Below are 71829 nucleotides of genomic sequence, written 5' to 3'. Positions count from 1 at the left end.
ATATGCCAACGCAGCTGGGGCCCTGTCCACAGACCCGGAACTGCGTGCCTGTTGTACGTGGCCCCCCAGCCCATGGATGAGGCATCCGTGAAGACCACAGCATGCCTCGACACCTGTTCTAGGGACACTCTGGCCCGGAGAAACGAGGGGTCTGATCACGGACTGAAGGTTTGGCGACAGTAAGGAGTAACTAAGACCCGATACTGACCGCTCTGCCACGCCCATCTCGGGACTCGGTCGTGCAACCAGCGTTGAAGCGGTCTCATATGAAGCAATCCGAGCGGCGTTACCGCGGCTGCAGATGCCATATTCCCCAGGATCCTCTGAAAGAATTTCAGTGGGACCGCTGTCCTGCCTTTGAACGTATTCAACCAGTTCAACACTGACCGGATGTGCTCTGGAGTGAGGCGCGCTGTCCGGCTGACCGAATCCAGCTCCATACCGAGATAAGAGATCCTCTGCGCGGGGCAGAGTTTGCTCTTCTCTCGGTTGACCCAAAGTCCCAACAGGCTGAGGTGACTGAGCACCATGTCCCTGTGTTGGCACAACTGCTCCCGAGACTGGGGCGAGTATAAGCCAGTCGTCGAGATAGTTGAGTAAGCGAACGCCGCGTTCTCTGAGCGGAACAATGGCTGCCTCGACGACCTTCGTAAAGACGCGAGGAGACAGGGACAGCCCGAAGGGCAAGACTTTGTGCTGACATGCCTTCCCCTCGAACGCAAAACGTAGGAACGGTCTTATGCCCTTCGCCAGCAGGACATCGATCTCGGACCGCAAGACATGGGCATCGCTGCTCCGCACGGAGGTGAAGAGGATGCCCCTGTACTTGGGAGGCCGGCGTGCAAATTGAATCGCATAGCCGAGTCTGATGGTACGGATGAGCCAGCGAGACGGCCTGGGGAGACCTAACCAGGCCCCCAGAGACCGAACAAGCAGGACCAACGTAGCCAGGGTGAGGCAGCGAAGTGGAGTACTCAGACCCGACTCAGGAGGCCCGGAGGCGGCCCGGAGTGTTGTCTGAATACCCCAGGTGGGGCAGAGAGTGGGTGAGAAGGCCCGGGGGCGTCCTCGGTGCCCACTCTGCTGCCCCCTGGCGAGGGGTGAGAGGGAAGGAAAGGAGTGGCAAGGCCCGGGGGCGTCGCGCACTGCCAACCTGTCCCTCACGGGGCTCAGGGAGGGAGGAAAATGCTCTTTTATCTAGAATGTGGGTACCGCTGGACCCCGGAGGGCGGGTTGGGCGGCACCCTTACGACCTAACCCTAACCCGGAGGCGGCCGCAGGGGGACGCCCTCGGCGACGAGCAGGCGGAGGTGCTGCGGCCGGCGACTGGGTGGAGGCAGCAGCAGGTCGCCGGGGCAGAATGTTCTTGATGGCCTCCGTCTGCTTCTGGGTCACCGAGAACTGCTGGGCGAAGTTCTCGATGGCGTCGCTGAAGAGGCCAGCCTGGCAGACAGGGGCGTTGAGGAACCTCACCATGTCGGTCTCACGCATATCCGCCAGGTTCAGCCACAGGTGGTGCTCCTGGACCACAAGAGTGGACATCGCCCGACCCAGGGTGCGTGCAGCAACTTTCGTCGCCCAGAGGGCGAGGTCCGTTGCGGTACGCAGTTCCTGCATAACCCCTGGGTCGGAACTACCCTCGTGCAATTCCTTGAGCGCTTTGGCCTGGTAGACCTGCAGGAGCGCCATGGCATGCAAGGAAGACGATGATAGTTCCTAGTCATATCGGTCAAGAAAATCACAACTTTTAATTTTCCGTCGGTCTTAGTACACAATGTAACTATACTAATCACAACATGTAAATAGGAAAATGTTGGTATTATTTTGTCACTTATTGAGCAGTAGACTAGCTGGCATCATTTACCTCCAGTCTTTGTGCTAAGCTGGCTAGCGGTGGGTGCGTCAGATAGAATTATGGCACGCACGGAGATGAGAATGGTATGTATGGACTTATCTAACTCTGGGGGATATGGGGAATAAGATAAAGTCCCAAAAAGTCGGCGTGTTCCTTTAACTCCCAATGCCAACGATGCTAGTGAAGCAGCAGCGCTAGAGAACTGACCTAATCTATGAACAGTCAAATCCTTACACTGAATGCCACTAAAAATAGATCAGATATCTGATACACATACAATGTATTTTCATTCAAATGAACTGAATCAATAAGCAGCGCAGGACCAATAAGTTCAGACCTAAAAGCCTATTATAAACGGATTTCCTCAAATAAATTAGACTATATACGCCAGCACGTTATGGTATTGTTGTTCGTTACCGCGGCAACCACTTGCGTGTCAGGGTTTGAAAGCGCGTCTAATGTATGAAAATGATCTGTACACATGACGGGCGGCAAGAATATCGCAAGAAAAGGCTGACGTGTACTGACAACTGCATTATTTAACCGAATTTTCTTCATTACAATGTTAAAGCAAGTGTCACGTAAGTTTCATTCATAATGTTTCTACTTCATGTAACATGACAGTTCATACTGGAGTGAAGCCGTTCTCATCATGTGATTGGGGAAAACATTTCTGAGGGCGTGGTGAGCTCGTGCTAGGGGCGTGGATAGTGAGCCGTTGGAAGTGCCATCCTACGTCACGATGTACAACAACGTCCAATAGGAAAATTCAGTCGCCACCATTCAACCTTAAGAGGGCAGCACTCAATATGGTTTTACACCATATTTTATAGAATTAAAACACTTTATACTCAAATGTCAAAAAATTTACTCGAATCAATGAACAGCATTAATAAAGCCCCAGTATTACAGATCATTAAGTAAAAAAAGTTGGTTTAGGGTTTAGTTACCCTTTAAAACGATGTTGTTAAATACAAAGCGTGGCATTCACACGTTTCAAGACGAAAACATGTAAAAACAAGTTAAAACATTTTTCTTTCACATAAAACTTTGTAAAAAGTCAATATTCAATCATTTAAAATGTTTTCATAAATATAAAAACAAGTTAGAGAATATCTTTTGACGTGCATTTGTAAAAAGATAGAGAAAACACTGTTTTCAAACAAGTATTTGCATTAAACATATCAAAGATAGGTGTTTAAAAATCACATCAAACGAATAATGTTAAGTTGTTTCACATTACATCTGTTCAAGTTTTTCTTTAGTTTTAGCCAAAACATTTCTCTTACGGAGCTCATCATCATCATCATCATCATCATCATCATCATCATCATCATCATCATCATCAATAAGCTAAAGTCACCCGATCACATTTTCTCTTTGGCTTGTCTTGGCATAACTAAAGTGTTTTATAAACACACAATTAAAACAGCCAAAGAAAAAAAAACTAATGTTAAAGAGCCAAGGGTCAAGAGTCCAACTAAAACAAACACTTATCTCCATAATGGTGAAACAGAAATAAAGTAAATTTGATTAGTAAGGTGTGAAGCTGGTAATGCTGTTTGTGGAGTTGTTAAATCCTCCTCTGCTGAGATCTTCAGAGATTTAATGTCTTCTTTTATCTTCAGTTGATTTCAAGGCTGTGTCTGAAGTCAGTAGTTCTTGTGTTTCTCTTTCCTTCCGTGATTCTGCTCATTATCATCAGGTGTTCATCATTAATGCTCAATCATCACTTAATTATCTCATTAACATCAGCACTGCTTCAATGGTACTTTAACTCAGTAGTGTGCACACACATGAACACTAGGCAGTGTTCAACATGGGCGTTTTTCTGTGCGCTATTACATAAATCTTACCTGTTCCATTTACCTATGACTGTTAGCCTAGAAATCTAGACGCACCCTAGCGGCAGAAAATTAATTTTGCCACGAGTGTAGTCTAGCAACTCTCTGTAGACCTGAGAGCTGGAAAAAACAAACTCTGGTCAGGCCAATCACAGCGTGTGTAGAGTTGGTGGGCGGGCTTAACATAATGACGGCACGTCACGGCAGAGTTGCAGAGGTTCTGCGTGCTACTCGTAAACAAAGAAGCTGGCTAACAACGGTCTTTTGAATCGGCTTTGGCCGCGACTCTGGAAGACATGGAGTTAAGCTTTTCTTTGAGAAAAGAACAAAGAATGGCACTGAATTAATTTTTAAGAACTAAGATATGTTCGAAGATTTGCCGACCGGATACGGCGAAAGTCTATCAACTAACGTTAGCTCGGCTTCACCTTCTACTTTGCTTTGGTTGGTTGTGGCGGTCATGGCGCTATCCTATTGCGTGCAGAGGGGATTTGAAAGACAACCGTTTATCCCGCCCCTCAGATTGAGCCCTGTCAATGGTGAGTTTCCAGACCCAACATCTTGATGTGGGTCTGGCTTGTCAGGCTATATGACTAGCATATATGAATCACATTCAGTTTATTACTACAATTACATATCTGTTTCATTTATGTTTAACTCCCAATTTAGCCCCTTTGCAAAGCATGATGGGAAGCGAAAGTCCTGTTTGATTGAGTCCTGCATATGTTGCTTCAGCTGAAAATATTTGGAGATTTTTGACTAAAACTTGCTCAGAACACGTAAAGTTTAAATTACAGCAAAGTGATTGAATTGAGTTGGTTGGACGTAACTATTTTACATAGATTCTTCCTCGGTCAGTTGTGTTGTCATAACACAAGGATTTTGCATAGATTAAAAATAAACCTTTAATGTTACTAAAAAATAAGGTGGTTGTGTGGAACCACTGTCCATAATTGAATTGAGTTAGTTTAAAGTATCATTTTTTGAGGGTTACATGATTAAAACATGTTGTTTCAAAATGAAAACCTCAAGTGAAGTGATAGAGTAACTGTTTCAAGTCCACTTCACATGAAGCAATCACATTTGAAGCAGAAACCTGATATAATAGTGTTGAATTAAAATAAATTGTTTAAATAAAGTCAACAGTATCGTACTTTTTTTTTTTTTGAGTGTAAACACAGCCTAAACTTACATTTAGTTTTACTGGCTAACTGTTATATATCTAATTTATTAGGGATTAATAATGTATTAGCTGTTTGAGACCAAAATGTTAAAGTGACAAGGCCTACTCACCAGCAAACGTTGACAAAAATGCGCGCATCTGCATCCATGCCTGACTTCAGTTCAAAGAGCCAATCAGCATCTTCCTTGTATTACGTTGCATTGACAACAGAATAAAATAGGCTCTGTTAAGTACATTTAATTTAAACAATTAAATAGAATGAAAAAAATCATGCAAATCGTACAATCAAACGAAAAACATGGAGTAATAATTGAACAAATCTGTTGGAGTTTATGTTTATTGTACCTAAATAATTTGAATTAAAACTATTTCATGGATAACAGATTACTCTCAGGATTACTCTCACTGGGTTTGTCCATTTTCAGCCCAACTTGGGTTGTTTTTAACCCAGCATTTTATAGCGTAATAGAATATGTTTGAAGATGTCAGGTGATACGATATCATTTAATTTAATTTAATTAATAAAAAAGATATATTTAGAGAAATTGTTATTAAATCAACAAAGACATATTCCCAAAAACAGATGCATGTAAGATGTGTGACAGATGCTTATGAATATAATACAGTGAGTGTGACATCATCAGGTCACATGACCTGGAAGTTAATTAGATTAAAAACAATAATAATAATTCAATTCACAAAAATACAAAAAATGATGTTTCCTAAATCAAAATAATTTCTCCAAGTTCGAGATGCACTGCAGTTGGCGTGACATCATATATGAATTACTAGCAAAATGGTATTTTCTAAATAAAATGTTACAATATACTGTTATTATAATGTTACAATTCTTAGTAAATATGCCGTTTACAGCTTTAAAATTATTCTTTATACCTACTACACGTGGTTTACATCAGTAAATTATGTCTGTATGACAGTAACGTCGTTTATCAAGGACGGGATGATCACGTTTTTACGGGAGTGTACTCTTTGTAGACACTCCCTACTTTTACTCAGACGTTCCAAAACGTCTCTGGTTACGTATGTAACCTATGTTCCCTGAGAACAGTGAACGAGACGCTGCGTCAGCTGACGCTACGGGGAACGCCTCCAGCGTGACAGGTGCCTGAAATCATAATCAAAAAACGTCAATCCTATTGACCGGCGACAGCCTATGACGTCATCAAGGTGCAACCAGGAAGTATAAAAGGGTGCCTTGCCAACATGACAGTATCTAAACGTCTGAAGGGACTGTTTGGCAGGCAAGCCTTGAGGCATGGCAAAGCGACGCAGCGTTTCGTTCCCTGTTCTCAGGGAACATAGGTTACATACGTAACCAGAGACGTTCCCTTTTGAAAGGGAACTCGCGCTGCGTCAGCTGACGCTACGGGGAACGATATACCAACGCCGCCATGCCGAAAGGAGTGCATGCCCACTGGCAGTGACAACTGTCAGGACAAGCAAATTCAACTGAAATGCCTGAACCACTCCCCTTCTGGTCACATTAGGCTGTCAGTGACAGCGCTCCCTACGGTCAAAGCCCAAGCTATAAACCTGAGAAGGAACCTTCGCATACCATATGAAGTCCTACCCTGGCCGCTCGAAGGCCTGGAACCAGCCCATTCGACAGAAGGGGTTCCTTTAAGGGAACGTGGCAAGGGGACCCGAGGGAACCCGTGCCAGTCACTATTCGGGAAGAATTCACCGAATGCCACCAGGGAGGCCTGACCTAGCGACCTCAATGTGGGACACGTCAGTTCGGCCAATCCCTGTCTGTTTAAGTACAGAGCCTCTGGTACTCACCTCCGGAGAGACATCCTGCTAGGGTACTGCAAAAAGACAGTGTCCTCCACCAGCCGGACCTCAGAGACGGGTTATCCTGGAGAGCAGCGCTCAGCGAAGTGCTTTCTAACCCTTGCTAGCGAGGGGAGTTTTAGCCGCTCGATCCTAGGATCTACCAAGCACTTATTTTAAAACGTGCTCAGGAGGCCAAACAGGCCTACAGGCTGATCCTAGCTGGGAGGCCTCGAGGGGCCTACAACCGATGGATCAGTGCCAAGCGGCTATAAGCTCACAGAAGACTCTCACTTGAGAGGAGCTCCCAAGCCTGCCTGGTAGGTAACCATGCTGTAGGCGATCTATGAGAGTCCCTTCCTGTAGGGACCGCATAGTAACAGCGTCGTCTCGTCATGCTAGGGTATGAACACCGCCTTCAGGTGCTACCGGCCACCGCTCCAGGGAGGCTTAGTTAGGCCTACCACCTGACAATAGGTGCGCTAGAGATAGCTTTTTCACAGTGACTAGACTCATCAGTGACTGCGAAACCGGAACATGCCCTTAGAGGAGGCCAGGTGAGGCCTACAATCCAATAGCGAATCCCCCAGGGAAGCTCGTGCCGTTTGCCACCTGTTAGCAACCCCTGCTACCACCTGTCACCGAAACTGGGGACCGGGGAACGATCTCAGGGAGGCCCGGTGCCTACGACCTGATGGCAGAATGTGCTAGCCTCCAGGGACCTCGGCCACCTGGAGCCCGGGAACACCTCCTCAGAGGAGGTCAAGTGAGCCTGCTTACCCCACAGCAGGCCCTTAGGGAGGCCTGGTAACGCCTTCCACCTACAAGCAGCTCGTGCCAGCCGTCGAGGGACTGACGCCTCAGGCATGCCCCCTCGGGGGAGACTGAGTGTGGCCCGCTATTCACAGCAAGCTCTCAGGGAGGCCTGGAGGGGCCTACCACCTGAGCCAAGGTGACCCAAAAACGGGAGCCTACCCCTCAGGGAGGCCTGTTAGGGCCTACCTCCAAATAGGAGGTATGCAGGTTCTATGAACCCTGCCGTGGACAGAAGACTGGCTGCTGCACCCAGGCTGACGGTAGCTGTCTGCTGCTGAAGAAGAACTGGACATCCAGATATCACCCGGGGACTCATCCCCAAGGAGGCCAAAGAGGCCTACTAGTTGACGAGATTTTCGCTGAAGTTTGAAGTCGATGGATAGTCGCGACTTCGAGACTCCCTCCTGGAGTCTGCTGCCCAGACTGCCCAAGCTGGCTACTCACAACCAGCTGGCCTTCACACGCTCACACGCTTTCACGCTAAAGGGCCTCCGCGATAGCGCAGTCTCACAGGGCAGTGCCTACAGACATGAACCTAATCACATTGCCAACAGCAGTGCACTCAGCAAACAAATGCTTAGGAACCCTCTAAAGCGAGGGGAGTACAACTTACGTCACCTGCTTCAGGGCGGCCGCCTTACTTTCTCATACAGCGGTCTGCCATTCGTGCAAGGACGTCAGCCATTGGTAATGCTTGGGCCTCAGGGGAGCATTCGATCAAACCGCCATGCAGAAGGTTGCGATGTTCAGCTCGACCCGAGCCCTAAAGAAGGTGGAGCAGAGGACATAGAGCAGAGGGTAAAACACATCATACAATAATGTAACCCACCGGCCGTACCATCCTCATGGATGAGGCCGGGGGCCACCAGAAGGTGGCGGCCACACCAGCTCTGAAAGGCGGGGCACAGCAAAACTAAAGTCCTAGACGCACACAGCGAAAGACGCTCAACCCAGCCCCACGACCACTGGCAAGGTCGCTATCCCTGCTGCAAAACCTACACTGCATTACTAAATAACCCCAGAACGCAGAGAAGGGGGCGGGCCTTGGCCGGACTACTCTGTAATAAGAGGAGGCTGAATCAAGGATGCAGAAAAACAAGCACTGTTCTTATACTTAAAGACAGGCCTGGGGCGACATCACCTGCTTTTAAAGGAAACACCCCCCATCCTTAGCAAAGCCTAGGTCAAGTGGTGCGGTGCTAAACCTGCACTAGATCTACCCAGGGCTCGGGAAAGAAATATTATCACCCCTTACATAAACAACGGGGCCCCGAAACCCATCTAAAAGCCCAACAGGGCTGGGCGCAGATCTCACTACAGCTCACGTATTAGTGCTTAACCTGGTCGTAATGCTACTTTGGGCTCACCACCTGCAGGAGGGAGCGTAAGGGGCCGGTGCATAGCGAATCGGGCGGTAGTCGAGGGCGAGGCCCCCGACGACCTGATCTCTGGACACAGAATCTGGCTTTAGGGACGTGGAATGTCACCTCGTTGGCGGGGAAGGAGCCTGAGCTTGTGCGGGAGGTCGAGAGGTACCGACTAGAGATAGTCGGACTCACCTCCACGCACAGCTTGGGCTCTGGAACCACTCTGGAGTTGCCCATGGTGAGAGGCGGAGGGCTGGAGTGGGTTTGCTTATAGCGCCCCAGCTCAGCCACCATGTGTTGGAGTTCACCCCGGTGAACGAGAGGGTCGCTTCCCTGCGCCTTCGAGTCGGGGATAGGTCTCTCACTGTCGTTTGTGCCTACGGCCCAAATGGCAGTGCGGAGTACCCAGCCCTCTTGGAGTCTCTGGGAGGGGTGCTGGAAAGTGCTCCGACTGGAGACTCCGTCATTCTACTGGGGGACTTCAACGCCCACGTGGGCAGTGACAGTGACACCTGGAGGGGCGTGATTGGGAGGAACGGCCCCCCTGATCTGAACCCGAGCGGTGTTCTGTTATTGGACTTCTGTGCTAGCCACAGCTTGTCCATAACGAACACCATGTTCAAGCATAAGGGTGTCCATCAGTGCACGTGGCACCAGGACACCCTAGGCCGGAGGTCGATGATCGACTTTGTGGTCGTGTCATCAGACCTTCGGCCATATGTCTTGGACACTCGGGTGAAGAGAGGGGCGGAGCTGTCAACTGATTACCACCTGGTTGTTAGTTGGATCCGATGGCGGGGGAGGAAGCTGGACAGACCCGGCAGACCCAAACATACTGTGAGGGTCTGTTGGGAACGTTTGGCCGAGCCCCCTGTCAGAGAGATCTTCAACTCCCACCTCCGGCGAAGCTTCGACCAGATCCCGAGGGAGTCTGGAGATATTGAGTCCGAGTGGACCATGTTCTCCACCTCCATTGTCGCTGCGGCCGCTCGGAGCTGTGGCCGTAAGGTCTCCGGTGCCTGTCGAGGTGGCAATCCCCGAACCCGGTGGTGGACACCGGAAGTAAGGGATGCCGTCAAGCTGAAGAAGGAGTCCTATCGGGCCTGGATGGCTTGTGGGACTCCGGAGGCAGCTGACCGGTACCGGCAGGCCAAGCGGACTGCAGCCCGGGTAGTCGTGGAGGCAAAAAATCGGGCCTGGGAGGAGTTTGTGAGGCCATGGAAAAAGACTATCGGTCGGCCTCGAAGAGATTCTGGCGGTCGGGGACAGTACCTCTGGACTGGCAGACCGGGGTGGTGGTCCCTCTTTTCAAGAAGGGGGACCGGAGAGTGTGTTCCAACTATAGGGGGATCACACTTCTCAGCCTCCCCGGGAAAGTCTATGCCAGGGTACTGGAGAGGAGAATTCGGCCGATAGTGGAACCTCGGATTCAGGAGGAACAGTGTGCTTTTCGTCCCGGTCGTGGAACACTGGACCAGCTCTATACCCTTTCCAGGGTGCTGGGGGGTTCATGGGAGTTTGCCCAACCAGTCCACGTGTGTTTTGTGGATTTGGAGAAGGCATTCGACCGTGTTCCTCGTGGCATCCTGTGGAGGGTGCTCTGGGAGTATGGGGTCGGCGGCCCCCTGCTTAGGGCTGTTCGGTCCCTGTACGAGCAGAGCAGGAGCTTGATCCGCATTGCCGCCAGTAAGTCAGACTTGTTCCCGGTGCATGTTGGACTCCGGCAGGGCTGCCCTTTGTCACCGGTTCTGTTCATAATTTTTATGGACAGAATTTCTAGGCGCAGCCAAGGGCCGGAGAGTGTCCCGTTTGGGGACCACACGATTTCGTCACTGCTTTTTGCGGATGACGTTGTCGTGTTGGCCTCCTCGAGCCAGGACCATCAGCGTGCACTGGGACGGTTTGCAGCCGAGTGTGAAGCGGCTGGGATGAGAATCAGCACCTCCAAGTTCGAGGCCATGGTTCTCAGTCGGAAAAGGGTGGCTAGCCCGCTTCAGGTGGGTGGAGAGTTCCTGCCTCAAGTGGAGGAGTTCAGGTATCTTGGGGTCTTGTTCACGAGTGAGGGAAGGATGGAACGGGAGATTGACAGACGGATCGGTGCAGCTTCTGCAGTAATGCGGTCGATGTACCAGTCTGTCGTGGTAAAGAAGGAGCTGAGCTGCAAGGCAAAGCTCTCGATTTACTGGTCAATCTACGTTCCTACTCTCACCTATGGTCATGAGCTGTGGTTCATGACCGAAAGGACAAGATCCCGGATACAGGTGGCCGAAATGAGCTTTCTCCGTAGGGTGGCTGGGCGCTCCCTTAGAGATAGGGTGAGGAGCTCAGTCACTCGGGAGGAACTCGGAGTAGAGCCGCTGCTCCTCCACATCGAGAGGAGCCAGCTGAGGTGGCTCGGGCATCTATTTCGGATGCCTCCTGGACGCCTTCCCAGGGAGGTGTTCCAGGCATGTCCCACCGGGAGGAGGCCCCGGGGAAGACCTAGGACATGCTGGAGGGACTATGTCTCCCGGCTGGCCTGGGAACGCCTCGGGGTTCCCCCGGAAGAGCTGGAGGAAGTGGCTAGGGAGAGGGAAGTCTGGGCGTCTCTGCTTAGACTGTTGCCCCCGCGACCTGGCCCCGGATAAGCGGAAGATGATGGATGGATGGAAGAAGATCGTTCTTAGCTTACTCATGGGGAGCTGCAGGCCCTGCGATGTCCAGCGATGTTCCATAATCCCCCGAGCGCTCTCAGGAGTCCTGAAAACATAGTAAAAAATGTTTCACCCTTCTCAAGGGGGACTCACCACTCGCTCCTCTCGGCGCTTCAACCCAGCCATCAAGCTAGTATACGACCACCATCCTGAGGGGGGCGCTTTCACCAAACAAACCAGGCGGGCCGTCAGAATCTTACAGTTTCTGCTCATCATTGGCCCACCGGCCTGATGTAAAGCGCCCAGGGGAAAGCACAGGAGGAAGGGAAAAAAGGCAGCGCTCATCTGTGCGCCCTAGGAGGCGGAGTCCGCTGCCTGCGCTGGTTCCGGTTACCAGCACAAGCTTCCTTCCTCTTTTTGTTGCGGGTGTCCCGCCTTCTCTGCGCACCAGTCCTCCACGGAGGGGGCGCTCGAGAGGCGACGCTGGTTCGCTGGTCCCGCCTCCAATCCTCAGACCGTGACGGGCCAGGGACACCCGACTGCCTGGGCGCGGTCCCGGACCTCAGCGGGATGCACGTTCTAAATGCAGCCGAGCGCGCCTTCGCCTCCCTGAACTTTCCGACCACCGCCTCCACGGAGGTGCCGAAAAGTTGCGAGGGCGAAACCAGGGCATCCAGGAGAAAGGACTTCTCTTTCTCCCCGATGTCCGCCAGGTTCAACCACAGATGTCTCTCCGTGGCTACCATCGCCGCCATCGAACGACCGATGGCAAACGCAGTTTGTTTGGCAGCCCGGAGAGCGAGATCCGTGGTCCGGCGCAACTCGGTCACCGCATCAGGGGTTAGTCCCTCCCCCTGATCGAGGTCCCTCAGCAGGTCCGCCTGGTAGGCTTGTGACCCGCTGACATGTACGCCCTGCCGTTCAAACGTGACGTTGTTCTGAGAGGTTTTGTCGGCAGGGTGGGAGCCCTCAGTGTCGACGGCCACCCAGAGGCGAGATAGTTCGCAAACGTCTCGTCCACGGGCGGCAACGACACATATCCAGCCTCAGCCAGTCCCTCGACATCAGCGAAGTTAGCTCGCTGCTGCCGATAGATGCGGGCTGAATAAGGCTTCTTCCATCCCTTCGAGATCTGCTGATGGAGATCTGGAAGAAATGGAAGACTCCCGGGACCTGGGCGGTCATGAGCGGAGAGAAATCGGTCATCCAAGCGATTCGGACGCACGACCTCTCTCCTTGCGCGCTGCCACGGCAGCTGCAGTCTACCTGCAGCGCGCTCCATGACTTCCACCAGCTCCCCGTACATGGGACAGGATGGATGCGAGGTTTCAGCCTCAGCTGACTCACCAACCTCTTCATCCATCCTTTGCTCGGTAGGAAGAGCCGCAGACGAGGAGGAGGAGCCCAGATCCCACTCCTCCTCCGATGTCTGCCCCTCGTGATCTGGATCGTCATCCGCGAGCACTACACCAGTCTCCAGACGACGAGCCAGATCCATCTGGGAACCCCAGGACTTCAGATGCCGCTCAGCCTCAGCTCGAGCAGGGCCGTCCCCAGATGCTGAACTCTCTCCCCTCGAGAAGAGAGCCAGACGAGAGCGGAGCGTTTTCAGGGGAGCGTTTTGCATGGGAAGTTCCCTCGAGAACTTCCCATGCAAGCTCCTCACCCAGACAGTAGACACAGAGTGTGTGTATATCCTCAGGCGTAAGATACCTGGTACACGGGTCGACACATCTGTGGAAGTGGCGTTGCTTCTGAGCACACTTCATTCTCTCGCTTGCAAACAGTTTCTTTGACGCTTCACGTGAGATAGGCAAAACAGCCCCTGAAGACGAAAAGATACTGTCATGTTGGCAAGGCGCCCTTTTATACTTCCTGGTTGCACCTTGATGACGTCATAGGCTGTCGCCGGTCAATAGGATTGACGTTTTTTGATTGTGATTTCAGGCACCTGTCACGCTGGAGGCGTTCCCCGCAGCGTCAGCTGACGCAGCGCGAGTTCCCTTTCGAAAGGGAACAAAAACAACTTTCCCCTGAGGAAACTCTCGGTTATATTTCCTACGTTCAAATCTCTCTAAACATGCAAAGTTCTGAAACCTGATGAACACAAGACTCAAGCTGAACTTTAAACATGTAAGTTTTAATTAAAAAAATATATATAAATCCAGCCGGTGTGTTTTTGTGTTATTATAGCTATATTGTTGTGTTTCTGTCTGTGGGAAACGAAACCGGCTAATAAAGTGGAAATCATGTTTATGACGTGTGATTATGATGATGGTTTTTATTAATATATAGTGATTACATTTATATAATGATTAGATTGTGACTAAATATCTAAAGTCCTGTTGCTTGCGTTTGACGGATCATTGTCAGTATTAACACAAGGAATAATTTATTAAACCAAAGATTATAGATTTCTTATTGGACATTTTGTCATAGAGATGTGCTAAATATTTGTTTAATATTCAGACAGAATGAAAATTAATGTTGCTGTTATATTGGTGAAAAATAACAACTAGTTTCCACTTTCAGTGCATCAACTCACTTGTTTATTATTTCCGGAACCCACACAACAGCGCGCACCTACGGTGGCCTCACAGTGTCATAATGTGCAACGTAAAACAGGCATCCTTAATAGCAGAACTAAAACTGTATGTATTACGTGAACACAACACCCCCCCCCCCCCCCCTCAAAATGTTCAAACGTGAAAGGTAGCAACAAAGTCTTTGAAGTGTCCGGGGCGCGTACGAACCCTGACAGGGCGGGATAGAAAATCTGCTACAACATTAGTCTTGCCAGGCGTGAATTGTAACTGAAAGTCATACTGCTGTAGGCAGTCTGACCATCTGTAGAGGCGAAGGGGTCTGTGTCCTCCGCCCGAAGTGGACATCAGGGCTGTCAGAGCCTGGTGGTCTGTCCGTAGGGTAAAAGACCGTCCATATAGGTACAAATGCCACCTCTCACACGCCCAAATGCAAGCGAGGGCCTCCCTCTCACCCACTGAGTATTTCTGTTCGGTGGGGCTGAGCGCCCGGGAGGCGAAGGCTACGGGCCTCTCCGCGCCGTTATGGAGCTGTGACAGAACGGCGCCCAGAGCCACAGCAGATGCATCACAGGTCACGAATGTGGGGCAGTCAAGCTGGAAGTGTGCCAGGATTGGAGACGTGGTGAGGAGACGCTTCAGTTCGTCAAACCCTGCCTGGCATTCAGAAGTCCAGGTCCAGGGACCATCCTGCCTGAGCAGCATCCTCAGCGGGGCCGTGACAGAGGAGTACTGCGGCAGGAAACGCATGTAGTAGGCTGTCATCCCCAAGAATGAAGCCAGCTGTGAGGCTGTTGTGGGGTTGGGGACTGCGCTGATGGCTGCCACATTCGACTGGAGAGGGGAGATACCATCTGCTGACACACGGAACCCGACAAAGTCAATGGCCGGTGCCGAGAATGTACACTTTTCAGTGTTCAAGGTGACATGGTGGCGGCTGAGGGAGTCAAAGACCTGTTCCAGGCGGGCGTTGTGTGTTTCAACATCTGGTCCGTGTACCACAATGTCATCCAAATAGGCCACGGTACCGGGGCAGCTGGCGAGGATTGTGGACATGATCTTCTGGAAACAGCTTGGTGCTGAACTGAGTCCAAAAGGCATCCTCGTATAGCGGTACAGGCCAGTATGTGTGATAAAAGCCGTCAGGTTCCGACTCTCCGGGTGCAGAGGGATTTGCAAGTAGCCCTGACGTAAGTCCAACTTAGAAAAGACCCGAGAGCCGTAGAAGTGGCTTGTGAGCTCTTCTGTCGTCGGAAGAGGGTACTTGTCCGGCACCACTGCCTTATTGACCTGTCGAAGGTCGACGCAGACTCTCAGTCCGCCTGACTTTTTTCTGGCGATGACAAGGTTGGACACCCACAGAGAGGCGTCAATCGGTTCTATGATGCCATCAGCCTGGAGGCGTTGGAGCTCCTGTGTAACGCCGTCCCGAAAAGTTGCGAGGGCGAAACCAGGGCATCCAGGAGAAAGGACTTCTCTTTCTCCCCGATGTCCGCCAGGTTCAACCACAGATGTCTCTCCGTGGCTACCATCGCCGCCATCGAACGACCGATGGCAAACGCAGTTTGTTTGGCAGCCCGGAGAGCGAGATCCGTGGTCCGGCGCAACTCGGTCACCGCATCAGGGGTTAGTCCCTCCCCCTGATCGAGGTCCCTCAGCAGGTCCGCCTGGTAGGCTTGTGACCCGCTGACATGTACGCCCTGCCGTTCAAACGTGACGTTGTTCTGAGAGGTTTTGTCGGCAGGGTGGGAGCCCTCAGTGTCGACGGCCACCCAGAGGCGAGATAGTTCGCAAACGTCTCGTCCACGGGCGGCAACGACACATATCCAGCCTCAGCCAGTCCCTCGACATCAGCGAAGTTAGCTCGCTGCTGCCGATAGATGCGGGCTGAATAAGGCTTCTTCCATCCCTTCGAGATCTGCTGATGGAGATCTGGAAGAAATGGAAGACTCCCGGGACCTGGGCGGTCATGAGCGGAGAGAAATCGGTCATCCAAGCGATTCGGACGCACGACCTCTCTCCTTGCGCGCTGCCACGGCAGCTGCAGTCTACCTGCAGCGCGCTCCATGACTTCCACCAGCTCCCCGTACATGGGACAGGATGGATGCGAGGTTTCAGCCTCAGCTGACTCACCAACCTCTTCATCCATCCTTTGCTCGGTAGGAAGAGCCGCAGACGAGGAGGAGGAGCCCAGATCCCACTCCTCCTCCGATGTCTGCCCCTCGTGATCTGGATCGTCATCCGCGAGCACTACACCAGTCTCCAGACGACGAGCCAGATCCATCTGGGAACCCCAGGACTTCAGATGCCGCTCAGCCTCAGCTCGAGCAGGGCCGTCCCCAGATGCTGAACTCTCTCCCCTCGAGAAGAGAGCCAGACGAGAGCGGAGCGTTTTCAGGGGAGCGTTTTGCATGGGAAGTTCCCTCGAGAACTTCCCATGCAAGCTCCTCACCCAGACAGTAGACACAGAGTGTGTGTATATCCTCAGGCGTAAGATACCTGGTACACGGGTCGACACATCTGTGGAAGTGGCGTTGCTTCTGAGCACACTTCATTCTCTCGCTTGCAAACAGTTTCTTTGACGCTTCACGTGAGATAGGCAAAACAGCCCCTGAAGACGAAAAGATACTGTCATGTTGGCAAGGCGCCCTTTTATACTTCCTGGTTGCACCTTGATGACGTCATAGGCTGTCGCCGGTCAATAGGATTGACGTTTTTTGATTGTGATTTCAGGCACCTGTCACGCTGGAGGCGTTCCCCGCAGCGTCAGCTGACGCAGCGCGAGTTCCCTTTCGAAAGGGAACAAAAACAACTTTCCCCTGAGGAAACTCTCGGTTATATTTCCTACGTTCAAATCTCTCTAAACATGCAAAGTTCTGAAACCTGATGAACACAAGACTCAAGCTGAACTTTAAACATGTAAGTTTTAATTAAAAAAATATATATAAATCCAGCCGGTGTGTTTTTGTGTTATTATAGCTATATTGTTGTGTTTCTGTCTGTGGGAAACGAAACCGGCTAATAAAGTGGAAATCATGTTTATGACGTGTGATTATGATGATGGTTTTTATTAATATATAGTGATTACATTTATATAATGATTAGATTGTGACTAAATATCTAAAGTCCTGTTGCTTGCGTTTGACGGATCATTGTCAGTATTAACACAAGGAATAATTTATTAAACCAAAGATTATAGATTTCTTATTGGACATTTTGTCATAGAGATGTGCTAAATATTTGTTTAATATTCAGACAGAATGAAAATTAATGTTGCTGTTATATTGGTGAAAAATAACAACTAGTTTCCACTTTCAGTGCATCAACTCACTTGTTTATTATTTCCGGAACCCACACAACAGCGCGCACCTACGGTGGCCTCACAGTGTCATAATGTGCAACGTAAAACAGGCATCCTTAATAGCAGAACTAAAACTGTATGTATTACGTGAACACAACCCCCCCCCCCCCCCCCCCCCTCAAAATGTTCAAACGTGAAAGGTAGCAACAAAGTCTTTGAAGTGTCCGGGGCGCGTACGAACCCTGACAGGGCGGGATAGAAAATCTGCTACAACATTAGTCTTGCCAGGCGTGAATTGTAACTGAAAGTCATACTGCTGTAGGCAGTCTGACCATCTGTAGAGGCGAAGGGGTCTGTGTCCTCCGCCCGAAGTGGACATCAGGGCTGTCAGAGCCTGGTGGTCTGTCCGTAGGGTAAAAGACCGTCCATATAGGTACAAATGCCACCTCTCACACGCCCAAATGCAAGCGAGGGCCTCCCTCTCACCCACTGAGTATTTCTGTTCGGTGGGGCTGAGCGCCCGGGAGGCGAAGGCTACGGGCCTCTCCGCGCCGTTATGGAGCTGTGACAGAACGGCGCCCAGAGCCACAGCAGATGCATCACAGGTCACGAATGTGGGGCAGTCAAGCTGGAAGTGTGCCAGGATTGGAGACGTGGTGAGGAGACGCTTCAGTTCGTCAAACCCTGCCTGGCATTCAGAAGTCCAGGTCCAGGGACCATCCTGCCTGAGCAGCATCCTCAGCGGGGCCGTGACAGAGGAGTACTGCGGCAGGAAACGCATGTAGTAGGCTGTCATCCCCAAGAATGAAGCCAGCTGTGAGGCTGTTGTGGGGTTGGGGACTGCGCTGATGGCTGCCACATTCGACTGGAGAGGGGAGATACCATCTGCTGACACACGGAACCCGACAAAGTCAATGGCCGGTGCCGAGAATGTACACTTTTCAGTGTTCAAGGTGACATGGTGGCGGCTGAGGGAGTCAAAGACCTGTTCCAGGCGGGCGTTGTGTGTTTCAACATCTGGTCCGTGTACCACAATGTCATCCAAATAGGCCACGGTACCGGGGCAGCTGGCGAGGATTGTGGACATGATCTTCTGGAAACAGCTTGGTGCTGAACTGAGTCCAAAAGGCATCCTCGTATAGCGGTACAGGCCAGTATGTGTGATAAAAGCCGTCAGGTTCCGACTCTCCGGGTGCAGAGGGATTTGCAAGTAGCCCTGACGTAAGTCCAACTTAGAAAAGACCCGAGAGCCGTAGAAGTGGCTTGTGAGCTCTTCTGTCGTCGGAAGAGGGTACTTGTCCGGCACCACTGCCTTATTGACCTGTCGAAGGTCGACGCAGACTCTCAGTCCGCCTGACTTTTTTCTGGCGATGACAAGGTTGGACACCCACAGAGAGGCGTCAATCGGTTCTATGATGCCATCAGCCTGGAGGCGTTGGAGCTCCTGTGTAACGCCGTCCCGCAGAGCCAGGGGAACACGCCGAAGGGGCTGGACCACGGGAGGCACGCTGTGGTCCAGGAGTGGTTTGTGTGTGAATGAGGTGAGACACCAAAGGCCATTGAACAGTTCAGGCCGGCTTTGTTGCCAAGGGGAACCCACTTGTAATATTCGTGTTCCGTTGTTGTCCTGTAGGGTAAAACCAAGGCTGAGAAAGAGGTCAAGGCCCATGATGTTCTCACCGTGGCGTGTAATGTGGAATGGGAAGCGGTCCACAGTTGTAGAGGTGCAGCGAACGGCAAGGTAAAGAAGGCCAACAACATCGATTTTGCTGCGACCGTAGCCACAGAGAGCAGTGGATGGGGGCTGCAGCTGTCTATTTGGGAAGAGTAGGTTACAGGTGTCAGCATTCAGCAGTGACACCTTGGCCCCAGTGTCGAGGAGAAGAGGAACACAGCAGCCATCCAGGTATACGGGACACCTGGAGAAGGTCCCTGGGTGGGGGCCAATGGTGCGCACTGGCACCACCGGGTCATGTGACTGTTCAGTGTAGTCAGATGGAGCGGACCGGCACCATTTAGCAAAGTGATTAGGTTTCCGACAGCGTCTGCATGTTTGGCCCCTAGCAGGGCAGTCCTGAGCCCTTGTGGCATGACGGGTGGAGCCACAATTCCCACAGCGTCTCTGCTGGCGTGTTTGCTGTGGGCGCGCGACCTGTACAGCAGCAGGGTCAGCCAGGTTGTCTGAGCTTGATAACTGTTGCACTGGCTGTTCAATAACGGCAGAATGAGACCTGTTTTCTGCTATTTTAGCAGCACATTGAGTTGCTGCCTCCACTTGTAAGGCGAATGTTAATGCATCCTCAAGTGATAGTGTTGCATCTTTGAGTAACAACTCCTCCTGGACTCTGAGATTAGACGTTTTTTCAATGAGCTGATCTCGAATAAGTTCATCTCTCATGACACCGAAATTACAGCGCTGTGCTAAAGCTTTTAAATCTGCTACAAACTGTCTAACGGACTCACCAGGGCGCTGACATCTTTGTCTGAATTCCAGCCGCTGAAAGAGGATGTTCTGTGACTTCACAAAATGTCCAGTCAAAGCCGTAATTACAGCATCGTACGTGTCCAGAGTACCATCGAGCATGTTGAAAATTCTGTTCCCCTCCGCTCCCAGCAAGTGCAGTAGGATAGCGCGCTTCCTCGCGCTAGTGGCATTATCCAATCCAATGGCTAAAAGATACAGTTCAAAAGACGTTCTCCACTGATTCCAAGGAACGACAGGTTCGCCAGGGAGGGGCAGAAAATAGTCCGGAGGTGGAAGAGAAAAAAACGGGGCATCAGCCATCCTCGTCGCCAATGTTATATTGGTGAAAAATAACAACTAGTTTCCACTTTCAGTGCATCAACTCACTCGTTTATTATTTCCGGAACCCACACAACAGCGCGCACCTACGGTGGCCTCACAGTGTCATAATGTGCAACGTAAAACAGGCATCCTTAATAGCAGAACTAAAACTGTATGTATTACGTGAACACAACAGTTGCATAATATTTTACCGCTCAGGAAAGTATTTTCTCCCTGTATAAATGTGTGTGTATCTGTGCTAAACCAGCTCTTGTGTTGTCTCATCAGGTTCAGATGGCTGACTCTTTTGCTGCTGATTTGCTTTATCAATTATAACGGTCAGTATCATTTTTGATTATAAATTTTAGGGTTAGAGTTATTGTATAGTCGATTTCTCTGCCAGTAACTACAGAACTGACACATCTGATACAGCTTACTTGTCATTAACATTTAAAGGTGCAGTGTGTAAGTTTTAGCGGCATCTAGGTTGTGAATTGCATTCACCCACCGCTCACCGCTCCCTTTCGGAGGACATAGAGAAACTACGGTGGCCGACACAGGACAAAGATGTGGTCGTCTGAGACAGCAGAGAGTAGCTAGTGCTCTAAAGTTTGTCCCTTTAAGGCTACTGTAGAAACATGGCGGCACAAAATGGCGGCTTGACTGTAAGGGACCCGCGGTGTGTGTAGATAGAAACGGCTCATTCCAAGAACATAACGGCTCATTAGGTAAGGTCTGAAAACATAGTTATGTATATTATATTGCATTTCTGTCAATAGATCCTCATAAATACTACACACTGCACCTTTAAGTTTGTCTAAATTAAAAGAGACAAGTTCATAAAACTCAAAACAATGAAACAATTCAGATTACTTAAAATGTGTCAGTTTTGAGAACTCAAAAGCAAAAGAAAGTTCTAAATACTCATATAAGTTCATTCGTTTGAACTCATTTGTTTATTTTAAGTTGGCTCACAACCAATTCATTATTTTTAGCGTTAGGGTTTACAGTGCAGTTGACTAAGAATATTTGATGATGTCCTTGATTACAGAGAACAGACAAAAACATGTTTTTCAGTATTGACACTTTGTATTGAATGAATATTATTCTGTCTGTGTTTGTAGGAACCGCCCCTGTAAGAAACGCTCTTAAACATGTGACCGGGAACAGGGGAGGCGACACCATCCTGTCATGTGACTTTAAGGCCAGAGACATTTCTGATGTTGTTTTAACCGGACTGTCAAAAAACATTCTTGTCTGTAAGAATGAACAATGTGAGAGTAAAAATGGCAGAGTGTTTTATAGAAGGATCATGTGACGTCATCATCAAGAATCTGAGACTGAGGGATGCTGGGAAATACTTTCTGAGAGTCCATTATGATGATGATCAGATAAAGTTGGAGCGACAAATCCTGGAGCACCAGCTTCATATTCAGGGTAAATTACACACTGATCAAGAGATTTAATAATGCTAACAATGTAATTGCATGCCATAACAGCAAAGACACTACAAGTGACACGAAACAATATTCAGATTATTGATTCAAATAGAGGCTTTTCAGTGGCTTATTTTTAAAATAATTACATGTTGTCCCCTAATCTGTGTGTGTGGTCTTGACTGATGGACACATTATAATAATGCTGAGTGTGTGTGTGTTTCTCCTCAGATGAGATCTCTGTGAACACAGGTGAGGAGCTGAAGCTGGATGTTCTGTTGATCAATGCTGATAAAGTGGAGACAAACTCCAGTGGAGAGTGGACAGAGGTGTGGACGAGAGGTCACGGGGTCAGCAGTGATCGACTGACCGACAGTGATGGGAATCTGACCATTAATGCGTTCACATCCACTGACACTGGAACATACAGAGTTCTGGATTATAGAGGAGAAATCCTGATCACACTCACACTCACAGGTCAGAGAACATCAGCTGAGGTTTATTCATCATGATCTGAAGTGTAAGTGTTAAACGATGTGACCAACCTTTGATATCCTCTACAGAATCTGGTACTGGATCAAAGGGAAAACTGGAGAACTCAGATGATAATCACAAACCTGATGACACTGAACCACACAGTAAGTAAAACAGGAATCATTGAGAGCGATACAATATCTTTAAGCAGTGAGATTAAAAAATACTGAAATAAAAATGTGTTCTCTTCCCACCTTCTTCCTTCCAGCTCAATGGCACTGGATTTTATCGGTTGCGCTGGCGTGTCTGTGTTTTTGGGTCTGGTGGTTCTCGATCTGCTCATGTTTGGTGTCATCCAGAAACATAAACTCCAAAGGGATGCAGATCATGATCTTTAGCAAGAGATCTCAAAACAAGAACAGGTAAACGTGGCCCAGAACATCTCGCGTTTGCAACACACATGAACATCTGGACTGCATTCCTGGTATATCAAGATCTGATGGTTGACCTGAAGATTTGTGGCCGGTTGCATAAATTGCTTACACTAGTCATACATACACTCACCTAAAGGATTATTAGGAACACAAACTAATACTGTGTTTGACCCCCTTTCGCCTTCAGAACTGCCTTAATTCTACGTGGCATTGATTCAACAAGGTGCTGAAAGCATTCTTTAGAAATGTTGGCCCATATTGATAGGATAGCATCTTGCAGTTGATGGAGATTTGTGGGATGCACATCCAGGGCACGAAGCTCCCGTTCCACCACATCCCAAAGATGCTCTATTGGGTTGAGATCTGGTGACTGTGGCGGCCATTTTAGTTCAGTGAACTCATGTCATGTTCAAGAAACCAATTTGAAATGATTGGAGCTTTGTGACGGTGCATTATCTGTTGTTATCTCGGGACACTTGTCCCGAGGTAACTAGTTCGTCAGCTCCAGTTTGTATCCAGCCTCTCATGGAGACTTCAGATGCCCTGTGATGAGACGACTCGACGCCTGTGAAGAGACGACTCAACGCCAGCGTTGTTATGGCCTAAAATAATACATGATTGATTAACTTATCCTAACATTTTTCTTTAACATTCTCTTTCTAACATTTTTCAATGTACATTTATGAAATGCACTTTCTGTGAAGCTGCTTTGAAACAATGTGTATTGTGAAAAGCGCTATACAAATAAATTTGAATTGAATTGAATTGAATTATCCTGCTGGAAGTAGCCATCAGAGGATGGGGACATGGTGGTCATAAAGGGATGGACATGGTCAGAAACAATGCTCAGGTAGGCCCTGGCATTTAAACGATGCCCAATTGGCACTAAGGGGCCTAAAGTGTGCCAAGAAAACATCCCCCACACCATTACACCACCACCACCAGCCTGCACAGTGGTAACAAGGCATGATGGATCCATGTTCTCCTTCTGTTTACGCCAAATTCTGACTCTACCATCTGAATGTCTTAACAGAAATCCAGACTCATCAGACCAGGCAACATTTTTCCAGTCTTCAACTGTCCAATTTTGGTGAGCTTGTGCACATTGTCGCCTCTTTTTCCTATTTGTAGTGGAGATGAGTGGTACACGGTGGGGTCTTCTGCTGTTGTAGCCCATCCGCCTCAAGGTTGTGTGTGTTGTGGCTTCACAAATGCTTTGCTGCAGACCTCGGTTGTAACGAGTGGTTATTTCAGTCAAAGTTGCTCTTTTATCAGCTTGACTCTGTCGGCCCATTCTCCTCTGACCTCTAGCATCAACAAGGCATTTTCGCCCACAGGACTGCCGCATGCTGGATGCTTTTCCCTTTTCACACCATTCTTTGTAAACCCTAGAAATGGTTGTGCGTGAAAATCCCAGTAACTGAGCAGATTGTGAAATACTCAGACCGGCCCGTCTGGCACCAACAACCATGCCACGCTCAAAATTGCTTAAATCTCCTTTCTTTCCCATTCTGACATTCAGTTTGGAGTTCAGGAGATTGTCTTGACCAGGACCACACCCCTAAATGCATTGAAGCAACTGCCATGTGATTGGTTGATTAGATAATTGCATTAATGAGAAATTGAACAGGTGTTCCTAATAATCCTTTAGGTGAGTGTATATATTTTAAGATGGGCTATAACTTTTTTAAGTCTGTTACATAAAAAGGTAGTTTTAGTTTTTGAATATGAAGAATAAGACTGATTAGCCCTTGGCTGACCACAGCAATGGTGACTGACTGGACAACAACATTCATCTGGAAGCACAAGAACGTCAAATTCCTCCTTCAGACCTTAGACCTCCTGTCAATCATACATTAAACAAGAAGACTGCGATACATGTGCCAACAACACATGACATGAAACCTGTTCTAAAGTATTTTATTCCCCTTTAAAACAAGATTTGACCGACTAATGCATAAACATCTTATTGAACTGTCCAGCTTTTAATGCAATTTGAGATTTTTAAGAGATTTGAGATTTAATCCTCACTTGAGGACTTGTTTAGTAAGATTTTACCATAAAATGTTTTTGAAGTTTTACCGTGAATGTGAAACATCATCTTGCATAATCATAAATGCTGTTTTTTTGTTGTTGTTTGGTTTATTTATTATATTTATGCATCTCTTTTATGTCTTGTATCATGACAATAAAATCTTGCATATAAACGCTATATAATATTAGTTATAATAGGCTATTTTTAACCGCTAGGAAGAGCTGTGCACGCGCAAGCATCAGGTGCATGAGCTTCTTCACTGCTAGAGTCACTGCGATTTGTGTCTTTGAAAATGATCTACGACTTGCGCTTTCCGCGTCCCCGTGAAACCGCCTTTATGTCAAAGTGGTACTGTCCCAATTTATGCGCAGGGTTATCCAGATGACCACGATCAGATTCCCGCCTAATGTATTGCGGTCACACATAAAAAAATAATAAGCGTGAATAAAAAATTTAAAAACACGTGAAAATATAATGCACCAAACTGAAAAATCAATGCAAAGTTAACCATGAATCACAAACAACGCAGTCAGGGAAATAAAAAATAATACGTGTAAATCAAATATTTAAACAAGTTAAAAATTATATTGCTCAAAACTGAATTATGAATTAAGAATTATCGTTTTCTGCTCTTATTTTCATTTTTTGTTTGTCCGTTTCTCCTTTACTTTTGTTTCCACATTCTGCGCTTGCAGTTTCAAATGTTGCAGTTCGAGTTTCATGTAAATTAGGGCGGGTCTTAGCATTACCATTGGTCCACTAGTTCTAGATTGACAGCTCATCCTCAAGCCAATCAATCGAATAGGGAAGTTTACGTCACTCCAATACGGACTATCGGCACATCCGGGAACTTAACTATTAATTTCGTCAACGCCCCTTTTTAGGGGAAAATAAACTAGACTTCCCATAGACTTCCATACAAAATAGCGGCACAAAACAATGTCCGTACACAGCCGGCAGGCGTAAAGAACTTAAGAAATCACTCAGATTGAACATGTCAAGTGATTATATGTCCACACTGTAAAAAATGATTGTGATTTTAACGGTATTTTACTGTAAAAATGCTACGGTGAAAAAACAGTTAATTTGTTAACAGAAAGTTTCCGTACTATATACGGTGAATAACTGTAATAGATCTAACCTTACATTTCATTTAATTTTACAGTAAAATACCGTTAAATTTAATTAGTTTTTGGAAGTGAAAAAGAACAAGTCATTGTGTTATTTACAGAAAAAACCCATAAATTGACATTCCCAGAATTCCCTGCGTGACACTTCGCATTTGATGTATTTTCATTGCAATAACTGTTTCTTCTTTGTTTTTTCTAATCAGTTATGTACATTAGGGTTTTATGTTACATCTGATGTTGTTAAATTAATGTTTATTGCATTTTTTAAATGTCATGTGTTTTAACATGAAGGTGTTTAGTGTTTAGTGTTTGTGTGAATGACACTGAGCACCTTCTATATATTAGTATTGTCCTCTTAAAAGCTGCTTGTGATGAGCTTTGATTCATCATGTGATTCTCATCTCCACTCTGATTGGTGGTTGTCCGTATATATCAAAGGTAAATAACAGATATTAGTATTTCAATAGGTTGGTCATTTAACATTATTTCAGTTAATGAATTTACCGTAAATTGTTTACAGTGTAAACATAATATAAACCTTTAAATTATACAGTTTTGAATTGTAAAATAAAAAATGTTTTAACCGTAATTATTACATTATAAACCTTTAAATTATATGGTGCTGTCCCTAAAAACCTAAAACGTTACTGCCGTATTTTTTACGGTAAAGTTCTGGCAACCACAGCTGCTGTTTTTTTTACCGTAAATTTTACAGGGACTTTTTTTACAGTGAGCCTGCCAAGAGTGTGAAAGACACATCCACACACTTCATCTGGTCAATTTAAAAACACGTCCCTTCATTCTCCCAGCGTCAAACTGGTGTAACAAGTGAATGATTTTACTTCCTTTTTGCTAGTAAACATCTTCAAATGTATATATTATGTCTTTATATTTAGAGTACTGAGTGCACTTCTCTGTCTGGCCATAGTTAACTAGCCTGACTTATCTTCTGATAGCATCATCTGTACTTCAGGATTCAGAAACGAAGTTAAATCATTCACTGGCTCACCTGCTGACTCGATGAGGTGCGAGTAAATGTCCTCTGGACACTGGGTGGAGTTGCTACACCAGTTTGACGCTGGGAGAATGAAGAGGCATGTTTTTTTAAATTGACCAAATGAAGTGTGTGGATGTGTTTTTCACGCTCTATGGCACTCTATACAGTCGTCACAGGAGGAATCATTCACCATCACGGCCGGCAGAAAGGATGGAAAGAAGCCAAACGCTCATCTCTGATGAGACGCAAATCAGCCAAATGAGCTTATGTGCTTTATTTGACAATCTGAGCTTCAGTAAATCAGTATCGCTGTAGGGAAACACACATTAAAACAGAGAACTGTGTGTCAGATCTGAACTGAGATGTTGTGGCACCAGCACCAGCGTCTCTTAACCAGTCAGTGATGATTGTGGTGATTATTCAGGTTTGTGTGGTTCAGTCGATATCAAAGCGCTGCCACTGTCTTTAATGCAATGTTTATTAACTCAATATCATTGAACAATATTCTGATGTTTTACATGTAGAGAATAACCCAATGTCCTTATTCATAAAGAACAGAAAACATTTGCTTTAATATCTTTAGAACAGCAGGAATCAGGTTAAAAATGATTATTGTGCCTGGCTATATCTTTAGACTTTATATATTTATTTAGAAAAGGATTAATATATACACAAATATTGGTTGCCTGGTTGCCTTAAAATTTTGAGTTCATTGAAATTAAAAATTTGAGTTAATACAATGAACATTTGAGAATCGACATCACCCTTTATTCAAATATTAGTAAAGATTTTGTAAGCATATTGCGTAATTGTGTGTTTTATTTGTTATAATGCAGTGAAACATGCCATTGTGCTATTTTCATGATTTATCACAATTTTTTATTTTATTTATGCTGTTCCGATACAATAATATTTTGAGTTTCTATTTATTAAACCAATTTCCTTCATTAACTCAAACTTTTAATTTCAATGAACTCAAATTTTTAACCAGGTTACTTATTTTTTTAACAATATTTTTTTACAGTGTATAAGCTGTTTTCAAGAGACAATATAAATGAAAATCTCTTTTGTGGCACATAAAGCTTGATTTAATAAATGTCAACAGATGAACTCAATAATAAATGTGTTGATGAGAGTTCTGATCATATAAACAGCTGTAAAACCAGAGGTGTCAAGTAACGAAGTACAAATACTTCGTTACCTTACTTAAGTAGAAATTTTGAGTATCTATACTTTACTGGAGTAATTATTTTTCAGCCTACTTTTTACTTCTACTCCTTACATTTTCAAGCAATTATCTGTACTTTCTACTCCTTACATTTTAAAAATAGCCTCGTTACTCCTATTCCATTTCGGCAAGTTTTCATTCCGGCTTGTCATAAAATAAAAAAAACTATCCAGATAAATCGCGCCATCCGGATTGAGTGAATTTGATTGTGGTTGGATGAGAAGGATAAACACAAACCATTCCGACACCCTATTGGGTTGTAGGCGTGATCAATCACGCCTGCACCTGCACAAATCACACACCATGTTGCCAGATAGGGCGGGTTCTCGCCGACGAGCACGTACTTTCAGCCAATCAGCGATCAGCAGGCAGACGTGCTCAGCCTCATTCATGACTTTAGCCGGTTTTTAGCGCGATGACTCGTAGCTGTATATTCCAGTGAATCAGTGATCGCTATGCCAGTGGCATAAATACACAGTAAGTTGTATCTACAGTAAAGAGTGGGAGAGTGACTCAACTCTCAAACGTGAATTACACCTGTGACTCGAAGACTCTTTATAAATATAACCGTGACTCCTGTCCATCATCATACACACTTAGGACATCTGCAACTAGCAACCCCGACAGATGCTGAAAGATGTTAAAATCAACGACTAATCCGTTTTGACTGTGCTAAATGTGCATGTGCCATGTAGGCCTACTTCACGAAAGACATACTGTAGTTTTGTCAAAGCAAAGTGCAACACAAGGGTAAGCGCATTGTTGTTATGTATTTGTTGACGGATTATTGTAGCCTACAGTATAAATGAATTACGCATTTTGACATTGGTGTGTGCATTAACGTGTGAAATGCCTGTTAATTACATAGCTTTTTCCAATCTCTATATTGGGCACTTTTTGCACGTAAATTGGCTTCTTACTGTTGACATTGAAAATCTTGTGTTTTTCTAAGGGATTGCGGTTTTGACAGTTTCTACCTGGACATATAGTCATATTTGAACCATTTTACTGGGATTTTTTATTTTTTTTAATCATCAATGTTATGCTTTAAGGAGATAAAATGATAACTTACTTATCAACATTGATTGGTATGGCAATAAAATAATATCACATTATTTTGGCAGTTAAAGTTTAGGGTTTTTTTCTTGGAGTGACTAGTTGCCTATAAGTATTGTAAGAGGTGCAAACTTGTTATCAATAACCAGGCATGTTATCAATAACCATTTTTAAAAATATATATAAATGTACATTTTGTGAGGTTTTTGGGCTGGAAATTGTTGACCCAATCTAGCCACACTGATCACACATTCAAAAAATGGTTATTGATAACATGCCTCTGAATTTTGACTTTTTGCACCTTTACAATATTTATAGGCAACTAGTCATCAAATCTTCCACTCCATGAAACACGTTAATGCTCAGTAGTACACAATATGGTTCTTTAATGTATTTGCATTGTCCTAAAATGCGTTCATTTTCAATGGGAATATATGCGGCTGAAACCGTAGCCAAGTTCATCTAAAAATGTTCAACATTAACTTTTTAATATAACATTATAGTCATTATGGCCTTTAGAAAAATGTTTTTTTGAGGAGGTGGGGTATGCACTGTGGCGCGGCCTAATCTTTTGTCCTTAAAGGGATACTTCACCCAAAAATGAAAATTCTGGCATCATTTACTCACCCTCAAGTTGTTCCAAACCTGTATGAGTTTTTGTTCTGAAGATATTTTGAAGAATGTTTGTAACCAAGCAGATAGAGCAACCATTGACTTCCATAGTAGGGGGAAAATGCTATGGCAGTCAATGGTTGCATATAATCTGCTTGTTACAAAAATTCTTCAATCTTCAGAACAAAGAAACTCATACAGGTTTGGAACAATTTGAGTAAATTATGACAGAATTTTCATTTTTGGGTGAACTACCCCTTTAATGGCATTTTTTCCCCTTACATTACTTTTACTTTTATACTTTAAGTAGTTTTGAAACCAGTTACTTTTACACTTTTACTTGAGTAAAAAGCTTGAGTTGATACTTCAACTTCTACAGAAGTCTTTTTAAACCCCAGTATCTATACTTCTACCTGAGTAATGAATGCGAATACTTTTGACACCTCTGTGTAAAACCGACCATTAGCAAAGCTTTAACAACATCTGTATACATTCAGAGATGTTAAAAAAGCTTTCTCATAATTGTTATGCAATGCAGAATAATGATTATGATGCAACTAAACCACGCCAAATACTCTTTAGGCTACTCTATTGAATTTGATGTAAGTGTGAACTGTGAACTCGTTAAATGATGTTTGCAGGGTTTTCAGAGCATAACCAGTAGAGGGCAATGACTGGATGCTCAAAGTTAACTGTGGGATACTTTCGGTTTCGGTTTACTGTCTCTCCTGCAGCTCCTTATTCGCCGAACTATCCGTTCCACCTTAAAATGTTGGACGGTTGTTAAACAATAGGCTATTAGATCATTTTTACAGGAGTAGCATAGGCTAGGCTATATATTTTTACTGTTTAATGAAAACTAAGCCCGATTCACAACCTCATAAACTGTTCGTTAAAAAAAAAAAAATACGGCTAAAAGCACTGAGGAGGAGGAGGAAACCATCCAACATGTTAAGGGACGAGGATGTGGCGAAGGAGCTGGAGCTGTGCATTACAGCGTCTACAGTTCACGCAGAACCTTCATCATGTAAGTTTTTCAATATTTTAAATCCAGCTTGTTTTGTTATTAGTTGTGTTTCTGCTTGTTTAATCCTGCTATAGTGACGCGGAAATAAACCGGCATGCTGAATCCATAACTGCGATTATGGCGATGGCTTTTATTTATTTAGATAGGCCTATTAACATAATTATTAGATTGTTAGTGAGTTTCTAAAGTCTGTTGTTTGTGTTTTGAGTTTGACCGATCATTTTCATAATTACACAGAAATCATTTATAAAACCAAAGATTTAGATTATTCATATTTGACATTTTTATCATGTCAGATGCACGTGTGCTAAATATTTAAAGAGAATGAAAGTCATAAACCAGCCCTTCTGTCTTATCAACAGGTTCAGATGGTTGAGTCTCTGCTGCTGATTCACTTTATCAATGATAGCGGTCAGTATATCATTTCTGTTGATAAATTGTATTGATAAAAACAATGTTTGTTTTTTTGTTCCTGTAGAGTTGGTCTAGTCGATTGTTTCTATTTTGCAGTGACTTGACATTCTTCGGACTTACCCAGCACATTACATCATGACATCACTGACTCATTCGGCTCCTCCCAGTTCATGTGTAGTTCAGGAATTCCCAACAGGCAGTGTTTGAGCACTCACGTTTCTGGGGCCTCATTTATGAAACTTTCCGTAGATTTCATCATAAAAGTGTACGTACGCACAAAGCTAGATTTTGTGTAGCCTACACACAGAAAACATCAGATTTATGCAGAGGTGGACAAAGTACACAACTCTATTACTTGAGTAAAAGTAAAAGTACTACTGGTCAAATATTACTCCGTTACAAGTGAAAGTTCTAAAAACAGATTTTTACTTAAGTAAAAGTACAGAAGTATTTGTTTTTAAAAGTACTTAAGTATCAAAAGTACATTTTCTTTTTTATGTATGCATTATTTTATTATTGTTGCATTGTTGTATAAATGCACTCTACACTCTAAAAAATGCTGGGTTAAAAATAACCCAAGTTGGGTTAAAAATGGACTAACCCAGCAATTGGGTAATTTTAACCCAGCGATTGGGTTATTTTAACCCAGCAATTGAGTTGTTTTAACCAAACATTTAACCCAACCGCTGGGTTAAAACAACCCAATTGCTGGGTTAGTCCATTTTCAACCCAACTTGGGTTATTTTTAACCCAGCATTTTTTAGAGTGTATGCCATCATGGTGGTTTAAGCCAGTCAGTGATGCTCCATCCGACATGCTAGCATACGACCACCTTAAACTCATTTCACAGACATCCCAACCTGCGAAATGTCATTTGCGGAAATCAGGATGCTCTCTGTCTTACATGCGCTTCTCGAGGCACACACGCAAGGTCTCTCGCTCCCCCTCCCTCTCTAACGTGTGCATGTGCCCGCTCTAGATTCTGGGAGATTTTAACTAATTTGCGGGCATCAGGGAGCCGCTATCAATTTGCGGGAGACTCCCAGAACTTCCTGGAGACTTGGGATGTCTGATTTCAATACTTGTATAAAAGTTTCAACTCTCTTTATAAAGCTGCTGTCACTTTAAGGCTGAATGCATGGATCCTATACTCTGATATGCATCCGATATTCTCCCAACTGTTTACTCTTCTCTTTCTCCCAGACATTTACATTTTTTTTACATTTTATGAGACATGCGTCAAGTATATGCCAACTAAACTAATCTTTAATCTTTTGAGAAAACTGAAACACACTTTTGGCCATGTATGGCCATGGATGCACACACTGTGCCAAGGAACCGTCTTCTTCCATGTTGCTATAAACTGATCAGTGTTCAAATTTTTTTTTAGGAAACTTCACATGACCCTATATGAGTGATTACTGATAGGCTGTCTGCAAAAAAAATAATAAAAAAGAAATAAAAACATTTTAAAGAAGAAAAAAATCATCCACTGACTTTCAAAGCTGCTACAGAAACGACTTTCGTCTTTGAGGACCTTGATATAAATGTAGTGGAGTAAAAAGTACGATATTTGTCTTTCAAATGTAGTGAAGTAAAAGTATCCCTAAAAAATAATACTTCAGTAAAGTACAGATACTCAAAAAGTGTACTTAAGTACAGTACTCAAGTAAATGTACTTAGTTACTGTCCACCTCTGGATTTATGAAACCATGTGTACGCCAGAACCTGCGCAAAAATCCCTTTATAAATCACAGCCAGCAGAAGATTGTGCGTACATGCATCTCCACCCAGAAATCACCATATATGAGCTTACAATGCCTATGCATAACCTCATCTGCACATCATTTCAATGCATATTCCCATCCACGTGACACCATGTCGAACACTGTCAAAGGTACAAGACATTTAAAAGTATTAGATACAGACTATAAATGCCATTTGTGCCTTACACCGTACATTACTGTCAATCATCCAATATCCTTTTTATGTTTTAGAATAAATATATCAAAATATCCATAAAAACAAAATTTTATAAAATACTTCTTAGATGCTTTTTTTTAATTTTAAATAAATTTGATTAATTCATTTCCAAGGACCAAATAATATTTTAATTCAAAATATTTAGTTACTTTTAAACAATTCAAATCAAATCAACTCATGCAGTTTTGTAATAATGTGAACATATAGGCTATTTTTAGGCTATTTTGAATGGAAACAGATAGGCCTACTTCTTATTTATTGCAGTGTAAACACAAGTGTCTGACTCAGCGCGTCACTGACAATTCAAACCAGACAATGGACCGTTCTGAAACATATTTTGTCACAACATGAGTTTAGTTTAACCCTCTGGGGTACTTCGGGTCAAAAATGTCACAGGGAGAAAAATGATCAAAAGCACATCCACATATAAACTCATATAATTTTTGGCAGAGGTGGACAAAGTACACAACTACTTTACTTGAGTAAAAGTAAAAGTACTATTGGTTAAATATTACTCCATTACAAGTGAAAGTTGTACAGATAGATATTTACTTAAGTAAAAGTACAGAAGTACTTGCTTTTAAAAGTACTTAAGTATCAAAAGTAAAAGTAAACGCATTATTTTATTATTGTTGCATTGTTGTATGAATGCACTGTTCCATCATGGGGGTTTAAGCCAGTCATGCTCCATCTGACATGCTAGCATATCTTCAACTCATTTGTTTGAAACTCAAAATACTTGTTTAAAAGTTACAAAGCTTGACTACAAAATTTTAGGCATCTGAATTATTTTAGTTTTAATAAAGTTTTAATTGACTATAATAAGATTTTAGTAGATTCAATAGACTTTCAGTACTTGTGGTCTGGCGTCTGAGAGGCAGCTTTCTGTGTGCGCTTTCATGTCGTCGCACTTTTTCAGACTTATCCACGTCTGCTCTTCTGAATTTTAACTTTTAAGTATGACAATGTTTGTGCGCACTGCGTCTGGGAACTGCCGCCTTCTATTTTGCCATCAATTGATTAGTGTTCAAAAAATACTTGGAAATCATTGAACTTCATGTGATCCTGCAAGAGTGATTACTGATAGGCTTTCTGCACAAAAAAACAAATCCTGTTTTAAAGAAGAAAATAAATCATCCACTGACTTTCAAAGCAGCTACGACTTTCTACTTTGAGGGCCTTGATAGAAATGTAGTGGAGTAAAAAGTACGATATTTGTCTTTCAAATGTAGTGAAGTAAAAGTCATAAGTTTCCAGAAACAATACTACTCAAGGAAAGTACAGATACTCAAAAAGTGTACTTAAGTACAATACTCAAGTAAATGTACTTAGTTACTGTCCACCTCTGATTTTTGGTTGAGCCACGAACTTGGAATCTCAAATGGTCCGTTGTTTCCAGAAGAAAGCACTGAACGCAACAGAGAAAATAAATAAATAAAAATAATTTTTAAAAAAAACTGAACGCAACAGAGACTAGTGCTTCCAAAGGACACACACTAAAGAGATGGCGGATTATTCAACCGTGGTTTTCCAAGATGGCTCCTGTCTATATACGCGTAATGTACTGTCTTTATAAAGTATCTTCTTATTAAACTGTTTGTACACTTACACTGTTCTCAATGCTTCGGTTTGCATGTAGGGACCCTCATTATGCTACCGTGTTAGTTTGAGGCTATTTTGAGCCTTGTTAGTGGTATTAACTAGCGATTTAATTTGACTTATTCTATGCCCCATATACTAGCGTTATAAGCTAATCTGTTTTTAGAGATAAAACTCTTTACATTCGATTTTCATGAAAACGCATCCCAGAGAACGATCTACTCGGTAACCATGTGTTAATTACCCCTAGGTTCATTTTTCACCGGAGTTGTCCTTGAATGCGGCGCTTAACGTCTTTAGCGAGAGAGAGAAGAAACGCGCACAGAGCGGAGAGGGCTTGAAAGGGAAAGGGCGTGTTTGGCTCTAGATAAACATTTCACAGGATGTAGTGAAAGATCATTACCGTAAGCTTGTGCTGTGAAACGCTCTGTTGTTTTGACGCGCTGCTCACTTTAAACTGTAGAAACAGTAAACGGCCGCAGTTATGTCCCACGGTCTGCCATTTCAATACTCTTGACCGTGGAAAAAGATAAAAAAAAACATTATTAAATGTGAATAGCTTTTGAGCTTGATTTGTTTTGCAACTTGACAATGATACCTTTTTTGTATTGAGTGAATATATTTCTGTGTTTGCAGGAACCAGCCCTCGATCTGTGACCGGGAACAGGGGACGCGACGCCATCCTGTCATGTGACTTTGAGGCCAGAGACATTTCTGATATTGTTTTAAGCAGTTTGTCCAAAAACATCCTTGTCTGTCAGAATGAAGAGTGTAAGAGTGAAAATGACAGAGTATTTAAAGAAGGAGCCTGTGACATCATCATCAAGGATCTGAGACTGAGGGATGCTGGGAAATACATTCTGAGGGTCCATTGCACTAATGAGGAGCGACAAATCAGGGAATACCAGCTTCATATTCAGGGTAAAGTCAGAACTGAGTGTTCTGGATTTCTTTAGTGATTGTGTTGTTCTTGCATGAGGGCCTGTGACCGTCAGAGACACTGAATGTGGCAATATATACGATTAGTCGCCTCCAATATGGGTGTGAAGCGGTTCGGAATACTCTTGGTCAGGAAGGAAGAAGGCGGGGTCGGCGTGACTGGGACTTGCAACTTTATTAAACAGTCTTTCTCATAAACAAACATAAATCACGCACGAGGGCGCCTCAATCATCAATGGTTCACTCTTCTCTCTTTTAGTTGATCTCTCTTGTACAGCACAGTCACTCAGGTCTTGTTTGGCAGCTCACGTGGCAAGTCCCAGTCGGTCTCTCTCTCCCCACTCTCTCCCAGCAGCCGCTTATATGCGGTCTCTCCACGCCAATTACTGCAATCAGAGACAGGTGTTCGTCATTTGCACTTGACCTACTTACCGACCGCTCGGCTCCGCCCTCTCTCTCCCGCTACAGACCTCGCGGGACCACGCCCACCCCGCCACATACCCCCACCGCCCGTCTCAGGCCGGGGAGCCATCCGGCCTGCAGCCTCCCCCCCCCCCCTCCTGGAGAGGAAGTCAGCCACAGCCATCTGAGCACCCGGCCTGTGGACCACCTTGAACTTAAAGGGTTGTAACGCCAGATACCAACGGGTGATCCGCGCGTTGGTATCTTTCATGCGGTGGAGCCACTGCAAGGGGGCGTGATCCGAACAGAGGGTGAACTCCCGCCCGAGGAGGTAATAGCGAAGGGTGAGAACGGCCCACCTGATGGCCAAACACTCCTTCTCTATGGTGCTGTACATCGTCTCTCTCTTAGAGAGCTTGCGACTGATGTACAGCACCGGCCGCTCTTCACCCTCCACCTCCTGGGACAGGACTGCGCCCAACCCCCTGTCCGAGGCGTCAGTCTGTAGGGAAAAAGGGAGAGAAAAGTTAGGAGCTTGTAGGAGCGGTCCACCACACAGAGCAGCCTTTATCTGGGTAAAAGCCTGCTGGCACCGCTCCGTCCACTGAACTGTATCTGGCACCTCCTTTTTAGTTAGATCAGTCAGCGGGCTGGCGAGCTCCGAATAATTAGGCACAAACCTCCTGTAATACCCCGCCAGCCCCAGGAACTGTCTAACCTCCTTTTTGGTCTTGGGTCTCGGACAGGTCGCAACGGCTGCGGTCTTATCAATTTGGGGACGCACCTGCCCATGACCCAAGTGGAAGCCCAGATATCTTACCTCCACCCGCCCAATCGCACACTTCTTTGGGTTGGCCGTGAGCCCCGCCCTTCTCAGCGTCTTCAGGACAGCTCGCAAGTGCTGCATATGACGCTGCCAGTCCGCACTATAGATGATGATATCATCTAGATAGGCAGCGGCATATGCAGCATGCGGCCGGAGAATTCTGTCCATCAGACGCTGGAAGGTCGCAGGAGCCCCGAACAAGCCGAAAGGAAGGGTGATAAATTGGTGTAATCCAAACGGCGTGGTGAAAGCTGTTTTTTCTTTGGATAGAGGAGACAAGGGGATCTGCCAATATCCCTTTGTTAAGTCCAGTGTCGAATAAAAACGAGCAGTTCCTAGCCGATCAAGCAATTCGTCAACCCTTGGCATTGGATAAGCATCGAATTTTGACACCGCGTTTACCTTACGGTAGTCCACGCAGAACCGGACCGAGCCGTCAGGTTTAGGGACTAAAACAATCGGGCTCGCCCAGTCACTGTTGGACTCTTCTATTACCCCCATGTCTAGCATAGCTTCTAATTCTGCCTGAACGACTTTTTTCTTGTGTTCAGGTAAGCGATAAGGCCGGCTGCGAACAACCACGCCCGGCTCCGTCTCAACGTGGTGCTGAATGAGGTCGGTCCGGCCGGGTAGGGGCGAGAAGACGTCAGCAAATTCTGCTTGTAAACGACTTACGTCAGTGAGCTGCGAGGGTGAGAGGTGGTCTCCTCCCGAGGCCAGAGCGATAGATTGAGGCTTTTGGACCGCCTCCGGCCCGAGATCCTCCTCTCCGCTCACTACCGTCGCAAGCATCACTGACTCCGCCTCAGACCATTTTTTGAGGAGGTTGAGGTGATAGATTTGACGTGCCCCGTCCCTATCTGACCGCACGACCTCATAGTTGAGCTCGCCAACTCGCCGTGTGACCTCAAAGGGCCCTTGCCACTTCGCGAGTAATTTAGAACTCGACGTAGGGAGTAATACAAGGACTTTATCTCCCGGTGAAAATTGACGCAGTCTAGTGCCTCTGTTGTAGAGCTGTCGTTGTCTGTCCTGAGCCTGCAACAAATTCTCCATTGACAGCCGCCCCAAAGTGTGGAGTTTTGTTCTCAGGTCCAGGACATACTGAATTTCATTTTTACTCGCCGAAGGTCCGTCCTCCCAAGCCTCCCTAAGGACATCCAGCACCCCCCGAGGCTGGCGTCCATAGAGAAGCTCGAAGGGGGAAAACCCCGTGGAGGCTTGCGGGACCTCGCGAACAGCGAACAACAGAGGCTCTAGCCACCTATCCCAATTTTTGGCGTCCTCGTGAACGAACTTACGAATCATGGATTTCAATGTGCGATTAAATCGTTCCACCAGACCATCTGTTTGTGGGTGATAGACGCTGGTGCGAACCGATTTAATGCCCAATAATTCATACAGTTCGCGAATCGTTCGTGACATGAACGCCGTGCCCTGATCGGTGAGAATCTCTTTCGGGATTCCCACCCGGGAGATTAAGGAAAACAGTGCGCTCGCGACACTTTTCGCCGAAATAGTGCGGAGCGGAACTGCCTCCGGGTATCGTGTTGCATAGTCCACCAGAACCAATGCAAAGCGATGCCCACGTGCTGACCGTTCCAATGGCCCGATGAGGTCCATGCCAATTCGTTCGAAGGGGACCTGCATCAACGGGAGCGGGCACAATGGTGCTTTTGGGGTGGCCGGTGGATTCACCAACTGACATTCACGACAAGACGCACACCACCTGCGTACATTCTCGTGGATGCCCGGCCAGAAAAATCGGGCCATTAGACGGTTAAGTGTCGCCGCTGTTCCTAAATGCCCGGCCATAGGATTCGCGTGAGCCGCCTGGAAAAGCATTTCCCGACGGCTTTTAGGCACTAACAACTGGGTTGTATCTTGTTTTGTCTGAGCGTCTTGGGTCACTCGATACAACCTATCTTTTAAAACAGAAAAATAAGGATAAGAGAGCGGCTGGTCAGGATGGAGGAGATGGCCGTCGATGGAACGGACCTGAGTAAACGCATGTTTAAGCGTCTCATCCTGGGACTGCTCCAGGGGAAAATCATCGCGGTCTGTGAGGCTGGGTAGCTCGAGACCGCTCTGTTCCCCTGGAAGAGCACCCAGAGGTCCCGAATCCACCTCTCCCACCTGAGCAACCGTCTCTTTCCTTTTTTTACACTTTCCCCAAGAGGCATCCACACACAAGTGCCCCAATAGTTTATTAAATCCTGGCCAATTAGTACCCAAAATTAGTGGATGCCGGAGGTGCGGGTTAACTGCAACCTCAACACTATGCGTTTTACCCCGAAATTGAATATCCACGGGCAACAACGGATAGTCCACCACTTCCCCGTGCACACACCGTACCTTAACCACGCGGCCGTTAACCAACGCCTTAGGTTGAATCAAGCTTTGATGGATGGAGGTCTGGTTACACCCTGAATCCACCAGAGCTTGATAAGTACCCCCCTTGATACTCACGGGTATCTGGTACAGGCCAGCTTGATCGGGGGCAGCTTGCGGCGCGTCGGGGACCCGGATCAATGTCCCCACCTCCATCACCGGACACCGATCGATAAAATGTCCGGGATCCCCACAACGCCAACAAGCCGGCCCAGACTTCCCCGCCACTCTAGTGGCTGGCAGCGGTTCCCCAAATTGGCGCGGAGAGAGCGCCGACGCGGACGTGGTGGGGAACGGGTCGCTGGTGGCTCCCCCTCCTCTAGCTGATGGTCGTGGTACTGCCGGAACCTCCGCGGGCAGCCCTGTCCTCCACCTCGGTGCTGGCCTGGGCGGAAACCCGCTGCGCGACCTGGGAAGAGGGACAGGCTTGGAGAGAAGAGGGGGGGAAGGAGAAGAGAGAGAGAGAGAGAGAGAAGCCGAAGGAAGGGGCTCGCCGACCCCGTGGCACGCCACCATGTGGTCCTCCGCCAACTGGATGGCCTGGGACAGCGACGTCGGGCGGTGGCACTGGACCCACTGCGCGGTCTTCTGGGGAAGCCGCGCGACGAACTGCTCCAGCACCACACGGTCGATGATTCCCTCGACGTCGCCTCCGCCGGCCATCAGCCACTTGCGGCACGAGTCCCGGAGCTGGTGCGCGAAGGTGAAGGGTCGGCCGGACTCGCCGAGGGTCAGGCTTCGGAAGCGCTGCCGCTGTTGCTCTGGGCTCCGGCCGACCCGCTGCAGGATGGCGCGCTTCAGGTCTTCGTAGTCCAGGAGATTCTGGACTGGCAGTTGGTGTGCGGCTACCTGCGCTTCTCCTGACAACAGCGGCAGGAGCCGCATTGGCCAGTCCGTCCGGGGCCACCCCCGGGACTCGGCGGACCTCTCGAAGAGGTCGATGAACGCCTCCGGATCATCCTCGGGGCCCATCTTCGAGAGGTGGATGGTGGCGGCCGAGTCGGTTGTAGACGGGGGGGTGGCCGGAATCTCCCGGACCATCCAGCTCCGGAACAGCTCGCGGTCTTCATGCTGGGCACGAATGAGGGCCTCAAAACGTTTGTCCTGCTCGGCCCTCACGGCCAGCAGATCTTCGTGGGTCTGTTGGTGAAGACCAGCGAGCGATGACACCAGGTCCGCAAGCGGCGTCTTTGGCGGGGTCTGCATGGCGGCGGCTCTCTTCTTCCTTCCCGGGTTTCGGCACCAGTGTGAAGCGGTTCGGAATACTCTTGGTCAGGAAGGAAGAAGGCGGGGTCGGCGTGACTGGGACTTGCAACTTTATTAAACAGTCTTTCTCATAAACAAACATAAATCACGCACGAGGGCGCCTCAATCATCAATGGTTCACTCTTCTCTCTTTTAGTTGATCTCTCTTGTACAGCACAGTCACTCAGGTCTTGTTTGGCAGCTCACGTGGCAAGTCCCAGTCGGTCTCTCTCTCCCCACTCTCTCCCAGCAGCCGCTTATATGCGGTCTCTCCACGCCAATTACTGCAATCAGAGACAGGTGTTCGTCATTTGCACTTGACCTACTTACCGACCGCTCGGCTCCGCCCTCTCTCTCCCGCTACAGACCTCGCGGGACCACGCCCACCCCGCCACAATGGGTTTTCCAATGGATGATTTTAAGTGTTTGTTGGTCCCTTTAACCCTAAATCTGTGTGTGTGGCTTTGACTGATGGACACGTTATAATAATGCTGAATGTGTGTGTGTTTCTCCTCAGATGAGATCTCTGTGAACACAGGTGAGGAGCTGAAGCTGGATGTTCTGTTGATCAATGCTGATAAAGTGGAGACAAACTCCAGTGGAGAGTGGACAGAGGTGTGGACGAGAGGTCACGGGGTCAGCAGTGATCGACTGACCGACAGTGATGGGAATCTGACCATTAATGCGTTCACATCCACTGACACTGGAACATACAGAGTTCTGGATAATAGAGGAGAAATCCTGATCACAGTCACACTCACAGGTCAGAGAACATCAGAGGAGGAGTGGGAATATTATCTTTAATACATCATGACAGAAACATAGTGTCGCCCACATCCAGTGCTCGTTGAATCCACATGTTCCAGATGTGGGCCGGATCTGTCTGTGTTGGGTTTTTCTCGTTCAATCCTGACTAATCTTTTCATATCTTCTACAGAGTCTGGCTCCACTGGAGAAAGCAAAGGTAACACAGAAGAACAGGAAAGAGATCTTGTGAGATGGCCAGAGATACTGAGTGGGGTTTTTGTGATTACGGCATTTTTTGCGTTGTTAGTGATTATAGCCGTTCAATTTGTGATGAGGGTTGCTGGGTACTGGTGATTTTCCTTGAGTGCCAAACATCTTGATCAAACAAAGATTCTGTATTTCATTTTAATATATATTTGAGCATTATCCTGTTTATCACTGTGAAGCTGCTTAATATTCATTTATCAATATTTTTTTTTTATGTTAACCACTTATTTTTAAGTCTACAGTTTATCTCACTTATCATATCCACTTATTTTATATTTTTATTGTTATATTTTTATTTTTATCTTATTTCCTATTTTTATCTTTTACTTGATTTATTTATAATTCTACTTATGTTAATACTTTTTATTCTAATTTTATTCTATTTCTATTTTAATTTCCCCTTGTGTTTCTTGTAACTGTTATTTGCACTGTCCATGGAGCGGACCTGTTTACATTTCACTGCCAGTTGTATATTGTGTATATAACTGTGTATGTGACAAATAAAACTCTTGAATCTTGAAAATCTTGAATCTTAAAACAACCTGTAAAAAGCTCTATGTGACTTGACTGAATTCAGGAAGGTTGAAATGCACTACACGAGTTTTAAAGGTGTCATGAACTGGCTTTTTAATTTTTTTATACCGTTGTCTGAGGTCAACTTATGACGTTTGTGTGGTTTTTACATTCAGAAACATCATAATGAATGAGTAATAGGCTATTTTCTACCTTGTTTTTGAGGCTTTCTGAAAAACACTCGGTTTTGATGGGCGTGCCGCACTGAAGACTTAGAAGTAAACGCCCATGGTTAGGATTGGATAAGATTAGCATATTTAATGAGCTTCAGCTCCCCTCAGTACATGTGGGAATCGTCTGGGGAAACGCTCACAGGGCTCATCAAACAAACACAATGATTCATCTCTCATCCACCCGCAACTGATTGGAATTATATTTTTGTATTGGCTGGCCCGATGTGAATATAACCGCGAACCGTACACACACACACACACGCGTGCTTGGTCGGCCCGATCAGTGAATATAATCACAAACTGTACACACACACACACACACTTTGCGAGCCATGGCGTTACAAGTCCGAGTCTGATCACGAATGAACCAATAACAGCTTCTCCAGCCTTTGACCGCGTGCGAAGGTGTGTAATCAATAGATATCAAACCATCTTTAACAATGCAATACTAACACATATAAAAACATGTTTTACTCACATAAGTGTGTTGCAGCTTTTCTGTCGGATACAGAAGCACAGCATTGTGTTTTAATCTCAATATGTCTGCAAATCAAGTCTCGACCTGTGTCTTGTTTACAAACGAATCTGCGGTGAAATGAAGCAAACAAACGCGTAATGTCTTACGCACGTGAGCTGGAACTTCATTAAAAATAAAGTTCAGACATGCAGTCTGGCTCAGACTTTTAGCAACTGCGCTGTAAAAAGTTGAGCTAACTTAAAAAAATAAGGCAACATATCCAATTCAATTCTTGAAGTTAACTAATTTGCTCCAACTTCAATACTAGTTGCATAGAAAGTATAGAATGTTTAGCATTAAGCAGCTTAAAATTGTTCTTTCAAAGATAAATACATGATATGAACATTATTTGCCTCGAACTAGAAGCAAACGTTTTACCCTGCAAACCCTAACGCTCAAAATAATGAATTGTTTGAGTGGAGCCAACTCAAATTAAACAAATGAGTTCAATCAAATTAACTTTTATGAGTATTTAGAACTTTCTTTTTCTTTTGAGATCGGAAATGTTTCATTGTTTTGAGTTTTATGAACGTGTTTCTTTTAATTAAGACAAACTTAAATTTAACCGAAAATGGGCTGGGATTTCTATTTCCCAGCATGCTTTGCCATGACACTCAAAAGGGACAGTAAATGCCAAAATTAATTATATTATATTATGGGTTTTTGTGCAAGATTAACGTTAAGTGTGAGATTTAGTAGATTTATTTGTTATTTTCCATCATGTGATGAGTGGAGCAGCTCAGTTTGAGAACAGATATATGTGATGACAACACACGCACTCCTCGTTCAGCAAATGCTATGCTAATACTATCAAAGCATTGTGTAACCAATTAGCAAGGTTGCATTTGTTGAATTAGCTAGTTGAATCCAAGTTTCCTAATATTTAAGTGTAAGTGAATTGGCTTATACTCAAATGTTTCAAGTTTCAAGAGCAATTAAATGTAATTGTTTCAAGAGCAATTAAAATGTATGAGTACAGAATAAAAATCTGCATGTTATGGTTACTTAAACTTTACATTTCTTAACTTAAAAACATTGGATGTAACTGATAACAACATTTGTTCAGATAATTCTGTTAAACTTGGAAAGTTGGGACAACATAAATACTTGAGAATCTAAGTAAGGTCAACAAAACCTTTTTGACCTAAGTATTCTTATTTAGTTCACTTAATATAATGAACTTACTTGTTCGTTTTGTTAAAGCTACTTTGTTTTCTTTTCTGTTTTTTACATTTGTTAGAAGAACATTTTGCATGTTGGATTTTGTTTACAATGCCGTCCCCCCGTCCAGACTGCAAATCGGGACACATGTCAGTGTATTCCAGCCTTAAATTGTTTTCATTGTGTAGATTTTGGGAGTTTTTCGGACACTACTGGAATATTGAGAAAAAAAAACCCTACATATTGATGATCTCTTCATCTCCTGTTAGTGTGTGGGATATATTAGGCAGCAAGTAAACATTTTGTCCTCAGAGTTGATGTGTTAGAAGCAGGAAAAATGGGCAAGCTTTTGAGAGAATATGTTGTTTTTCTGGAATGTACTGTATAAATTCTATATTTTAACTTTTGTTTTACTGTGTTCAGAAATGAATGTTTTTTGTATAATATATATGATGAGATATAAAGAGAGAGAGGGTTTAAATGGTTTGTCTACTGTATTTACTAAATGAAAGCGCCTCTGTGAAGCTGATAATAACACAATCAGGACTGAAATCATCAGAGATCTGTTCAAAATAAACTTCAGCTGCTTTAAACATCATATCCAGACATGTTTGATGGACTCTCATGTCTTATTATCAGTCCTTCTTCTTCCCTCACTGAGCCGTTTGTGTTTATTCATCAGTGAGTCCAGAAACACCAGCAGAGATCAGAGTTAGAGAGCAAAGCCTTCATTATTATTCACTACTTTATTATACACAGCCACTTCTCTGACACTACATGAATTATATTAGTTGTGAAACGTTTTTAACTTAAAGGGATAAATTCTGTCATCATTTACTGACCCTCAAGATGTTCCAAACCTGTATGAGTTTCTTTGTTCTGCTGAACACAAAAGAAGATATTTAGAAGAATGTTTGTAACAAAGCAGATCCAAGCAACCATTGACTACTAGGGAAAAAAATACTATGATAGTCAATAGTTGCTCTCTCTGCTTGGTCACAAACATTCTTCAAAATATCTTCTTTTGTGTTCAGCAGAACAAAGAAACTCATACAGGTTTGGAACAACTTGAGGGTGAGTAAATGATAACAGAAGTTTCATTTTTGGGTGAACTATCCCTTTAATGTTGTCAAAAACAAAGTAGCGATCTAAATTATGTACGATTTATAAGTGTTGTAACTGTTTCATAAATGTTATGCTTAAATTAAATCGGTTTAACTTCAAGGTTTTTTATCTACAGATGTCAAAGCACATGTAATGTAACACAAGCTCTTGCCACACATCTTACTCAGCGAGATTTAAGAATTATGGGCTGTTGATTTTAGACCAATTTGTTTTAAAAATTTTGAAAACTATTTAAAGGATTAGTTCACTTTAAAATGATAATCTCCTGATGATTTCCTCACCCTCATCTCCTCCAAGATGCTCATGTGTTTCTTTCTTCAGTGGAAAAGAAATGAAGTTTTTTGAGGAAAACATTCCTGGATTTTTCTTCTCATAATGGACTTCAATGGGAACCAACGGTTGAAGGTCCAAATCACTGCAGTTTCAGAGGAAGAGCTTTGAGCGCTTTGTAAACACGGGGCGGCACTTCTGCCGACGTCACGTGACCAAATTTTGCCACACCCACTGTGTTATGTTCACAAACATCTCTCGCACATCTGACATGTATTTGTTTCATTATTTTAGATGAAGTATTTGTACTGTGTGTTTTGCCCCGTGCTGGTTTGACCCTGTGTGTCTGTGGGCTCACATTTATAAGATTTTTAAACAAACAAACAAACAATTTTTATGATTTATTTTCATAAAAAATCTGTTGCTCCAGCAATGTTTAATACAAACATAGCCTATATATTTTTTGAAAAGCACATTTTTCTTAGGGTGTGCATTAAGCCCCCTTGTATATGCTAAGATACAACTCATTTAGAAAATTTAGAGTATATTACCTTTGTATACTATTAATATGGTCTTAATAAAACATTATAAATATGTTATATTTATATATTTATGTTATAGATACTAGTATTCAGGTGCTGTGTAATATCATTGCACCACTGTACTCATGGTACGGCACACAGCTCTTGATTATTATGCAGGAATGAGAATATAATTCCTAGAAAATCACAACTTTTCACTTTCTGTCGGTCTTAGTACACGATGTAACTACAGAAGAGTCCAGTTTTAAAGGGGGGGGGGGGGGGTATTGACTAATTTTCAGTCAATCTCATGTCAATCTTGAGTACCTATAGAGTAGTACTGCATCCTTCATATCCCCGAAAACACAGACATCACGAATCAGTGTATGAATATCAACAATGGTGACAATCAAAAAAAAAAAAAATTTGTTCCAACTGTTCGGGTTAAATGAATTTAAATGATTTATTTTGAGTCAGTGTCAAATATTTTGTGTGATTGATTACTTCAATTTCTTTAAGTTGATCCAAGGTTTTTATTTTTTCAGTGCAACACACGTGTAACGGAGGCCAGCTCGAAGTCGCTTTGCAAGTAAACCTCACTCCTCTGATCTCAAGAGACGCTCTAGCGACTGACACTAGGGGTTGCAGCCTTTAGCCTCCTTGTTAGAGCGTCTGACTCTCATGCCGGCGGACCGGGTTCGAGTCCCGCTTGGAGCGGGTGGTTTGAAGAGGAGGGGTTACACACGACCGTGAACCTTAATCGCTGGGATTGCTTCATCTTTCAGCATTAGATGAGCTACAAATCCGGAGTTGAGCTGTACCTTGTTTATAAACCATCGTCGCCGAAATACAGGGAACAAACAAACACTTGCACAACTCCTGCTCCGGAAAAACAAACTCCATCCACTGTCCCATTAATGCTGGGTTCTTTGGGAAGCGGTGCAGGGTCGTCTTGTTTTGGTGACACTGTTGATTTGGCGATTTTGGTGACATTGTTGATTTCTCTCGCTCTAGTCGCGGGCGCGTCCTTCCGGGAGAAGAGCCCGTACAAGGACATTCCGCCCCATCTGACATCACATATACCCATACACGAAAAAAACGTTCCGAAACTAATGAGAAACCGGAAGGAGTATTTTTGACACAGAAATACTCCATCAAACGTCCAACTTTATTTTTTTGAAACTTTGTCCATGGCTGCGTCCCAATTCGCATACTATCCGTACTAAATAGTATTCGAAAAAAGAATTAGTATGTCCCAAATCTTAGTATGTTGAAAAAAGTATTCCAAAGATTCCTGGATGGTTTACTATTTCCGGTCAGAATCCGAAGTGCAGATCGACACACACTCTAACGGCTGATATTACCCACAACCCATTGCGAGATGGACGAGGATTCGATTAGAACTACAAACGCGGATAAAAAGTGTTAAAAAACTACAAACATGACGGTTACGCGAGTCTGACGGTTAAGTGGAGAGGATTAGATAAAGTGGTTGGAGTGAGCAATTATCAGTATTTAACCTGACGAAAAGATATTTATTCAATATTATCCACATTATATTTCTCCTTCAGCAGCATTGAGAACTTTTGTAATGATACGTTTGGCCATTAACTTTGCAAACACATGAGAGGAGTCTCTGCATTAAAGACCCACGAAAGGCAGATCAACGAGCGACTACACTTCTCTCCGATACGGTAGGAAATTAAATTGAAAGTGGAGGACGATGATTGACAGGGCAGTTTAAATGGTGACGGGACGCACTTAACAGAGTCCGTTAAAGATGACGAAGTAGTATGTCCCAAAGCTTGCATACTTTTCTGCTACACACTCAAAAGTATGTACTTTTTCTTCACAAAAAGAGTACATACTTTTAGGACGTAGTATAAGTAGGCGAATTGGGACGCAGCCCATGTTTAGTCTTTAACAGTGTAAAAACCTCAGTATGCATGAAACATTTCACCCACCGTTTAAATATGGAAACTCTTTAGCCACTTTTGAGCGAGATGCTAACAGTCTAATCCGATTCAATGATCTATGCTAAGCTATGCTAAAAGTGCTAGCGCCAGACCCGGAGATCGGCTGAATGGATTCCAAAACGGTCAAACTCAACTGTTTACCTCTAGGGGAGACAGAAAATGAGCTTATTTTCAAAAATAGTGGCGGGTTCCTTTAACTCACAATTGATTATAATGGGAAATATACCTTACAGGAGTTAAAGTGTGACAAACTGTCGGCTATATATTCTATATGATGATTTACCCGTTGATATGCTGGAGCTTTGAATCCATATTTGCAATGTTGAACAGGATTTATCATCCGTTTGATCTTTCTCACTTGCTTCTTTTTTGTCTACAAAGTGTACCGACAACAGCAAATTTGGTGTTATTAAGCTATATAAGATCAGGTAGGCTATAATAATTTGATTATTCATTAGCTTCCAAAAACGTGAATATTTTTCATAAGTTGTAAGCTCTATTAGAAGACAAGTAGGGAAACATTACAGACAGAAATACAAAAACAAACAAACAAATTACAAATTATTGTCTGTAATGTGGATTGTAGTTTGTAATCGAGCTGTTAATGGGACGACATCTGGAACTGTCGTCTCCACAGAGAGCGGGCGGGAAAACACGTGGCGGGTTAGTGGATCTTTAGCGGAACAGAACGCTTTTATGAGAAACTGGAGAGGAGAGGAGAAGAGAAGAGAAGAGAAGAGAAGAGAAGAGAACCTCAGCCAACGGCACTGGATTTGTGTCTCAATGAAAATGATCTACGACTTGCACTTTCCGCGTCCCCGTGGAACCGCCTTTATGTGGAAGAGGTAGCCTACTCTCCAATCAGTTAAGGGGAAGATGGGGGTTTCAGATGACCACTCCTGGGACACCTTTGGTTTCGCTATGTCTCGCTGCACGAGCTGTGGGTTACAACGCCTGATGCCTGAGAATAACTCCTTCATCATGTAAGTTTTCATGTTTTTAAATACAAATACAGCTTGTTTGTGTTATTATAGCAATAGTTGTGTTTCGGCATGCTGAATCAATTACTGTGATTTACGATGGTTTATATTTATAGAGATATTAATATCATTATTAGATTGTTGGTGAGCTTCTAAAGCCTGTTGTTTGTGTTTTGAGTTGGACTGATCATTTACACAGGAATCATTTATAAAACTAAAGATGATCAGGTGTGGTGTGTATAGTTTTAGTGATGGTTAAGTGTGTTTGTATCTGTCATCATGTTAGTTTAGCTCATGGACTTTCTGTCTGTTTTCATTTGTCATGTGTCTCTTTGGTTATCGTCATTATTAGTTCACATGTGTCAGATGTGTGCATTTATCATCCTTATGTGTGAGTTGTTCCTCCTCCATTATGTGTAGTTGTGTCTGTCTGCATGCTTTGGCTTACTTGTTTGGACCTTTATTCCTCTGTCTTCATCTTTATTCCTCTTTATTCCTCTGTCTTCCTCTGTCTTCCTCTGTCTGCATGCAAGCTCATTCTGTCAGTATCTGTGATATAAACCAGCTCTTTTGTTTTTATCATCAGGTTGTTAAATCTTTATCTTCTTCTGCTGCTGCTGCTTTGCTTTATCAATAATTGCGGTCAGTATCATTTTTATTGATATATTGCACAATCTTTGATTTCAGTCCCTGTAGAGTTAATCTAGTAGATTGCTTCTATTTTGCAGCAAATGACTTTGCTTGACATTCTTGGGAATTTCCCAGCACATGACATCATCACTGAATGACATCACTGGGACATTCCACTCATCCCAGTTCATGCATATTCAGGAATTCACTACAGGCAGTGTTTGAGCACTCAAGTTTCTGATCTTTATCTGTTCATGAATGAAGTCTGTCAGCTCTGAGAATCCTAAAAGCTGGACGGACTTTCACTTTGAGGAACGTGAGAATAATCAGGGAATGTGGAAAAGCTGATTAAGACACAGTTGTGTTTGTTTAATGTCTAAACGTCATTCTGATGTACAGATCAAACATCACATCTGAGGAATTACATCTCTGTTGTTTAGTTTTCTTAATTTATATTATAAAATCCTCCTATTAGTTTAGATTTAGTGTCATTCAGAGCTGTTTTGTTTCAAATACATTTGGCATTAAAGGTGCACTGTGTAAGTTTTCCGTCCACTAGAGGTCGCCTGTTCAAAACAAAGGCGCAGTTTAGGGTTGCCACTAACGACTATTTTAATATAGATGAATCTATCTTACACAATAATTTAATTTAACTTGCAACGTTGGCCTTCAGTAGTGTACTATAAAAGTATAAATGTAAACAAGCCTTGACAAAACGTAAAACTAAAAGAGTAAAAAGGTAAAAATTTGTAAACCAACATAACAAAAAAAGAGAATATCAGCAAAAACTTTTTATATAGAATAGTGTTGTCACAATACCAAAATTATGACTTCGATACGATACAAGACAAAAATACCTCGATACGATACTGAATCCATACCATGGCAAAAAACTGTAAAAGTAATGGAATAATATGACAGAACTTAGTCTAGGCCAGTCTATATACAGTATGTGGAAAAGCTGATTAAGACACCGTTGTGTTTGTTTAATGTCTTAACGTCATTCTGATGTACAGATCAAACATCACATCTGAGGAATTACATCTCTGTTGTTTAGTTTTCTTAATTTATATTATAAAATCCTCCTATTAGTTTAGATTTAGTGTAATTCAGAGCTGTTTTGTTTCAAATACATTTGGCATTAAAGGTGCACTGTGTGACGTTACTGTAGTGAAGCAGAGCAGTACAAGTGTTGTGGAGCTGAGGAACCGCTGGAGCGATTGTTAATGAGATGAACGCAACACACGCCTCGCGAGCAGCGGGACTTTTATTATGCCACAGTCGCCACTTCCGCTCCTCCTCTCATGAGTGTGAGGTAACGCAGCTCTGTTGATCATATTACACACATCAGAGTGTGTTGATGATGGGATGGCGTTACTCTGCTATGACACTTGCTCACACTGCAGTGAGAGGAAAGCGTTTCTGCAGAATAAAACCACAAACTAACGCAGATATGATGTCATCGACAGGCCACGCCCTCACACGTCCCGGTTCCTCGGTTAAAACAGCACCTCACCATTTACAAATAGTTGGAAACATTTGGGATATTGCAAGTACTGAACAAAATATATAACACTGGCCTAGTGGTGTTTGGATATTTTACTGAAAAAATCTTACGTAGTGCAGTTTTAATTTTTGTGATTTTTTTTTGGTGTTTGCAGGAACCAGCCCTCAATCTGTGACCGAGAAAAGGGGAGGCGACGTCACCCTGTCATGTGACTTTGAGGCCAGAGACATTTCTGATATTGTTTTAAGCAGATTTTCCAAAAACATCCTTGTCTGTCAGAATGAAGAGTGTAAGAGTGAAAATGACAAAGTATTTAAAAAAGGAGCCTGTGACATCATCATCAAGGATCTGAGACTGAGGGATGCTGGGAAATATATTCTGAGGGTCTATTACACTAATAAGGAGCGACAAACCAGGGAATACCAGCTTCATATTCAGGGTAAAGTCAGAACTGAGTGTTCTGGAGTTCTTTAGTGATTGTGTTGGTCTTGCATGAGGGCCTGTGACCGTCAGAGACACTGAATGTGGCAATATATACGATTAGTCGTCTCCAATATGGGTTTTCCAATGGATGATTTTAAGTGTTTGTTGGTCCCTTTAACCCTAAATCTGTGTGTGTGGCTTTGACTGATGGACACGTTATAATAATGCTGAGTGTGTGTGTGTTTCTCCTCAGATGAGATCTCTGTGAACACAGGTAAGGAGCTGAAGTTGGATGTTCTGTTGACCAATGCTGATAAAGTGGAGACAAACTCCAGAGGAGAGTGGACAGAGGTGTGGACGAGAGGTCACGGGGTCAGCAGTAATCGACTGACCGACAGTGATGGGAATCTGACCATTAATGCGTTCACATCCAATGACACTGGAACATACAGAGTTCTGGACTCTGAAGGAAAAATCCTGATCACGATTAAAGTCACACTCACAGGTCAGAGAACATCAGAAGATGAGTGGAAAAAACATAAAGCTGAGGTTTATTCCTGATTTCTCATGAACAGCATTTGCTAAACTGTGTGACCTTTCAATCTCCTCAACAGAAACTGGTACAGGATCAGAGAGGAGAGGTCCTAAAGTCATCCCTAATGGCACTGAACAACACAGTAAGTAAACGTAAGAGCGTTACAAAACCTTTAAACAGTGATTTTAAACATTTTGAAACTGTTCTCTTCCCTCCTTCCAGCTGTTATGGTTTGGATTATGATTGGACTGAGTGTGTTTGCGGTTCTGCTCTCATCGTGAAACAGAAGTGGATGAACAGCAACACAGAACAGGATTCCTCCCAAAACGTCCCAATGAAAGAGATTTTACTATAGTCCAGATCATCTAGAGACGACACTGGACGCTTGTACTTTACCTTCAGAGCATTCCTGCGTTCCTGCACCAAGACTTGTTTGTTGACTGGTTAACGTGATCTTGATAAAGATCTGCGCTGGGAACTGAAGGATTATTTAAACTGTTTCTATCGAATCCATCAATTATTGTTTAAATCAAACAGCTAAAGTATTAACAGTGAGAAAGTAAATCTGTGTCAAACTGTGAAAGAAAGAAAGTTCATGTAAATACCATGTTTAAATAATATGGCATGAGAGAGTCTTGAAGTGTCATCATCTCAACTTTAAGACACATTTTCTGTTGGTATTGTTTATGTATTTTTGCATTAATCCACTGCTATTCCTCATTTTAGCCTAACATATCATTGTATACCTCTCTCTGTAAAATTCTGTTTATAGTAATAGCCATCTGTATATTTATTCACTGTACATATTCACCTGTAAATTCTGTTTATAGTAATAACCATCTCACTATTTATAGATATATTTATATATATTCAGTACATATCCATGTCCTGCACTTATGCAACCGTTGTATATCCTGCACTTGCTGCTATTGCACTTCTGGTTAGACCTAAACTGCATTTCGTTGCCTTGTACTTGTACTTGTGTAATGACAATAAAGTTGAATCTAATCTAATTAAGTATTATGTGAAATATGAAGAGGATGTTTAAATGGTTTACTTTTATTGCTGCTGCTACTTACAAACTAAACTGCCTCTGTGAAGCTGCGTCTCAGATTCAGATCCCTGTGAATGTCAATCTGTGAATGTCAAATGGCCATCACGTGTTCCCTTAACCCGGAGGTCAGCGCACAGGCGGGACGTCAAAGTCACCTGTGGTATTTTATCATTATTGTGATTTGTATTTCATTTTTGGATGATGTCACTAAATAAAGCATGAAAAAGGATTTTACGAGTTTTTGATTTTATGAGTAAAATAAAGTCTGTGGTAAGCTATAAAAACTGCAATGGCGTCTGCAGATCCCTCCATAGTTTATCAAGCTCAGTACGTTTGTAACAATCGGCCTTATAGGAAGAGGTTACTTCAGTTAAAATGGCCTCAGATAATAATGTGAGAGATTTTGGAGTGTTTAAAAAGACAAAGCAAACCAACAGTGTATTTACAATGTTCACAAGAGACTTAAAACTAGGAAACCTCGGGCTGGTAAAAGCATAGAATCCATAACAGCATACCCTAAAACAGTCCGAATGAGGGCCAGTGTGTCGATAGTCCTTATGAAAGTGTCCAAACGTCTACAATCCCAGTGATAGTGAATCCAAATGCTTGTAACTGGAAAGGTGAGACAAATAAAACTCCACAGTCCAGGTTTGGTGATCACCAGCGCATTCGTTACCTCCCCCATTGCCATGCTGCCACCTTTATACTGGTCTACTTCCTGTTTCCTGTCATGTGATCAGTCAGACATACACACATGAAAACAAATAAGAGGACTACAATGAGACAACATGTAAACCTATTGAACCTATTGAGAAAAACACAACGCGGTTAATAAATGCACCAGAAGCGCTCTCAGACAGCGCTCGCTCCCGAATACAGGAGCTACATTTCGCGTACAAGTATGAAATTTGGTACACACGTAACAACCCAAAACCTAGGGTGAATTAAGGGTGATTGGGACATAAGGTTGAATGGGACAGTATAACTACAGAGTTTATTTTCTCTCCTGATGAGTGAAAATAAACAACTTTTGCTCAGCCCTAGCTGTGAGACTGCATAATCAAAATTGCATGCCCTCATTGGTGTGACATCACGTGGGTGGGCGGAGCAAACATAAAACAGGAAGTTGACCCTGCAACACATGAGGTGAAGAAAAGCTAGTTTTAATAATAAGATCATACAATTGTCATAGCAAATATATTGCCAAAACCTTTGATTGAAACATGAATATTATGTACTACTGCATCAAAATCAGTAAAATATAGTTAGTATAAATGTTCAGAATTAGGTGTTTTTTATTTTGCCCCATCCAACCTAACACAATTTGGGTGATTGGGACAGTATAGTTTTGGGTGATTGGGACAGTGCTTAAAGGCTTTGCTTATTAAGAAAATGACTGACTTTGCAACAGAGAACCATTGTGTATGCTATGTCTGCTCTAAACTGGTGTTTTCTCAACCATTCACCAATGACAGTTGCACATTTTTACAGATTTTGTTGCAGTAGTACATAATATTCATGTTTCCTTTAAAGTTGTGCAATATATGAACTATATGAACTATGACAATTTACCCTAATACACTAACTACGTTCAAACTGTCAATCCAAATCAAATTTTTATGCATATTTATCTATTAATTATTTTTTATTTGTATTATTTATTAAATTTGGGGGAAGACAATTCTGTAATGTATGAGTTGTCAACAGATTTATAAACATTGAGTAATAAAGTTTAACAGAAATAAACATGGAAGTAATTTTTTGGCTCAGTTTACATAAAAGTGTATGTCACACCTCCTTTCATTATGATATAACTTTTTTTCCTCCTCAAATGGATAGGTAACATCATCAATATTACAGATATGTATTATGTGTTGGGCTGATGTTTATGGCAAGAAACCTTACAAAAGGCGGAGATTCAAAAACTGTCCCAATGACCCTTAATTCACCCTACAAAAAAGTCCTGGGAGCAAAATCTGAAAATCTTTTCAGATAAACATCATATTTGCCCATTTTTCCTGCTTCTAACACATCATCTTTGAGGGCAAAATGTTCACTTGCATAAACCACCCACTAACAGAGATCATCAGTGTTATTCACTTCACCTGTCAGTGAAGTCATAATGTTATGCCTGATCAGTGTATATTGTTATCGTGAAATAAAATCTCATTTCATAAAACATTATACCAGTTATACTCCTTGAATAGTGATCAATCATAAGACTCTAGCTTCAGCAGGAGGAGCCAGATATGGCTTGTTTCTGGAGCTTGAGCTCTACTTTTGCTTTTGCTTTTATTGAAAACTCACTAGACAAACGTTGACTGTGTTTACAAAGTTTTGACGTCTGAAAATAAGACTCGTGCTGAATTTTCACCATGTAAGTTTTCATGTTTGTATATAGTATAAATCCATCCTGTGTGTTTTTGTATTATAGTATATATTTCATTGCAGTGCATATAGTCTCTGTCTCTGTGTGTTTGTATCTGTGACATAAACCAGTTCTTCTGGTTTCTCCACAGGTTGTCGAATCTTCTTCTGCTTTTGTGCTTTGTCAGTCGTTGCGGTCAGTGTCATTTTGTTTGTAATTTGTAACAATTCTTGATTTTCAATGTTATAATTGTTCAGTTCTTTCTCTTTTGCACCAAATGACTGACGTTTGTAGATTGTCTACAGTTTAGCTAAAGGATTTGCATGTTTTTATACATTGCTAAATCACCAATATATGATCAGAAATATTTTTAGACCTGGACAAATGTGCTTTGATGCAACAGCCGTTACATCTGTTCTGCTAAATTTTTTTACTTTGACAAGCCAAAAACAGATTTTAAAGTAAATGGGCGCCTTCCATTTTCACAGTCTGGCAGAAATAATGGGAGGTTCCAAAATATAAGGTCACATGACAATAACAGTGTACGGTTGCTAAGATAAAGGGGGTGGGTCAACTTACCCACTGGCTCATCTTACCCCACTCTCCCCTATTGACACTTTGTATTGAATACATTATTATACTGTGTGTATTTGCAGGAACCTCCACTATACCTGTGACAGGACAAACAGGAGAAAACGCCGTCCTGCCATGTGACTTTAAGGCCAGCGAGATTTCTCAGATTGTTTTAAGCGGTAACTCAGAAAACATCCCTGTCTGTGAGAATGAAGAGTGCAGTGGCCGAGTGTTTAAAGAAGGAACATGTGGCGTCATCATCAAGGATCTGAGACTGAGGGATGCTGGGAAATACATTCTGAGACTCTATTACACGAATGATCAGACAGAAGTGGAGCAACTAATCCTGGAGTACCAGCTTCATATTCAGGGTAAAGTCAGACGTTTTTTTCTGGATTTCCTAATAATTTTAACAATGTAATTGCATGCAGGCAGTAACCAGCAAAGAGAGTAAGGCCCAATCCCAATTCTATTTTATACCCCTTCCCCTACCCCTACACCCATTCCCCTTGAAACAGAGTGCCAAGGCGTAGGGGTGAAAATATTCCCCTAAGTAATGGGACACCACTACTATACCATTACACGCCATCATACCCCGTTTCTTTTATTAGTGTCCTGTGACATTTAACCAGTATGAACAGCAATGAAGTGTGTAGGCTATATCTAACAGAAATCAGGCGAATTACTCACTCCCAACCAGTGATGCCAGTAACGCATTACTCTAATCTGACTACTTTAGTAGCGAGTAATCTAACGCGTTACTATTTCCAAACCAGTAATCAGATTAAAGTAATGTATCATTTTCCTTAGTAAAAATATATATTTTTGCTTTCTTCTTGCATCTCGGGGAGAGTATTTATAGTAAGTGAAGTCAAGAAGTCTTTATTACATTTTTTTATTAAAACATGTTTTTGTTTTTTTTCAGGAAATATTTTTTAATTTAATCTTAAAATGTCAGGAGATACACTGTTGACGTTACTGTTAAAAATGCACTTCCAATAAAGTGAGTTTTGGCAAAAACGGTTGTCATTTCTATATTGAGGCAGCAGGGGTGTTGTCTACAGCTGCTGAATGTAACTAATAAAGTAACTTGTAATCTAACTTAGTTACTTTTAAAATCAAGTAATCTGTAAAGTAACTAAGTTACTTTTTAAAGGAGTAATCAGCAATCAGATTACTTTTTCAAAGTAACTGTGGCAACACTGCTCCCAACAGAGTTTTGCGCTGTATTTGGACTTAAAGGGTTAGGTCACCCAAAAATGAAAATTCTGTCATTAATTACTTACCCTCATGTCGTTCGACACCCGTAAGACCTCCGTTCATCTTCGGAACACAAATGAAGATATTTTAGTTGAAATCCGATGGCTCCATTGGCACAATGGCAATTTACACTCTCAAGACCCTTAAAAGACACTAATCACCGATCCGATCCGAATCATGAATCGACTCACTGATTCTTAACGCTTCGAAGCTTCATGAGGCCGTGTTTTGAAATCGTCATCACTATGTAAGTCGTTATTTAGGGTTTTTTTGCGCACGAAAACTATTATCGCCGATTCATAAAGTTATTTTAGAACCACTGTAGTGAGATGGACTTTGTAACTTTAGTCTTTAGTGTCTTTTAAGGGTCTTGAGAGTGTAAAGTGTATTGTGCCAATGGAGGCCTTTCAGAGCCATCAGATTTACACTAAAATATCTTCATTTCTGTTCCGAAGATGAACGGAGGTCTTACGTGTGTCGAACGACATGAGGGTCAGTCATTAATGACAGAATTTTCATTTTTGGGTGAACTAACCCTTTAATAAAACGGCGCTCTTTTTCAGTTCAAAAACGTATGAGCCAGAGTTTCCTAAGATGATACAGAACATACAAGACTAGTGAAACTGCTTTTCCATCGGGCCAAACTGTTCTCTTTTTTTATTAACCGTTCCATTCCGTGCTGATCCGAGCCGGCCGGTACGGATATGGTTTTGTTATCTACTGTGGTGCTGTGATAATGTTTATACATTATACGTCAAGTTAGTCATTGCCTTGGTAACGCAAGAGTTTACAGACAATATGTATTGTCAATATTGATATATATATAATATATATACACACACTCACCCAGTGGTTAAATTGGCTTTTGTAGGGAGGGGGAGCCCTTATTTACGGTGAATGGTCATTCAAAATCGCGCCGGAAAAAGACTTAATGTGTTTTTACATTAAAGGCTCTTTTTCCAGTACTAATGTGTAAGGTAGGGTTGAGTAGTTATTCAAACAAAGAGAAATACTTTACAGTTCACTTAGGGCCATAGGCAGGGTTTTTAAAATCAGTAAGGTCCCAAATATGAGGTATTTAGGGAGGTTCTGGGGAATGGTCCCCCGAGAAAATTTTGATTTCTCTGATCTACATTATGTGCATTTTTAATAAGTTTGAAGGCCAAAAAATGAATAATAAATAGCTTTCAAAACCATGTCAGTGTGCAGTAGATTATTTGACAATACCCCCCTAAAAATGAGCTCTGACTGTAGTCTTTTTATTTTCGTCTGTGTTCCTGAAAAGGGTTGGGAACTTTTTTTGACCAAATAACCTTTTTTTTTATTTTTCATTTTTGGTAAATGCATTTTTCCAAAAGAGCCACAGTAAAAAAAAATATAACATTTTTATTAAAAAGCATTTTTTTTTTCAATAAAATGTCAACAGCAGTAATTATTAGGTCCATAACTAAAAACAAACAATTATGCAGCAAACAATAAATAAGTTGCAATATGGAATTAATTGTGCAGGACTTTCACTGTGAGGTTGACCAACTGATGAGTATAAATCCTCTTTGTGTGTGTGAACGCCCACAGTGCTTACATCTACTATGTTTATGTGAATACTCGACTTGGCATTTTGATATGTTTCTGTGTTTATTTGGCAGTTTAGGAGTGCAACCGAAGACAAAGGCTAGTAGGCTTGTCCGCTTGTCCGTGTTGCGCTCTGAGCGCGCGCACAGCATCCTGTCAGTAATTCAGTTTTCTTTCGTGACTTATCATGCTTTTATTATTTATTTTATCTTGACACTCGCGAACAGCACTGAACACACAACTTGAATATTATCATAAACTTGTCATTAACTTCGGCAGGCTGTACAACAAGGGGATTGTAATTGGCTGCTTTTTTCTGCAGAGAACGTATCTCTGTTGATGTGTGTGTCTAATCTTTTTATCGATCATGTTAGTAAATGTTAGATATGTTGGTAAAGTGTGAGAGACCATGCGAGGTTCCTGACCGCTGCTCTAGCTATTGGCGGATTTCCATGGTAACTCACTGTTAGAGTTGTGACGGTTTTACCTGATGGCTGTGGCCGCGGTGCTGAACCAGAGAACGCAGCGATTAATGCATTATGCCGTCTGATAATTCCATGCAGCCTGTATTTGCCAGGAGACAAACAATAATTAAAGTCTAATAACAATATTTCCTGCTGAAGGAGACGGAGCTGAGCTCCAGCAGGGTGTGTTGTGGACCTGAGGAGGCGGAGCTGCGCTCCGGTGCGCTCCGGCCCAATTTAACCTCTGCACTCACCTAAAGGAATATTAGGAACACCTGTTCAATTTCTCATTAATGCAATTATCTAATCAACCAATCACATGGCAGTTGCTTCAATGCATTTAGGGGTGTGGTCCTGGTCAAGACAATCTCCTGAACTCCACACTGAATGTCAGAATGGGAAAGAAAGGAGATTTAAGCAATTTTGAGCGTGGCATGGTTGTTGGTGCCAGACGGGCCGGTCTGAGTATTTCACAATCTGCTCAGTTACTGGGATTTTCACGCACAACCATTTCTAGGGTTTACAAAGAATGGTGTGAAAAGGGAAAAGCATCCAGTATGCGGCAGTCCTGTGGGAGAAAATGCCTTGTTGATGCTAGAGGTCAGAGGAGAATGGGCCGACTGATTCAAGCTGATAGAAGAGCAACTTTGACTGAAATAACCACTCGTTACAACCGAGGTATGCAGCAAAGCATTTGTGAAGCCACAACACACACAACCTTGAGGCGGATGGGCTACAACAGCAGAAGACCCCACCGGGTACCACTCATATCCACTACAAATAGGAAAAAGAGGCGACAATTTGCACCAGCTCACCAAAATTGGACAGTTGAAGACTGGAAAAATGTTGCCTGGTCTGATGAGTCTGGATTTCTGTTGAGACATTCAGATGGTAGAGTCAGAATTTGGCGTGAACAGAATGAGATCATGGATCCGTCATGCCTTGTTACCACTGTGCAGGCTGGTGGTGGTGGTGTAATGGTGTGGGGGATGTTTTCTTGGCACACTTTAGGCCCCTTAGTGCCAATTGGGCATGGTTTAAATGCCACAGCTTACCTGAGCATTGTTTCTGACCATGTCCATCCCTTTATGAGCACCATGTCCCCATCCTCTGATGGCTACTTCCAGCAGGATAATGCACCGTCACAAAGCTCCAATCATTTCAAATTGGTTTCTTGAACATGACAATGAGTTCACTGGACTAAAATGGCCCCCACAGTCACCAGATCTCAACCCAATAGAGCATCTTTGGGATGTGGTGGAACGGGAGCTTCGTGCCCTGGATGTGCATCCCACAAATCTCCATCAACTGCAGATGCTCTCCTATCAATATGGGCCAACATTTCTAAAGAATGCTTTCAGCACCTTGTTGAATCAATGCCACGTAGAATAAAGGCAGTTCTGAAGGCGAAAGGGGGTCAAACACAGTATTAGTATGTGTTCCTAATAATCCTTTAGGTGAGTGTATGTATATATAATTCACTTTTTTACACATTAATGTGTTCAAATCACTCAAATGTGAAAAGCTACGGAGAAACTGGCAGCCAGGCGACACGCAAGTGATCGATCCCGAGTGGCAACATACACACATTCTAGCAGCACAGAGTCTGTGGAGGGAAACTCCTCATTCCCCTTCGTTCGAAGTGTGGTCCTGAAAAATCTTCGTTTGAAGGGCTATCTGGCCCTTCCCCTTACCTCTACCACTCCAGCCAAAAGAGAATCGAGACTCACCTACCCCTTCACGAGAACGTGCAAAACGAAGAGGTAGGGGAAAGGGAAGGGCTAGAAATGCGATTGGGCCTAAATGTCTCACATCCCATACAACATTACATTTGGTCCCTCAATCCTAAATCTGTGTGTTGTGGTTTTGACTGATGGACACATTATAATAATGCTGAATGTGTGTGTGTTTCTCCTCAGATGAGATCTCTGTGAACACAGGTGAGGAGCTGAAGCTGGATGTTCTGTTGATCAATGCTGATAAAGTGGAGACAAACTCCAGTGGAGAGTGGACAGAGGTGTGGACGAGAGGTCACGGGGTCAGCAGTGATCGACTGACCGACAGTGATGGGAATCTGACCATTAATGTGTTCACATCCACTGACGCTGGAACATACAGAGTTCTGGATTATAGAGGAGAAATCCTGATCTCAGTCACACTCACAGGTCAGAGAACATCAGAGGATGAGTGGAAATATTATCTTTAATACATCATGACAGAAACATAGTGTCGCCCACATCCAGTGCTCGTGGAATCCACATGTTCCAGATGTGGGCCGGATCTGTCTGTGTTGGGTTTTTCTCGTTCAATCCTGACTAATCTTTTCATATCTTCTACAGAGTCTGGCTCCACTGGAGAAAGCAAAGGTAACACAGAAGAACAGGAAAGTAAGAGGCTGTTAAAAAACTGAACAGTGAGTTTAAAAATGTAAAATTTGTGCTCTCTTCCCAGCTTCGTCCCATCCTGATCGAGATCTTGTGAGATGGCCAGAGATACTGAATGGGGTTGTTGTGATTGTGGTCTTTTTGGCAATGTTAGTGGTTATGGCCGTTCAAATTGTGATGAGGGTTGCTGGGTACTGGTGATTGAGCACCAAACATCTTCAGAAGATTCTGGATCTCATTTTCCTGCTATATTTTGTTTGTTTACTGAATCTGCACCTGGCCTAAGAATTGGACTGAAATGTTACCAATCCTGAGTCTTGAACTTGAAAAATGAAAGCATATACATACATATTTTTAAATGAAAGCATTTACATGTATATTTAAAAAGGTTGTAGAAACTATTTGTGTTTAAATAATATTTTGTATTTAATATATATATATATTTAAAAAAAAATTCTCATTTAGGATATATTTTTTATATATTCAAATTTCTATTTGAGAGTTATTTTCCTGTTTTGCACTGTGAAACTGCTTAATATTCAATATTATTGATGTGATCTGCTTTATAGCCATCTGAAGTTAATTAATAATTGATGTTTACAACTAATTTACTGTAGAAATGAACTCGGTTTGCATCATTATTTTCCTGTTCATCATCCATCTTTCATTTCCATGCTTGATTTAAAAAAAAGGGGGGGGGGGGGGGTTCTTACACTATTAACTGTAAATAATTTAACCGTTACCCCTTTTTGGCTTAAGTTATATATCAGAGTAGGGATGGCAAGGCTTGATCTTAACTTAGGTATAGGTAAAGAAACAAGTTTGCTTTGGTTTGCTCAACTAGATTTCTGAAGAATCAGACCCAAACTTTACATTACACAAAATAAACAAAAACAAGATAATAAACAAGGTAGAAAACAGGAAAACATCAGTTACATCAGTCATCAAACAGGAAAAGTTCAGCGTTTGGGGAATCTTGACTGGAAAAGCGAATGATAACACTTAGCTGAAGGTGAAGCTGACCAGGTTTGGTGGTAGTTGAAATGTCCTTGCAAAAGTTATTACTTTTAGAAACCACAGTTCACTCCGAGATAATCCTAATGTTGAAGAAAGGAAAAGTGTCCTCCGGCCTTCTTTCCACCAGTGCAATCCAAACCCTCATTGTGCTCACGTTAAACCTCCAAGTGTCATGATCCAAGCAACCAACCCCAGAGTAGACAGTTAGCTGACGCAACCTTATGCAACTACTTTCTTCTCAAGAAAGAAAGCACAGAAATAAAAATGTCCATCTAAATCGAAGACACGGTCACAAAGCCTGAATAGCTCCATGCTCAACACACTCAAAATCATAGTTATACATTAAATACATGCTCTGGTTTTGGTAATCGTTGGAAAAAAACCCCCATTACTTTCTGATTGACCCAAAAAGGAAACACATTCCTCAATCATAGGACCTTGTAAAGTCAGACGGAATAGCCCTCTATCCACATGCTTGCCTACTTCTTCAGGTATAGTACCTGGCTAAATACTCATCTATGAAGATGATTAGCACCCCCTAATGGTGTGGAAAAATATAACCACTAAGGTAACAGAGTTAAAGCTGTTACATATTTTGGACTAAGGCTATAACATAACATGTGGAAAAAGTGAAGCGCCAGTAAATGCAAAGCAACAATGATTTTTTTGATACGTACATCATTTTTTCAAGCTACAGTACATGCTGGGAAATGGCACAACATTGTTCAACATAAAATAGTTTGTTCAGATAACTCCCTTTGGAAAGTCGAGACAACATTCGGACATGTTTTAGACAAATACTTGAAGTTTTTGTAAACTTTTAGAATATAATTAACTCTTTTTTTTCTTCTTGTGTCTCCACGACGCATGCGCGAGAATATGACGCAGATCCGGCGTTCGGACACATGACCCAGAAGAGATTTGTTTACGAGCAGAGGAAGACGCGCGTATCTCAGCTGATGAATTCTACATTGATCGTGCTTTAGGTCTCGGCGTAGTTCTCAAAATCGGGCTAAAGTGAGCATTTCATGGATTCCCGAACGCTGGCGCTACGTCATATTCTCACGCATGCGTCGTGGAGACACACACGGAAGGGAAGAACAAGTTGGATAAAGGTGTTATTTTGAGTTTTTTTGCGCACAAAAACTATTGTCGTCACATCGTAAGATTATTGTAGAGTCACTGTGGTGAGATGGACTTTGTAACGACGTTTTAAGTGCCTTTTATGGGTCTTGTGAGTGTAAATGTACTGAATGCCAATGGAGGCCTATCTGAAGCCTTTCTCAGCATCAGCTTTACACTAAAATATCTTCATTTGTGTCTGAAGATGAATGGAGGTCTGACGGGTGTCCAACCACATGAGGGTGAGGAATTAATGACACAATTTTCATTTTTGGGTGAACTAACCCTTTAATAGCTGAAATCATGACATAAGAAACATACTTTTAATGTCATAATTTCATGCGTGATAGTTTTTCTTATGTGGCAGAAATGGATTCTATAATATTGAAACACTTTCTTTCAAAAGATAAGATCTAGTAAAAGTATGTTTATGTTATGAGCCCCAGCTCTAACTACATAACCCTAGATGTGATTGTAAAGACCTTTTTAATATGGTCAAATTGATCGAAAGAATTATTAACTGCATGTCACAGAAGCTTTTCATAGAGCTTATCTTATGAAATGTGCAATATTTATGATGATGGATTCAGAAAGCACAGCTTTGTTGGTCAATGCGAGCTAATGCAGGCTAACTCTGGGGATTCAGGAGGATTTGATGCATCTTTACACTCGGTGGTTTGATGCAGTAACACTTGAACTGATTAGAGACTATGATTCAGTGTTTTACAGCGGACACATCAGTGGTTTAGAGTCTCTAATGGTCAAGAGTGGCTCTAATGGTCAAATCAATACGACATGATTTAATCTATGAAAGAACACAGGATGTGGCTGAAGGAATGCCATATTCTGCTGTGTTGCGATTTCTCATCAGTCACGTGATCATATTTTACCAATAGAAGAGCTTGTGTGTCTGTGTGTGTATACATTAAGTTTCGTTTTTAAATTCATTTTTTTCCCTTGCACCCTGCCACTTCATGACGCCTGATTGAAAGACTCTCGAATATTTATCATGTAAGTTTTAATGTTTTAAACCATAAATCTATCATGTGTGTCTCTGTGTTATTATAGTAGGATAACTGTATTGTGTACGCCGCTATCGATGCGGAAATGAGCCGACATGTGCGCCACTTGAACATATCCATTAATACTGAGATTATGATGATGGGCTTTAATTCCACAGCTGATATCATAATAAATAAATACATAAATAAACCAAGAAATGTAAATAATAATAATAATAATAATAAAGTACATACATACATAAATAAATATATACGAAGAAATGTTAAAAAACTAAAATGCATAAATATATATGAAGAAATGCACAAAAAATGCATAAATATATAGGCTACATAAATAAACATACAAATAAATGTTAAAAAACTTAAATATATAGAAATAAGTGGAAATAAATAGGCCTACATGTAGACATAAAAAATACGCATAAATATGAAAATAGATATAAGTGGAAATAAGTAAATGTAGAAATAAATACATGTGGAAAAATATACAATTATACATAAACTAGGAAATAAAATACTCTAATTTTTAATATTTATTTATGTATTATTACGTCTGCTTTGGAATTCCGCAGGTTTTTGTTTGTGTGATTATTAATATAAATATTAGATTATCAAGCCTGTTGTTTGTGTTTGGAGTTTGACTGATGATTTTCAGTATTACACAGAAATCATGGGAACACTTTACAATAAGGTTTATTAGTTAACATGAACTAATAATGAACTGCACTTATGAAGTATTTATTTATCTTTGTTCGTGTTCATTTCAACATTTACTAATGCATTATTTAAATCTCGCTAACATTAGTTAATGCACTGTGAACTAACATGAACAACAGCTCTGTTCAGCATCAGCTCATCTGTGTTAATGTTAGTTCATATAAATCCAGCTGTTCATGGTTTGTTCATGTTAGTTCACACTGCATTAACTAATGTTAGCAAGATTTGAATAATGCATTTATTAGTATGAACCTTATAGTAAAGTGTTACCGAAATAATTTATAAAACCAAAGATTCTGATTTTGTTGTTGACATTTTTATCATATAAGGTCCACATATGTTAGCTATTCAGACTTTATGAAAGTGAATGTTTAATAATATTTCACTGCTCAGGAAAGTATTTTCTCTCTGTATAAATGTGTTTGTGGTGTGTGATATAATCCAGCTCGTGTGTTTTCTCCTCAGGATCAGACAGCTGACTCTTCTGCTGCTGCTGTGTTGCTTCATCAATAACGGTCAGTATCACTTCTCTCTATAAATTGTAATGTTTGCTCTTCAGTTCCAGTTATTCTAGTCGATAGTTTCTCTGCCAAGTGACTTTTTGTGACTTCAGTTGATGATTGATGGTGGGAATTCCCCAGAATATTACATGATCACACACCACACTGACCTCATACTGGTCATTCGTTTGTTTCAAAGGCCAATAAGAAATACTGTCTTAAAGGAACACGCCAACTTTTTGGGACTTTGGCTTATTAACTGTATTCCCCAGAGTTAGATAAGTCCATACACACCATTCTCATCTCTGTGCCATAACTCTGTCTGACACACCCACGGCTAGCCTAGCTTAGCACAAAGACTGGAGGTATATGGCTCCAGCCAGCCTAGCTTAGCACAAAGACTGGAGGTATATGGCTCCAGCCAGCCTAGCTTAGCACAAAGACTGGAGGTATATGGCTCCAGCCAGCCTAGCTTAGCACAAAGACTGGAGGTAAATGGCTCCAGCTAGCCTAGTTAGCACAAAGACTAGAGGTATATGGCTCCAGCTAGCCTAGCTTAGCACAAAGACTGGAGGTAAATGGCTCCAGCTAGCCTAGTTAGCACAAAGACTAGAGGTATATGGCTCCAGCTAGCCTAGCTTAGCACAAAGACTGGAGGTATATGGCTCCAGCTAGCCTAGCTTAGCACAAAGACTGGAGGTAAATGGCTCCAGCTAGCCTAGTTAGCACAAAGACTAGAGGTATATGGCTCCAGCTAGCCTAGCTTAGCACAAAGACTGGAGGTATATGGCTCCAGCTAGCCTAGCTTAGCACAAAGACTGGAGGTATATGGCTCCAGCTAGCCTAGCTTAGCACAAAGACTGGAGGTATATGGCTCCAGCTAGCCTAGTTAGCACAAAGACTGGAGGTATATGGCTCCAGCTAGCCTAGCTTAGCACAAAGACTGGAGGTATATGGCTCCAGCTAGCCTAGTTAGCACAAAGACTGGAGGTATATGGCTCCAGCTAGCCTAGTTAGCACAAAGACTAGAGGTATATGGCTCCAGCTAGCCTAGCTTAGCACAAAGACTGGAGGTATATGGCTCCAGCTAGCCTAGTTAGCACAAAGACGGGAGGTAAACGGCTCCAGCTAGCCTAGCTTAGCACAAAGACTGGAGGTATATGGCTCCAGCTAGCCTAGTTAGCACAAAGACTAGAGGTATATGGCTCCAGCTAGCCTAGCTTAGCACAAAGACTGGAGGTATATGGCTCCAGCTAGCCTAGTTAGCACAAAGACGGGAGGTAAACGGCTCCAGCTAGCCTAGCTTAGCACAAAGACTGGAGGTAAATGGCTCGAGCTAGCCTACTGCTCAATAAGAGACAAAATAACACAAACATTTTCCTATTTACATGTTGTGATGTGTATAGTCACAGCGTGTACAAATAACAAGGTCACATGAGACACAGCCATCTTATAAACGTATACACACTGGGGACTATATTCTCAGAAGGCGAAGCATTACATGTAACATGTAACATGCATTATGTAATCATATTACTTTTTGATGTAATGAGTAAAGTAGCGCATTGCAGATTACTCCATCATCAGTTCACAATTATTGAATCCACTTGGATGTGTGAGCAAGTGACTAAAATAACTTTACTAAAATATTTCATGATGAACTTTATGACTGAGAATAGACAAAAACAGGTGTATTGTTCAGTTTGCATTGAGTGAATTAATACCGTCTGTATTTGCAGGAATCCCCACTGTAGGAAACATCACTATACATGTGACCGGACGAGAAGGAGAAAACGCCACCCTGCCATGTGGTATACAGGCCGGAGACATTTTTCATGTCATTTTAACTAGACTGTCAAAACCCATCCTTGATTGTCAGAATGAACAATGTAAGAGTGAAAGTGAAGTATTTAAAAAAGGAGCCTGTGACATCATCATCAAGCATCTGAGACTGAGGGATGCTGGGAAATACATTCTGAGGGTCCATATTAATGATAAGGAGCAACAAATCAAGGAGTACCATCTTCATATTCAGGGTAAAGTGAAAACTGATCAAACCATCAGATTTCCTTTAGTGATTCTATTCCTGTAACCGTCAGACACTGAATGTGTCACGTACCGCCTATTCAGATGAATCAACTCCAATATGGGACTTGCATTGGAATATAAATACATGGAGATTGCATTTGGTCCCTAAATCTGTGTGTGTGGTCTTGACTGATGGACACATTATAATAATGCTGAATGTGTGTGTGTGGTCTTGACTGATGGACACATTATAATAATGCTGAGTGTGTGTGTGTTTCTCCTCAGATGAGATCTCTGTGAACACAGGTGAGGAGCTGAAGCTGGATGTTCTGTTGATCAATGCTGATAAAGTGGAGACAAACTCCAGTGGAGAGTGGACAGAGGTGTGGACGAGAGGTCACGGGGTCAGCAGTGATCGACTGACCGACAGTGATGGGAATCTGACCATTAAAAAGTTTACAGCCACTGACACTGGAACATACAGAGTTCTGGACTCTAAAAATGAGACCTTGATCACAGTCACAGTCACAGGTGAGGTTTATTCATCATGATCGGAAGTGTAAATGTTAAACGGTGTGACCAACATTTGACATCCTCTACAGAATCTGGTACTGGATCTGGCTCAGAGAGGACAGATGACAAACCTGATGACACTGAACAACACAGTAAGTACAGTAGGCATTGAGAGCTTTACAAATTCATTAAGAAGTGTGTTTAAAAAAGAAAAACACATTTTAAAAACCTCCTTCCTCTTCCTCCTACAGTGTATTGGTTCTGGCGTGTTGGACTGCCTGTGATTGTGGTTCTGGTTCTGGTGGGTGTGATCATATTCATTGTCTTCAAGAAGCCCCAGTGTCTGAATGGAGGTTACTTGCTGGGCCGTCGGAGTCCAGAGCAATCAGAGGGCCTGTAATAATGTCTCCTGAGGGCCCGTGTGGAGCGAGATTAAACTGTTAACGTGGCCCAGATCTTCTAGTGTCAACACCGGTACTCAATTCATCCTCAGAGCAACAGCTCCAACAGCATTCTGTTGGATTCTGTTAAATACCTCTTCAGATGCAGCTTCAGTGCCAAAGATGGATTTTGTTGATAATGATTTAATCCGATTGTGTCTCATTATTCTAAATAAATGTATTGATTAAATGTAATAAAAGATAATACATTTATCTAATAAGGGAAGAGAAGTAACCATATAAAAGTTCAAATGCCCCTGGAAATCAATTTAAGGGAGGATATATCGCCTTTAATGCACAAAATATGAAAAAAGAAAAATATTGTCTGATTATCGTCATCAACAAAATCCCAGGGAATATGGAGATATCATATGTGCCTGAGAACTGAGAAGGACTTGAAAATAATATTTTGTGTGCTTTGTACGAATGCAACACGAGGAAGAGAGATCGTCCATGTGTTTCCTTGCCCTTGCCTTAACTGACCACTAGCGGATTTTAAGATTTCAAACTATGTTTTTATATCATTTTTCTATTGGTGTAAAATTATAGGAATAAGGGAGAAAAATTAACTGTAGCCTTCCTAAAAACCATGGTGCTCAAAAGCCAGCAGAAGCACAATGTTTGATGGATTTACACTCATATTTTCTGGCTTTTTCATCACCTCACTGAGACTGTGAAGCTTCTGACCATCAGACGTGTGTGAATGTGAGCGGTCCTGTCTTCTGTGGTCAGATATTGTGGTTTTTGCACTATTCTGCTTTGAAGGAATATTGCAGGTCAAGCTGTATGGCATCTGTGAAATGAGTTTATATGTGTGAAACTACAGTAATCCCTTTGAAAGTATTCATGTGAATTAAACATGTGCTCATCATTTCAGTATAACATATTGATGGGATAGTTTTAAGTTTATTATCTTTTTGTTTTCATTCATGCTCAACGTTAGAAGAGGGAAAATCAACTGTTGATCAATGGTCACTTTATAGAGTATATACACTGATCAGGCATATCATTATGACCTAATGTCTTAATATTTTGTTGGTCCGCATTAACTTCTTGAGCAGTTCCTCTGAGCACTTTTGATAGAGACTGACCACTGCAGACCGGGAACAGCCCACAAGAGCTGCAGTTTTGGAGATGTTCTGACCCAGTCGTCTAGCCGTCACAATCTGGCCCTTGTCAAACTCGCTCAAATCCTTACGCTTGCCCATTTTTCCTGCTTCTAACACAGGACAAAATGTTCACTTGCTGCCTAATGTATCCCAGGGTTATTCACCTGTTAGTGGTTATAATGTAATGTCTGATCGGTGTATACAAAGCTATCATAGAGTATATTAATGATTATTTATTCTACTGTCTATGTATTGTTCAGTAACTTAATAAACATCTTCCTGCGTTAACCCTTTGAGCATCTTTCGTTTCTTCACTGATGTTGCTCACTTTTCAGAAGTGCAGCGTGAGCTTCCTGTTTCTCATTACCTTAGAAACTTAGAGACTTCCTCCAGCAGTTTTCGGAAAACCCACGCACAGTAATGCAGTTATGACATGTAAACCAAGAAGAGACATCATGTGTGTTTGAACATTTATGTAGAGAATATTTTATGTAATATAGTTAAAATGATGAATTAATCAAAAGCATCACTCAGAATAAAGCTCAACTTGTATGAAACATGAATATTTTTGCTCACGGACACACAATAGCCAAGTTTTGTTCACCAAGCATCATTGCAAACACATACAGTATCACATGTCTGAGATGTTAAATGATGTGTACAGGTCGCACATCTATAAAAACATCAGCATTCGTTATGTTTATTATTAAGGGAAAAGTGGTTATTTTGTTAGGTTTTTGGAGCCCTTTGGTTTTAAAAGCAAAGTTGAACCAATGTCATGAAGACTCATTCTGAGTGTTTGATGTGAGGATGTAACACTTGACCTGACAGAGACTCTATTATTCAATGCTTTGTTTCTCTGGGACGGAAATGAAAACACTTTGTGGTTTAGTGACTCTGAGCTGAGACCTGCAGTTTGATCAACACCGTTACAGACGACAGACACAATGGAGAAAACCATTTTCTTTTGTGTATTTACTTATTGGATTATGCAAATCACGTCCAGTGGTAAATATATACTATCTCAAACATTCATGAAATTAACATATAAACCTTAAATAGTAGCTAATATCAGTGTGTCTCAGATGCGTCAGGATCTTCTGCTGTGAGAGTCCAGATGGGAGGAAGCATCAGTCTGAACTGCAGCATGAGGAACAGATATGAAGTGGCCTGGTATCATCTCAGATCTGAAGAGCTCGTTCTGCTGATTTCTGCGGAGAAGGACCAAACAGGAAGAAAACTCCTGACCACCTTCCCTCCAAACAGCAAACGTCTGGAAATGACCACAGACAGTTGGGTCACCAAAGTCTCTTTAACTATCTCTGGAGTATCAGAGTCAGATTTGGGGCTTTATTTCTGTGGAACAAAGTCTGACGCTCCAGAGATGCACTTCGACAAACCCTTCAGACTGGAGGATCAGTATACCGGTAACACATTTCAGTGTTTCTCATCATATCTTAAACGGGTCATGAACATGTTATTTTCATTCTAAAAATGGCTGGGTTAAAAACAACCCAATTGGCAACCCAGCGCTGGGTAAATATTGGCCAGAACACATGCTGGGTTAAATTAACCCAGTGGCATTTTAACCCAGCAGGCTGGGCTGTTGAGAAAACCCAAGATGTAGTAAATTTTTTACCATTAATGGATTTGCTATTCTGGGTTATTCTTATAAGTTCTCCTGTGCATAGCCTACTGTAAAACTAGACAATCATGAAATAACAAATAATGAAGAATGCATGTTTAGACTGTTAAAATAATAATTTTTAATACTTGTCAACTGGTAAAACACACAAATGTGTTAAAATTGGCAACAATGATAACTACAACAGTAGCCTAATATATTCTGTCAATTTCTTCACGTTAAATTGAACTTTTATTTCGACGGGTTGAAGACCTTTGAGAGTCTGTGTTCATGATATGACAGTGTTC

General features: G+C 42.9%; 5 protein-coding genes across 8 annotated transcripts in view; all 5 read left to right on the top strand.

The window, feature by feature from the left end:
- The first annotated feature begins 30219 nt into the window (after window positions 1-30219).
- Window positions 30220-41897, top strand: LOC307134092 (uncharacterized protein). Of its 2 annotated transcripts, none has more exons than XM_079829576.1 (5): window positions 30220-30550; window positions 30913-30961; window positions 35183-35467; window positions 40867-41134; window positions 41287-41897. In XM_079829576.1, exons 1-5 carry the CDS (start codon window positions 30488-30490, stop codon window positions 41315-41317), a joined length of 696 nt encoding a protein of 231 aa, XP_079685702.1. In that variant the 5' UTR covers window positions 30220-30487; the 3' UTR covers window positions 41318-41897. The 2 variants fall into 2 exon arrangements, with proteins under 2 accessions (XP_079685702.1, XP_079685701.1); XM_079829575.1 differs by having other exon boundaries at window positions 30221-30550; window positions 40867-41112; window positions 41287-41882.
- A 6658-nt stretch (window positions 41898-48555) lies between these two features.
- On the top strand, window positions 48556-53029 carry LOC307133522 (uncharacterized protein; the record flags this gene model as incomplete). The annotated part of the gene is made up of 6 exons (XM_079828602.1): window positions 48556-48662; window positions 49246-49301; window positions 50951-51235; window positions 51473-51724; window positions 51834-51896; window positions 51977-53029. 6 exons carry the CDS (start codon window positions 48556-48558, stop codon window positions 52033-52035), a joined length of 822 nt encoding a protein of 273 aa, XP_079684728.1. The 3' UTR covers window positions 52036-53029.
- A 680-nt stretch (window positions 53030-53709) lies between these two features.
- On the top strand, window positions 53710-61749 carry LOC307133520 (uncharacterized protein; the record flags this gene model as incomplete). Its single annotated transcript, XM_079828600.1, has 5 exons — window positions 53710-53719; window positions 55833-56120; window positions 60965-61210; window positions 61385-61411; window positions 61497-61749. 5 exons carry the CDS (start codon window positions 53710-53712, stop codon window positions 61628-61630), a joined length of 705 nt encoding a protein of 234 aa, XP_079684726.1. The 3' UTR covers window positions 61631-61749.
- Window positions 61750-63793: 2044 nt separating this feature from the next.
- LOC307134024 (uncharacterized protein) lies at window positions 63794-70183 on the top strand. The gene is made up of 7 exons (XM_079829448.1): window positions 63794-63810; window positions 64561-64579; window positions 65773-65822; window positions 67547-67843; window positions 68121-68366; window positions 68438-68500; window positions 68600-70183. Coding segments are annotated over exons 2-7 (807 nt in total). The 5' UTR covers window positions 63794-63810; window positions 64561-64577; the 3' UTR covers window positions 68749-70183.
- A 597-nt stretch (window positions 70184-70780) lies between these two features.
- Window positions 70781-71829, top strand: part of LOC307134027 (uncharacterized protein) — a 4151-nt gene continuing 3102 nt past the window's right edge. Inside the window, exons 1-2 of one of the 3 annotated variants that reach the window (XM_079829453.1) lie at window positions 70781-70905; window positions 70983-71324. In XM_079829453.1, coding sequence (XP_079685579.1) covers window positions 70845-70905; window positions 70983-71324 — 403 coding nt within the window. In that variant the 5' untranslated portion in view covers window positions 70781-70844. The remainder of the gene's footprint in view (window positions 70906-70982; window positions 71325-71829) is intronic. The other 2 variants (XM_079829452.1, XM_079829451.1) reach the window with 2 other exon arrangements.

This window comes from Gobio gobio, assembly GCF_949357685.1.
Source record: "Gobio gobio genome assembly, chromosome: 11".
Classification (NCBI taxonomy): Eukaryota; Metazoa; Chordata; class Actinopteri; order Cypriniformes; family Gobionidae; genus Gobio; species Gobio gobio.
The sequence above is the reverse complement of the archived record's forward strand: the minus strand, read 5'-3'. Positions and strand labels throughout refer to the sequence as shown.

What these genes read in the sequence shown, in the direction of transcription:
- LOC307134092 (XM_079829575.1), top strand. Translation starts at nt 30,488, where the DNA reads ATGTGGCGAAGGAGCTGGAGCTGTGCATTACAGCGTCTACAGTTCACG. An exon ending in ATACCAGCTTCATATTCAGG is followed by an intron (nt 35,468 to 40,866) that starts GTAAAGTCAGAA and finishes GTTTCTCCTCAG; the next exon opens with ATGAGATCTCTGTGAACACA. An exon ending in GATCACAGTCACACTCACAG is followed by an intron (nt 41,113 to 41,286) that starts GTCAGAGAACAT and finishes TATCTTCTACAG; the next exon opens with AGTCTGGCTCCACTGGAGAA.
- LOC307134024 (XM_079829448.1), top strand. An exon ending in GATCACAGTCACAGTCACAG is followed by an intron (nt 68,367 to 68,437) that starts GTGAGGTTTATT and finishes CATCCTCTACAG; the next exon opens with AATCTGGTACTGGATCTGGC. An exon ending in TGATGACACTGAACAACACA is followed by an intron (nt 68,501 to 68,599) that starts GTAAGTACAGTA and finishes TTCCTCCTACAG; the next exon opens with TGTATTGGTTCTGGCGTGTT.